Source organism: Lactuca virosa, chromosome 3 (genome assembly GCF_052849685.1).
Source record: "Lactuca virosa cultivar CGN04683 chromosome 3, Lactuca_virosa_CGN04683_v6, whole genome shotgun sequence".
Taxonomy (NCBI): domain Eukaryota; kingdom Viridiplantae; phylum Streptophyta; class Magnoliopsida; order Asterales; family Asteraceae; genus Lactuca; species Lactuca virosa.
In genome coordinates, this window is record NC_136428.1 from 243,459,645 (window position 1) to 243,531,733 (window position 72,089).

The 72,089-nt window shown below is 37.7% G+C and overlaps 1 protein-coding gene and 1 non-coding gene across 2 annotated transcripts; one reads left to right on the forward strand and one right to left on the reverse strand.

The window, feature by feature from the left end:
• Positions 1-41,648: 41,648 nt before the first annotated feature.
• On the reverse strand, positions 41,649-42,406 carry LOC145167088 (E3 ubiquitin-protein ligase MPSR1-like). The gene has a single exon (XM_079086178.1). The coding sequence runs from the start codon at positions 42,302-42,304 to the stop codon at positions 41,756-41,758; it is 549 nt and encodes a 182-aa protein (XP_078942304.1). The 5' UTR covers positions 42,305-42,406; the 3' UTR covers positions 41,649-41,755.
• A 14,563-nt stretch (positions 42,407-56,969) lies between these two features.
• Positions 56,970-57,076, forward strand: LOC145168228 (small nucleolar RNA R71). The gene has a single exon (XR_013741798.1). It is a non-coding gene; the product is annotated as a small nucleolar RNA R71 (small nucleolar RNA).
• The last annotated feature ends 15,013 nt before the right edge of the window (positions 57,077-72,089 follow it).

Genomic DNA, 72,089 nt, shown 5'->3' on the forward strand with positions numbered 1-72,089 from the left:
ATATATATATTGTTGAAACTGTTTAGTCGCACAGCTAAATTTTCTCGTCTATGCATTTTCTGTCATTCGCGTGTTTTCGTATTTTCCGTTTTGATCACGCATTTATGCAACCTGAAATAACTGATAATATTTGTTAGATAATACAAAAATAGTTCGTCTTATTTCAGTGATGGTCACATACAAGGTCACATACAAAAACATTTTTCAACATAAATGTTACTTGAGCCAATATACATTATAGTGCATTTGTGGCCCCCTGTATTATAGTGAAATCATAGAACAAAAATACAACCTTTCTTAGTTTGAGGGACGCAACATGTTTAGCATCGTGTGCTTGACACTACTAGAAAAACAACCTTTTACGACGTGCAATGTGTGTCGTAAAACGCTCAGACGACGCGCAAATGCGTGTCAAGGAAGGCCCTGTCATAACGAGAGACGACACGCTTTTGCACGTCGTCTATAGACGAGGCGCATTTACGACGCGCATTTATGACACACATTTACGACGCGCATTTACGATGCGCAATGCGTATCAAGGAACCCCCTGTCATAACGAGAGACGACACGCTTTTGCACGTCGTCTATAGACGAGGCGCATTTACGACGCGTATTTATGACACGCATTTACGGCGCGCATTTACGACGCGCAATTTGTATCAAGGAAGCCCCTGTCATAAAGGAAAACGACACGCATTTGCGTGTCGTAACCTTACGACGCACGTTTAGGACACGCATTGGGTATCATTAAATCCCTGTCATAAATGAAGATGACACGCAATTGCATGTCATAAACTTCAGCAACCATTTACGATATACATTTACGACGCGTCTTCACGATACTCATTTAAGCATAATACAATAATAGGGAAACAAATATATACCAAAACAATCAATTTCATCCATAACATCATGACAAAAAATTGTAATACACTGGTATTAAGGGGATCCGATTGTACATTGTTATTAAGAGGTTTTCCCTAACTATATAACCTAATACTACATTGCTATTAAGGAACACCTTCTTGTTTCTACTTCTTATTGTTATGCTTTTGTTTCCACATGATACCTGTTTTCATCATCAACACATTAGTATTCAGAAAGGCTTCAAGCATCATCAATCTATGTTATAAAATATTAAATTTTAATACACATTTAGTAACATACCTTTTTCCAAGAATCCAAGCTTCAATACAACCCATACCTGTATAAAATATTATAATTTAATACACATGTAGATTATAAAAGTTAATATGAAAGAGTGAAATAGTGCTACTTTCCCAAAAAAAAAAGCAACACTTTCTATTCTATTATATTATACTGCTTCATTTAACTTAATATAAACCAAAAAGAATCAAATACAAAATATGAAAGTGAAAGTGAACAAGGGGACATACTTACTTTTAATAAAACACGAAAAGAATGTGGTTGTGTTTGTGAAATGCATTTCAGAAATCCAACCCACAATTTTGGCATTCTCTATACCTGTACACAACCACAAAATACAAAATATGCCCTTAAATTGTTAGATAAAAACATACCAATCCTGTAAAAAGAAAAATAGCAAAAAACAATTTAAGGAATATATAATTAACAATCACTATGCACCAAGTAAATCTACAGTCAACATCTTAGCTAGTTTCTTCTCGATTTTTTTATTTAAGGTCCAGACATCAAGATTTTTTTAAAGAAATTCCACTTTGAACAGGTGGTGAGCATGCTTTAAAAATTGATTAACATAGTACATTGCTATTTCCTTCAACAGGTTGTGAGCATTAAAGAAGCTTTTGAGAAGAGCATGAGACAAGACAATTGTGAGTTTGCTTTTGTCCTCAGTCGTGCTTCCAATCTTCATCTTGTTGAGGTTTGTTTAAGTTTTGGAAAAAAAAAGCCTTGACTAAAGGAAATTTATTAACCTGGAGTCCACCATCACCATCGATTGCATTTGAAAATATAAACTGAAAATTACAGGTAAATGATAATTTGTAAGGCATACGAGGGTATACGATAATTGCACCATAGATGGTTGCTCGTTGCCAAGCAATGTGAGCATGCCACCAAAGGGTTCCTCTTTGGCCACTAACTGTGAACTTGTATGTATAAGACTGACCAGGTCTTATGGGACACTGGGTGAAATATGCTGGCCCATCTGCCCATCCAGTTCTTAGTTGTTTGATTCCATGCCTGCTCACATCAGCAAATATGTTATATCTGAGAATCAAAAAAACATTTGAATCCAATGAAATCATGAAAAGTGTGCAACTTACCAGTGGATGGTGGTGTTTATAGAAACTCCATTGGTAACTTTAATCTCCTTCATTTACAGTAATTGTTGGTCATGGATACTATCCATTCACTCTCAGTATTTCTTTTCTACTGCATAAACGACTTATGTTCTTCCATTGGACCTGCGCAAAATTTTAAAACCAAATAAGCAAATTCAGTCATATAATTGTTTAAGTAATGTTGGTAGTTGCATCTGATTAAAGGTTCTAAGTTCGAATTTCATAGTTATGAACTCTGTAATAGAAACTTATATGTTTCAACTTACTGTTGCATAATGCCACTACAACATTAAACTCCATCATAACTCAAGAAACACCCCCGATGTGTGTGTGTGTGTGTGAGAGAGAGAGATAACTATTTATCACAAGGAAAGGCATGACATGGACATACATGATTTTTGATGTATTACGCTTCCAAATAATTACAAAACTACCCTTCCAACAAGCAAACTAAGATCCTCAATGACACAGGGTTATAACTGGGGGTGAGTGAGACCAATCGGATTTCAGGATAATTTGGATCCTCCTCATTATGTGATCTCTGACTAGTATTTTGGTATGAAGCTGCAACTAAACAAATAAAAATAGTTGGAAACCAAGGATATGATATTATACCTTCAAATCTTGATTAATTGATGATGTGACTACCTTCAGAAAGCACATAGACCATTTTTCTACTTTACTCCAAAAATTTTAAAATTTTTTCAATTCTGGTACTTATTTCAGAGTTCCATATCGATTTTGGTCCTTATTTCAAGGTTCCATGGAGCAAAAACAATATAAAACCTTAAAAAGGATGAGAAATGTAAAAAGATTCAATTTTGGACTAGATACAACAAGATTCAAGTTTCGTATTAATTTTTGTCCTTAATTTAAGGTTTCATATCAATTTTGTTCCTTATTTCAAGATTCCAGGGACAAATCAATATGAAACCTCAAAAAGATGAACTAAACCAAAAAAAGTTACAATTTTGGACTCAAAAAGCACAAGCACCATTGTTGTAGTTTACTCAAAAAATAAATAAGGAATTAAGGTGTTGGTACATACTAGCATGTCATCAGGCTTGATATTAGTATGAAGAAACAAAGGTGTGTTACATTTTACCAGAATCCATTAATCATTAAGCCAACAAAAAAAATGAAAAAAAAATGATTTATGTAACAAAACTTTAGTGTAAAAGTAAAACCTTCTCTTTTTACATTATAAAGTTTCCAATAAAATGAGTTTATCTAAAAATCAAAACGCACTCAGAACGGCAAGAAACTATGAGTCGTTAAAAACGTTGAAAGTGACTAAAGTTGAAGGTGCAGAATTAAATTTTCATCATCATAACCTTTTCTTTTTTCCTGCTTATGTGCTTATTTTCCCAAATTCTCCTGTATTGCAGATAACACTTTTGCAAGTTATTGAACTGTTACAAGGGACAACATGATGAAACAAAAACAATTAAAATAGGGCATAAAAAGTCAGTAATCAAAAACATCAGGAGACAAGGCTCCAATCCATAGAATTAGAAGAAATTGGTATTTCTATTATTTTTCATGTGAAAATCAGTGAAGCCACTAATGAAAAGGCCGCCATTTTCAACAAACTACCAGAACTTCAAGACATGTAGAAACAAAGAAGTTTTATCCGGATACCCAATTGGGCAATATTCATCTTCCAAAATTTTCATTTTGATTATAGATTCTTGAAAATTAGTTTTTTTTAATCAAGTTTACATTTGCAATTCATAAGGAAGCATAGATTTCGATGAGAATAGAGATCCCTGGTCTAAATCCCAAACAAACATCAATACCTATTACCTCATAAAAAACATCCCAAACATAATTTTCACAATATAAAAGAGGCAATAAATAGCAAAAATAGGGAAATACATATGAAATTGCAAAGGAATTTTTTTTTTTGAAATATATATGAAACTTTGATATTGTACAAAGATTTCGTATGTCACTGTTTGTTAATGTGTTTCATCCCTAGGCCGTCTAACTTAACATCACAGCGTTAAATTTGAAAATTGACCATTTTACCCTTGGATTATCCCTTTTCTTTACCACCTTTAGAAAGTAGTGAAAGCAAGGGAAATAGTCATAACCATAACAATTTAACAGCAGGATCGTTAACGTAGACAACCCAGACACAAAAATGTTAAAAACCATTGAAATGGGCAAAAAAAATGTAAACAGGAAAATAGCAATGACAATTGAAAAAGAAATTGTTTGGATACATAAAAAGACCAATATTTGAGAGGGACGAAAAAAAAAGGAATTTCCTTTACATTTGTCTTCCCTGTTTCACAGCTAGTTAATGTTTTAGGCCATTTAATGATCTGCATCACAGTGTTTTTTTTTAAGTAAAGAGAATATATATATATATATATATATATATATATATATATATATATATATATATATATATATATATATATATATTGTTTGAATTTAGGGTGAGGTGAGCGTACTATGTTTTCAGATATATGGGGATTTGTTGGTTTAAGCAGTAAGGCGATGACAGATGGATCTGCTTCTGTTTGGTGGTTTGATATAAAAATCACATTTTCTCCCTGATGGTTTAATAATAATTATTAGGATTTGAACTAATCATATTTATATAATATAGCCTGTACACATGGAAATTAGAAAATATTATCATTATAATTTATAGAATTAAAAACAAAGTTTATAAAATATTGAGAAAAAAAACCTCTGAATGAGTTCCCAACAAGATGAACTGGTTCCCCAATAACATCAACGATAATGCTCCAAAAAAGCACCAAAACCATGCACAAGAAGAATTGCAGGACCTTCACTTCCCACAACAACATACTGAAAAGAAAAAAAACAAGAAAATCCCATGAGTGATTTGAAATCAAATTCAACTATATTAGATAACCATTCCACTTCCAGTACCGAATAGAATATCTTTTAGTTGAATCAATTTGACTTCTTAATGCCAAAAGACTATACCACTGCCAAAAAAGTCACAATTTTGGAATAAGATTCATCAAGATAGAGGGCGATAGTGGAAAAAGCACACCTCTGTTCAGAGAACATGACCAGCTGCTGCAGCAACGGTGGTAGTTGAGTACCCAAAGGGTGACACAAATCCACCATTTCTGTCTTTTTCATATTTTAGAGTCTCATAATACACTCTCCTTCTAGAAACTATTCCAAGCTCAAGGGCAGGTCCAAAAGAGTACCAAATGAAGCTCCTTCACGAATATAAGACATGCTTCAATTATCTGTATTAACAAGTCAAAAATCAAGATTACAAATCCAAATCCAATAACTCACATGCTTCAATTATCTGTAATAACAAGTCAAAAAGAGTACCAAATGAAGCTCCTTCATGGATATAAGACATTTGTTTCAATTTAAACTTTCATATTTGATAAAAGCATCAACATTTACATTTACTGCATATGATCAATCTACTAAAAGATAAATAAGAGAACTTATTATCCATATTTTAACATAACTAATAACAAAGTAGAGCATATGGCCAATGTGAATAAGCCAAGTGGCCAAGACAACACTAACAAGTAGATCAAAGCCCCTATGGCTTGAAACAAAATATATAAACTAAGTTACTTACTTTAAGGTGAGGTCATGGATACTTTTTATATGTTTTAAAATACAAATACCTGAAGAAGATTGTGTAATATTAGGTTAAGATCATTCCCAATAACCCGTGACAATCTGATCCTAACCGACTAGTCAAATCTCCAATACTTTCAGAGTCAAAAAAGTTTATATCATGTGAAAAAAGTGAGGTTACAGATGATGTTGATATATCATAATGATGTTTTTGTCCAGAAAGCTTCATATAACCTCCTGATCAAATTACTAATAAAAATGGATTTATTTGGCAAATTGAACCTAGATACCAAGTCTTGTAGTTCAATCATCTTGTGCTCGAGTCCTTTTGTTGCATACAGATAGATAAGGTAGCCAAAAGTGGTCTCATCTTGGTGAACACCTAACAGACACATTATGTCGAGCACCTTGTGTGCATCAGTAACTTATTCTTGTTCAAGGCAACAACCCTAAAAAAATAGCGTTATAAGCAGACAAATTGAGTTTGTGATATATCAACCAATATATCTGATAGCACATAAAAACTATCTAAAATGAAAAAAATGATGGGTTTGAACCAAAAGAACATCCTATGTGCTCATGCAAACCCTAAAGCTTGGATATAGGTTTCTCTATTGTACATGCAATTCATCCAAGACTTATAAACCCTAGATCTAGCATATATATTTTGAAATTGTCATAAGAAAACAGATCTAGATGATTACCTCTTCAACAATGGCTTGAATCTTCTTGTTTTGGAGCTTAGAGTCACAAATGTCACTCCTCTAATGGTTACAAACACCACACAAGCAGGAGGATGATATTGGAGAGAGGGGAGAGACACAATTTCGGATATGAAGTCTCTTAGGGTTCAAGTGGCCGAAAATTGGATGCCCTGGGGTCATATTGATACTAGTGCTGCTAGGGTTTCAGTCAAAACCCTAATGGACAACTTAGGCCTTAAGCAATCCAAGGAAGCTTCTGGAATAGGGCCCTTATGGCCGAAATAATGATGGACACATCCCTAATTTCTTCCATGCCTAGTCCATGAGGCTCCTCAGCCCAATATTCAACTATCACACATTTGACAGTTTAAGTCCCCGATATTTAATTAATGTCATTTAGCCATAGATTTAATTCTTAATTAATTCTTGTCTAATATAAATTAAACTATATGATTTCTCCTTTAATATATTATTCATATAATATATTAATAAACCATAATAACCTCTCTCTTCATAAATCACCCTGTCAAGTTGCTCTGGTGAAGGCAACCCAAAAGGACCATGGACAACCGGGTCAAGTACATACCAAATATAGTTACGGGCTTAGACATTAATCCAACAGTCTCCCTCTTGGATAAGTCTAGTAACTACAAATGTAAGTACAATCCAATTAGCAATCGTAGCTCTCAAAAACACTGTCGAACTTTGATCTCATCAATAACTTGTCCTTCAGATAAGGGATCGTATAGTCCTCTGTTCTAGATATCATGCGTACAATCACATGGAACATAGTCATACTTATTGTCCAACAGTTTGTTTCTCGATCTCTGATTCGTCTGACATAGAACTTAATTAAACACATCAATTCAGTCCTGACCGGGCCCGGCACATAAGTCAAACCAAATCATCGAGGGGCCCTGATATCGCTTTTACCCTCTTAGGATAAAAGGAACAGATAAACTTCGACTTATATGCATTTACTATTCATTAATCAAATCATACACAACAATGCATTTTATAACATCAAGTTACTGATGCGTTTACGCATTATCAATGCACAACCAATTAGCAAACAATAAACCATATATCTAGGTTTTAAGACCATATGATATTATCGTCTTGTGATCACTCGTGATAAATTCCATGAAGTGATTCCAGCAAGCGTGGGTGCTCAAATCTTATTCATAAGCACTCATGAACGTTGTAGCAAACCTTTGCTATGTCTAATACACTTTAGACAATCTACACACCAATTCATGACAGTCTTCTTTCATACCTACTTCCAACAAATGAACGACTGTGAACTGTTCGAATAATATTATTATTCAGGAAGTCAAAACATGCAAAATGAAACAATAGGTAAATAATTAACATAAGACAATAACTTTACTCATAAATAATACCCATTTATTTAATCATCGAATGTTAATTACAATTTATCTATTACACGTTTCCAAACTATCTAATCTAAACTAATATCATCCTTCAGCCCAATGCTCCTAGCGTGCTGCAAGTGCTTAACCCTACTGAGTCCCTTCGTAAGCGGATCTGCTGGGTTATCCTCCGACGATACCCTCTTCACTATGAGGAGTCCTTCTTCTACCCGATGTCGAATAAAGTGATATTTTCTGTCGATATGTCGAGATCTACCATGATCCCTTGGTTCCTTGGTCAAGGTAACCGCTCCTTCATTATCACAGAAAATTTCCATAGGATCCTGTATGGCTGGCACAACTCCAAGGTCTCCAATGAAGTTCTTCAACCATATTGCCTCCTTTGACGCTTCGCTCGCTGCAATGTACTCTGATTCGCACGTTGAATCAGCTACGGTCTCCTGCTTGGAACTTTTCCAAGTCACTGCTCCTCCATTTAGGGTAAATACCCAGCCCGACTACGAACGGTAGTTGTCCCTGTCGGTCTGAAAACTGGCGTCACTATACCCTCGCACCCTTAAGTCATCACTCCCACCGAGGACTAGAAACCATTCCTTGGTCCTCCGAAGGTACTTAAGAATATTCTTGACTGCGGTCCAATGTGCTTTGCCAGGGTTCCCTTGATATCTGCTGACCATGATCAAAGCGAAGGCCATATCAGGGCGAGTACAAGTCATCGCGTACATGATCGAGCCAACTGCGGAAGCGTAAGGTACTCGACTCATCTCTGCTATCTCGACTTCGATACTCGGACTTTGAGTCTTACTCAACTTAGCATTACTTTGGATTGGTAACTCCCCCTTCTTAGAATTCTCCATACTAAAACGTTTTAGTACTTTGTCCAAGTAAGTATTTTGACTAAGTCATATTAGTCTTTTACTTCTGTTTCTCACTATCCTTATTCCCAAAATATAGGCAGCCTCTTCGAGGTCCTTCATAGCGAAGCACTTCCCAAGCCAGGACTTGACTTCCTGCAGCGTCGGGATGTCGTTTCCTAAGAGTAGTATGTCATCGAAGTACAATACGAGGAAGCTAACTATACTCCCACTGGCTTTGACATATACACATGATTCATCATCGCTTCGCAGAAAAATAAACTCTTTGACTTTCTCATCGAAAAAAAGATTTCATCTGCGAGATGCTTGTTTTAGTCCATAAATGGACTTCTCAAGCTTACACACTCTATTAGGGTACTTTGCATCGATAAAACCCTATGTCTTAGCCATGTAAACATCCTCAGCCAACTTCCCGTTAAGGAAAGCGGTTTTGACATCCATTTGCCATATCTCATAATCATGAAATGCAGCAATGGCTAACATCACCCTATGTCACACCCCGCTAAAGCGGAAACACGAGGCATGGCAGTATAAAGGGTTTCATAGCAAAAGTTAAAAGACAACACCAACCATAGTATTAAAAATCATTACAAATTTACAATGGGTTTGAACAACTTTTAAAAGAAATTACAATGTAAATTGAAATACAACACATGCGAATGCTCCTAAAAGTGAAGTGTCCCTAAGTGCCACTTACTCGATGATTCCTGAAAAAGCATGTAAAACGAGCGTCAACTATAAAAATAGTTGGTGAGTACTCACAAGTTTATAACATAATATAGTTTGAAATTCATGATAATCTGAACATTGATAACAGTTTCCATAAACAAATGTTCATTGCTAAAATAAGTAAATAAGTTTTCATGAATAGAAGTTCGTTGCTAAAGCGAGTAATAAAGTTTCCATAAATAGAAATATATTGCAAAAATGAGTATTAAGTTTGCATAAACAAAGTTTGTTGTCATCATGAGAGATAAAGTATGTTGCCCAAATGAGATGCAACGTTCATATTCTCATGGGAAATAAAGTTTGTTACTAAAATGAGTAAACAAGTTTCATTTCTATAATGAGCAATCAAGTTCATTGCTACAAGGAGCAAACAAGTTTGTTACTATAAGAAGCAACCAAGTTTGTTGCTAAAACAAGTAAATAAGTATTTAGTAACAAAAGTTCGTTGTTATAATGAGATACAAAGTTTATTGCTATAATGAGAAACAAAGTTCATTGCTATAATTAATAAAAGAGTTTGTATGTGTATGAGCAAACAATGAGTTCTCAACCAAGCCTATGACTGAAGCCCTATCAAGATCTATGCTTATCGTTCCATAGATTATATGGTATCATGCACTCCAGCAATCGGGCGAGTGAGGAGTTGTCAATTCCTAATAGTGCTATCCACAATGACCATTGGCTCAAAGAGTTAATGGTTAGAGAAAAGTGTAAGGGAAGGGCCTTAAGACGATAAGTTCTCATGTTCCGTGTTGCATAGACATTCATAGAGAGATATAGAAATAAAATAGCAATCATGTTTGATACAAATCAATTTAAATACAACGAACAAATAATAGTTTTCCGGGACATGCTTTTCCACCCCAAAACATAAAAACTGAAAATAGGGGAGTGTGTGAATACTCACTATGCATTGAGATGATGCAAATGATGCCTTGATCTACGCTCCACTCGTACCACTATCGATTCCTACACGATGTTACACACTAATGAGTCTCTAATAGAAAACTAACACTAGTATACTTGCTACTACAATAGAATTATGCCAATATTGTGTCAAAATTTAATATTGATAAGTTACAAACATTTTTCTGAAATGGTGAAGTTTTTTTTATTCATGTGATTAAGACAATTTTGGATATTAATTTTCCAGATTTTTGTAATAACAATTGAGGGTATTTCAACACATTTAAATGTGTTTTAAGCTCTTAAAAAGCCAAAATATTATCAAACAGTTTCCAAAAATTCTCAAACTTTGCATTTTGATTCTAAACACAGTAGAGGGATTCCATAAATTTTCCTTTCAATTTTTTATATGATTAACTATTTTTCCAAAATTTTAAGTCTTCATAACAATATAAATTTGTGAAAAATAGAATCCAGATCATAAAAATTCTCAAACTTTTTATAATACTGCCATTAGACATACTTAAGCTGGTAAAAATATAAAAATGGATTTCCAAACTATTTAACCCAATTTTATGATTTTTGAGCATTTATTCTAATAAAAATTGAAATAAATAGAAAACAGTTTCCAAAATTGCCCAAACTTTTTGTATCACTGTTATTAAACATTCTTAAGCTGGGAAAAATAAAAATGGATTTCTAAACTGTTTAACCGAATTTTATGATTTTTGTGCATTTATTCTAATAAAAATTGAACTAAATAGAAAACAGTTTCCAAAATTGCCCAAAATTTTTGTAACACTTTTATTATACATGTAGAAGTTGTGAAAAATATAAAAGATATTTTTCAATTAGTCTTTCTATTTTTCTTTGTTTTATCCTCTTAAATAATCATTAATTGGAGAATAATTATTAAACAGTTAAAGTAATTACCAAAATTTTTGTAAAGTTCATTTACAGTGTAAATAATCTGGGAAAAATCCCAAAGGTGATTTTTATCTACTGGAATCCGATTTTGTGTATTTAAGTATATTTAATCTTAGAAAATAGGAGAAAACTAGTATAAAGAAGAGAAAAATCATCAAAATTTTTATGTAGCCTCCTAATATACTAAAAGGTGTGATGGTAAATTTTCATGAATTTTGGATGAGCAGAACTATTTTGTCTATTTTTAGGTCATTATAAATACAAAAATCGGGGAAAAATAGGAATGCATTATGAAAAATTCTGAAAATATTTTTCTGAGTCTTATACCTCTGGTAGCAACTGCAAAAATTGTTATATATCATTTTCACATTCTATAAAGTGGTTTTATGATTTATTGGATCCAAACAAAAAGAAAATTCAAAACCATATTAAACAGAAACAAAAACCGATGAAATTTAATGTGGGGTCATTATTCAGCTTAGGGGTCATCCACAGATTTACCTACGATTTATAGACCTCAGAAAGTATTTTATATGATTTATTGCCCTATTTTATTTCAATAATTATAATAATTCGAGAAAAATGAATTATTTTCTGAAAATTTGTTGAACATCTCATTTTGCTGATGGGAATCTGGGAAAAATCGAATTTGGTCAGAAAAGGAGTTTTAGATATTTATTTGGAAATAAATCCTTCATGAACATATTTGAAAGCTTTTAACAACATACTTTGATGATCTAGCATCTAAGCTTGAAGATCATCACATGCATGTTTGTTTGAAGACCATTCATGAGTTTGAAATGTTCAAAAATCGTTTTTGATAGAAAACTTTGGATGCATGTGGTGTTTTTCACCCAAAACTTGTAGAAAAAGTGCATTATGTTGATTTCGACTTAGGTTTTGGTCCTTGGATTTCACCATTTACACCATGCATGTTATTTTTGGGTGAAATCCTACCACCATCATCATCAAAACCGTGAGTTTGAGCAAGTGTTCATGATTTTACCATAGAATGGAGTAGAAGATGGAGAAAATCCATGAAAACAAGTAAAACTTGAAGGAAAAGAGAAGGAAAATGAATGATTTTCGGGTTTACCTTTAAGAACACCTCAATATGATTAAGATTTAGAGTTCAATGTGTGTTCTATGACCCATTTTCTGGAGAATTTCGTGGTTGATGGAGAGAGGAAGAGAGAATAGAGAGAAAATGAAGTGAGGGAGTGTGAGAGAGAAAGTGAAGTATGGAGAAATGGAGTGTAGAGGGGAATTGATTGAGTGTGTTGGGAAGAGGAGAGAGAGGAGAGAGAGAGAGAGAGGAATCCGACTTTTGAGGGTATAATATCCCTCTCTCTTTCATTTGTCTTTATAAATTTTAAATATTTTATAAAAATATCAAATATTTATAAAAGATGCAACTTAACCAAGTTTTTTTTATGCATAAAAATGTTGATTTTTGATTTATAAATTAAGGGTAAATGTTAATGAGTTCAATTTTATTTCCTTAAATGTATTTTTATAATTTTAATTATTACAAGATAATATTAGAAGCTTCATAATTATTTTTATAGAATTTTTTATGTTAAAGTTTATAAATGTGAGTTTTTAGGGCATTTAGGGTTTTTGAGAGTTTGTAAATCTTTGGATATCAAAATAAATAGAATATTTGAGACTTTAAATTATCTTATGGTATTATAACTCTTTTATAGTTATAAATAATGTTTGTAATTTATTTTTAGCGGTTTATTGGCATTCTATGTAGTGATTCCGAGATTCAAGCGAAATTGAGGAATCAAGTATACTAGTCCTAGTCTTCAACTTTGACTTAAGTTTCTATGAGACTTTGACCTAATTTCTACTACTAGGTCAAGTGCATGATGTGTGTATATGATTCATGAAATGGTGTTCGAATCAAAGAGTGACCCAAATATGGATAGTCACTACAGTTAAGTAGTAGTAGAATTCACATATCAATGTGAAATCTAAGTACACTATCATTCGATCCTACTTGTTTCCAAGTTTCTAGTAGGTTATAACTTAGCTTGTAGTTACTAAGTCTATTATGTGTCGTGCCTATATGTGAAACTAAGTTTATTCAAATCTAGAACCGACTCGAATTTTGACGGTTGTCACAGCCTAATAGACTTTATCTTTGCAACTGGTGAGAAGGTCTCATCATGTTCAACTCCGGGAGTTTGAGTAAATCCCTTCGCAACCAATCGCGCCTTATAAGTGTGCACATTCCCATCCATGTCGGTCTTCTTCTTGAAGATCCACTTGCACCCAACCGTCTTACGTCCTGGCACATTATCAACCAAATTCCAAACTTGGTTTTCATACATATACTGAATCTCGCTGTCCATCGCCTCTTTCCACTTTGCAGACTCCGGGCCTGCCATGGCTTCCTTATAGCTGTTAGGTTCGTCCAAATTCACTAGTGTACTATCACTAATGAACGTATCCCATTCTGTAGTAATATGAAAACCATAAAACTGGGGTTGAACCTTAACTCTCTTGGAACGTCTAAGAGGTAAGGACTCGTCAATCGGTTCAACCGGAGTTTCCTCCTCGGGTTGAGCGCCAACGTTAGAGGTTCCTTTATCGCTCGACTCTTGAATATCTTCAAGATTGATTTGCCTCCCGCTGTCCCCTTGGCTTATGAGTTCTTGTTCTCAGAAAACCCCTCTCCTCGCAACGAAGACAACATTGTCACTCGGTCTATAGAAGAGATATCCAAAGGACTTCTGCGGGTAGCCGATGAAAATACACCGCTCACTACGAGGCTCGAGCTTGTCGTGAGTCTCTCGTCTTACGAAAGCCTCGCAACCCCAAACCTTGATATGTGCCAACGAGGGAGCTTTCCCTGTCCACATATCGTGAGGTGTTTTGGCAACCTTCTTCGTAGGAACTAAGTTAAGGATATGGGCAGCAGTCTCTAAGGCATACCCCCAGAATGAGATAGGTAGTGAAGCACGACTCATCATGGAATGAACCATGTCTAACAAGGTTCGATTACGCCTCTCAGCCACACCATTCAACTGTGGTGTCCTAGGTGGCGTCAATTGCAAAACGATTCTGCATTCCTTGAGGTGGTCGTGGAATTCAAGACTTAGGTACTCTCCTCCTCGATCGGATCGAAGCATCTTGATTTTCCTGCCCAACTGATTCTCCACTTCTTGTTTAAACTCTTTGAACTTTTCAAAGGTTTTTGACTTGTGCTTGATTAAGTAGATATACCCATATCTGCTATAATCATCGGTGAAAGTCACATAGAAGCGGTTCGCATCCTTTGTGGTGGATCTAAAGGGGCCACACACATCGGTGTGTATGAGATCCAATAAACCCTCACCCTTTTCACAAGTGCCAGTGAAGGGTGACTTGGTCATCTTTCCAAGTAAACAAGACTCGCACACGTCATCATCCCTAAGGTCAAATGACTCCAACACTCCATCCTTTTGGAGTTGGGCTATGCGTTTCTTGTTGACATGTCCAAGACGACAATGCCACGAGCATGCTTTATCCAAACTATTGGAAGAATCGATACACAACACATCATTTCCTAAGTTATCTACAACCATCACAGTTTCATATATTCCATTACAAGGCAATGCTTCAAAATAGAAAACACCATTAAGATAAGCATTAATAGAACCCTTTTCATTATCAAATGAATATCTAAACCCTTGTCTATACAAACCATGAAAAGAAATGATGTTCCTTGCCATATATGGCGAATAGCAACAATTATTTAAATCTAATCCTAATCCATTTCTAAACACTAAAGAGTAGACTCCAATCTTGGTGACAGGCGACGATCTTCTGTTCCCCATGATCAAGTTGATTTTCCCATGCTCCACATACCTATCTCTTCTTAGGCCCTGTAAATCAGAACAAATGTGAAAATCACATCCTGTATCAAGAACCCAAGAAATAGCATATGATGAATCATTAGATTTAATAATGTAAATACCTGCGTAGGGTGGCTTGACCTTCCCATCCTTGATTGCTTGCAGATACTCTGGGCAACTTCATTTCCAATGCCCTATCTTGTGACAGTGGTGACACACTGCCTCCTTAGGGTTGGAGTTGGGTTTAGCAGAACCAACCTTGGTTCCACTAGAAGAGGTACCATCTTGGGACTTTCCCTTATGGTGGCTCTTTAAGGGAGCCTTCCTCTTCTTACCCTTCCCTTGCCCAATTGCCAAGACTGGGGCAGCAGCAGGAGTAGGAGTTGATGCAACAGATTTATCCTTGAGGTTGCTCTCAGCAGTCCTCAACAACCCTTGAAGCTTGCTCAACGTGACCTCCTCTTTGTTCATATGGTAGGTCATGCGGAACTGGTTGTATCACGGAGGTAAGGAGTGAAGAATTATGTCAATTGCCAACTCCTCATTGAAGTCCATATTTAACTTTTGCAGGCGATCAACATACCTTTGCATCTTCTGAAGATGAGCAGTGACAAACTCTCCGTCTCTCATCTTGGTCGTGATCATCGAAGTGATGATCTCGTACCTCTCCTGCCTCACGCTTTGATGGTAACTATCCATCAAATCTTGATGCATCTCATATGGGTACATGTCCTCATAGGACTTCTGGAGTTCTGCAGTCATAGTCGCCAGCATGATGCAATGGACTTTCGTAGCATCACGCTCATGGGCCTCAAAGGCCGCGATTCTTCAGTGGAGGCAGTGTTGATGTTGATTTCCTTCAGCTTCTCATCGAGGACATACTCTTTATCCTTGTAACGAGTGACCATTCGGATGGTGCGGATCCAATCATTGAAATTGGACCCGTCAAAGATCACTCTCCCACACAAATTCATGAGTGAGAACGAGCCAGAGGAATTTGAGTCGGAAGCGTTGTTGTTGACGTTCGACGTCTAAAATAGAAAAGAGACAAGGTTTGATTAGAAATGAATCCCTAATTAAACACCCAAATGAGAAATTAGGGCTAGGATCCAACAACATTATTTGCAATTCAGAAAAGGGATGCCGTAATCTAAACAGCAAATAATTTGAAGGTAAGTGAATGACGATTCACTAATTTCCACCATGAAAAACAAAATAAAGCTAAGTTTTAAATGTATTGAAAACTCCTAGATCTTTTGAGATTCATTGAACATTTCAATGGCATGTTTAAATCTCGACATGCCCATCAAGTTTGTGACTGGGATGTCGAGGATCACAAAGCGGGTGTGAATAACCATGCAAATGTACATGGTGCCCTCAATGTTACAGTCACCTATTTGTGCCGGTTAACCACACACGCTCCATCGAACTATGACAAATATTGAGTCACCCTTTGCTACCTTTTCTTAGATCCCAATTAGTGTGCCGGTTAACCACACACGCTCCACTAACGTCTTAGCAAGGGTACAAAGTGTAATTTCATGGAATTGCATCAATTCACTTTTGCCAAAAGTAACTAAGATTGGGACTTTTTGAAAAAAAATTTAGTTACTTCATAAATTCATTATACTTTTAATGAGGAAAGGGTTGCCCTATCCTATCCGTTCGGCTAACGACCTTCCACCAATCAAGGAAGCGATGGGTGAGAGTGGACACCCATTAAACGGCCATTTTATAGGCCATAACCTTATACCCCCCCTTATAGATCGGCTTCGTGAATGAGGCCTACTAACGGTAAGACTAGCAGTTTAAGTTATATATCTATATATATATATATATATATATATATATATATATATATATATATATATATATATATATATATTAATCTTATAATAAATAAAGTATAAGGTTGAATTTTAAACTTGTAAAATTCGAAGGTTTGAAATTTAAATAATTCAAATTAAACTTTTAATCAAAAATTTAAATTTCAAAACTTGAGGGCAAGTTTTGAACTTTTCAAAACACAAAGTATCAAATAAAAAATAATTTAAATTTAAACATTTAATTTAATGATTATCTAAATTTGACCTATTCCATTTTATTCACAAGATAATTCATCAAATAATTTAAATAATCAAATATTATCATATAAGGAATTTATTATTCAAATAATTGGTAATTATCTTTTCTTTTGGTAAGGGTAATCATATAATAACAATAAAATTCAGATTTTATTAGTCAAAAACGATTTTGGTAATTATCCTTCAGCAAAACAGCAAGAAATCCCGAAAATCCCTCTGTTTGACTCCCCGACTCGCCGAGTTGGGCCGACTCGCCGGGTGCAGCTAGTGACTCGCCGAGTCAAGTCGAGCAGAGGGCCGAAAACGATTTTTTTCAGCAAGATGAACATACAAGGCATCAATACAATAGAAACCAAACAAAGCTCTGATACCACTGATAGGTTTGAGCCAAAAGAACATCCTATGTGCTCATGCAAACCCTAAAGCTTGGATCTAGGTTTCTCTATTATACATGAAATTCATCCAAGACTTATAAACCCTAGATCTACCATATATATTTCAAAATTGTCATAAGAAAACAGATCTAGATGATTACCTCTTCAACAATGGCTTGAATCTTCTTGTTTTGGAGCTTAGAGTCACAAATGCCACTCCTCTAATGGTTACAAACACCACACAAGCAGGAGGATGATATTGGAGAGAGGGGAGAGACACAATTTCGGATATGAAGTCTCTTAGGGTTCAAGTGGCCGAAAATTGGATGCCCTGGGGTCATATTGATACTAGTGCTGCTAGGGTTTCAGTCAAAACCCTAATGGACAGCTTAGGCCTTAAGCAATCCAAAGAAGCTTCTGGAATAGGGCCCTTATGGCCGAAATAATGATGGACACATCCCTAATTTCGTCCATGCCTAGTCCATGAGGCTCCTCAGCCCAATATTCAACTATCACACATTTGCCAGTTTAAGTCCCCGGTATTTAATTAATGTCTTTTAGCCACAGAATTAATTCTTAATTAATTCTTGTCTAATATTAATTAAACTATATGATTTCTCCTTTAATATATTATTCATATAATATATTAATAAACCATAATAACCTCTCTCTTCATAAATCACCCTGTCAAGTTGCTCTGGTGAAGGCAACCCAAAAGGACCATGCACAACCGGGTCAAGTACATACCAAATATAGTTACGGGCTTAGACACTAATCCAACAAAAAAAACATGTATATATACCTATATATACCCTCCCTGTACCGGCCATGGCGACTATACAGGTGTAAGGTAGTTTAGAAGGAGATGAGAGACGTATGTGAGAAATGACATTTTGGAAGGGTGATTGAGTTATGAAGAGTGAAGTTGAGTCGAGATTTGAAGAGCGGCAGAGCCCGGAGAAAAGAGGCGGAGTAGCAACGGGGGGTTTAGGACCGGAGAGTTGGGATGCTGGTGTAAGAGAAATTGAAATTATCGCCAAAGTAAACCTTAATTCAGAGCTTGGAGGCCATAAAAATGGTGATAGCTGGTAGCAAGTGGTGAATGGGGGGACGGATGAGTATTGAATATGATCTAGGGTTCATTGTTGTTTGTAGTTGATACCATGGCTGCAGAGCGCCAAAAATATGAAAGGGAGAAAGATTCACAACCGCACAGTGCTAATAGGGTTTCTTCATTAGAGGATTTTACAACAGAAGGAGGAGATGCATCACTTGGATAACATCAACATCAAAAATATGAAAGAGAGAAGATCGGAGAACAAGCGGGGTTTTGAATTTTTTGGGATTTCATTTCCCCCCTTAGGTGTTAAAGGACGGAGGCGCATTTCACTAAAAAAAATATAAAACGACATTCTTACACGACACCCGTTTAAGATAGGTGCCCTCTGTGTTTGTAATTTTTTTTTTTGGACACCAATTTTAGGGCACGCAAAAATGCGCATCCTCTATCCTTCATATTTTGAAAAACTGACATTATTTTAAGGACACACAAAAAATGTGTATCGTAAATCACTGCGTGTCATTGTTTGCGTGTCGTAAAAGGTTGTTTTTCTAGTAGTGTTAAATGTATCCAGGAAAGCGTAAGTAGTCATTGCACATAAGACTAATCCCTTTAATCAATAAAGTATGAAGTTAAAACCCCTTGCGTAAGCATATGTTTTTCTAGGATTTTAGTTAGGACTAAAACTAGTACATTCCACACGTATCATATGTTGATGACATACTTCTTATAGGAAACGACGTTCCAACCTTGCAAGAGGTTAAGTGTTGGCTTGGAAAGTGTTTCGCTGTGAAGGATCTGGGAGAGGCTGCATATATTCCGAGAATAAGGATTTTGACAGACAGGAGTAAAAGGCTAACTGGACTTAATTAATGTACATACTTGGATAAATTACTAAAACGTTTTAGTATGGAAAATTCCAAGAAGGGAGAATTGTCAATACAGAGTAATACCAAACTGAGTAAGACTCAAAGTCTGAGTACCAATGCCGAGATAGCAGAAATAAGTAGAGTTCCATATGCTTCTGCCGTTGGTTCGATCATGTATGCTATGACATGTACTCGTCCTGATGTGGCTTTCGCTTTGAGCATGGTTAGTCGTTATCAGCGAAATCCAGGTAGAGCTCATTGGACAGTGGTCAAGAATATTCTCAAGTATCTGCGAGGAACTAAGGACTGGGTCCTTGTGCTTGGTGGCAGTGATGACTTGAGAATAACTGGGTATAGTGACACCAGTTTTCAGACAGACAGAGACAACTTCCGTTCTCAATCTGGCTGGGTGTTTACCCTAAATGAAGGAGCTGTAACTTGGAAAATTTCCAAACAGGAAACAGTGGTTGATTCTACTAGTGAATCAGAGTACATTGCAACAAGAGAAGCATCGAAGGAGGCTATATGGTTGAAGAACTTCATTGGAGACCTTGGAGTTGTGCCAACCATAAAGGAACCAATGGAGATTTTATGTGATAATGAAGGAGCGGTTGCCTTAACCAAGGAACCAAGAGATCATGGCAGATCAAGTCATATCGACACAAAATAACATTTCATTAGACATAGAGTGGAAGAAGGTCACCTCATCGTGAAGAGAGTATCGTCCGAGGAGAATCCACCAGATCCCCTCAGAAAGGGTCTGAGCAGGATTAAGCACATTCAGCATGCAAGGAGCATTGGTCTGAAGGATGATATTAGTTTTAGTAGTTAGATAAATATTTGGAAACTTGTAACAAAATAAATGTAATTGACATTTAGTGATTGAATAATGGAGATGTAACATCCTGTTCTGGTTTTGTGATTTAAGGCCCATGGGCCTTAATCCGAGTATGAGAAGGTTTTGAGTCTTTGAAAAAGAAAGTTTTAGGCCCTTTTGGGATGTGGGTAAGGTAGGTTGTGTGATAAAAGAGTTCGGTTTGCGATTTAGAGCCCAAATGTATTGTTAAAGGAGCTGGTTCGGGCTTTTCATGAATTTTGGATCTGAGTTTGAGTGGGCTTCAGGAGGAATAAAGTTGATAGAAGTGTAGGGCTTCTCGTTACCTTTTCGTGGATATAAGGATCGTCGGAAGCAGATTTATAACGAATAAGCTATGGCCTTCAGAAGTTTTGTGGTTTCAGGCTTAGCCGAGTTCGCTGGGCGTACACAAAGCGTACGCTGGGCGTACTAGTGAAGAAGGAAGTGTTGGATATAGTGTCTAAGTCCATAACTATATTTGGTATGTACTTGACCCGACCCGGCATGGTCCATTTGGGTTGCATGGCATCATGCACTTGGATAGACTAAATGAGAGAAATAAGACACTTATGGTTTATTAATATATTATAAGTTCTAATATATTAATAATAAGAGTAATAATATTTAGTTAGTATTGATCAATAATTAATTTAGAATTAATTATGTGATCAAAAGAAGACTAATTAAATATATGGGTTGATTGTGTCAATCATCCATAACTTATATAGTAGACGAAGGCTCCATGGATTATCAAGTTGGGTTAAACCCATAAGATGCTCCATGGATGCTCCATGGGGGTTACATAACCCATGGGTCATGGAAATGAAAGGTCATGACAATTAGGGTTTACATGGTGTAACCCTAATTGTAACATACTATATAAAGAAGCTATTATTCACCATTTTCGGCCACTAGAGTGAATCAAAGAGGGCTAGCCGAAAATCCAAGTGTTCTTATTCTCTTAGAGTTTATTCCAAGTGTACTTGGTGTTGTGTGAAGTATTTGAGGCATCACAGTTGAGGTGCTAGGCTCACAAGGTTTCAAAGGAATCCAAGCTACAAAGAGGTATGTAATTCTTACTAACTATTAGAATAAAAGATCCCCATGTATGCTAGATAGAATTATGAACCTTGGAAAATCATTTTGCATGTATCTTAGTCAAACATAGATCCAAGGTTTCTAGGGTTGCATGTACACCATAGGAGTGTTAGAATGCTCAAAACCCAACAGTGGTATCAGAGCCTAAGCTTGTTTGTTAAATACTTGATGCAAACTTGTTTTTCAAAAGCCAAAAACTGTCCAGACAAGAAAACTCGACGAGTTCTGGCCAAAAACTCGCCGAGTTTATGTGTTATTGCATGAACTCGATGAGTTCCTTGATGAACTCGACGAGTTTGTCATCCAGTGAGCAGTTTTTGGAGCTTTGCTGTTGGAAATGGACTATAAACATTACCCTAAACTGTTTTGGTGTTTTAAAACGTGTTTTAGTTGGTGTAATGTTTATGCTAATCCATTTTCAATGGCTATTATCAAAAATTACAAGTTTATATAAGTTTGTTATGATTCTTGAAATTCTTGATAATCATGTTCTTGAACTTATGAATTTAAATGATCATAGGAATTATTTGTAACCTCCATGTTAGTTAATTCTTGATCATTATGTGTTTTAATGGAGTCCATAACTTGTCCTCAAGTTATGGAAAACCAAGAGTCACACTTGAATTAAAACCATTAAAAGAACACAAGAGTTATGAAAATGAAGAGTCTTCATTTTAATACTCTAATAAAATCATAAGTTATGAGAAATGAAAAGTTTTGAAAGTTTACAAAACTTGCCCTCAAGTTTTGGAACAAGTAAAGTCATAATTAAAACTTTAGTTCCAACCCTTAGAATTTTAAATATTAAAATTCAACCCTTATACTTTATAATATTATAAGTGAATAATAATTATATATGTATAAGATAAAAGTCATTTTACCATTAGTAGGCCTCATTCACGAACCCGGTCTATAAGGGGGGTATAAGGTTGTTGCCTATAAAATGGCAACTTAATGGGTGTCCATTCTCACTCACCGCTTCCTTGATCGGTGGAGGGTCGTTAGCCGAAAAGGTAGAACAATGACTATAATTCTCATAATAAGTATTATGAATATACTAAAGTAACTAAACATTTATAAATTCCCAATCTTAGTTACTTTAGGAAAATGTGAATAAGGTGCTAATCCATGAAATTACACTTTGCACTTTGATTAAGTCGTTAGTGGAGCGTATGTGGTTAACCGGCACACTAACTTGGACTTATCAAGGTAGGCAAAGGGTGACTTAATGTTTATCATAGTATCGTTGGAGCGTGTGTGGTTAACCGGCACTTCGATTGAGGGGTAATACATTAAGTGTACCAAGTAATTTGCATGGTTACTTCACACCTTGTTTTGTGATCCTCAGCATCCCAGTCACAAAACTTGAAGGGCACACTCGAGATTGAAACATGCCATTGAAAAGTTCAATGAATCTCAAAGAACCTAGGAATTTCTAAACCAATTAAAACCTAATAAGATTTATTCCGTTTTATGGTGGAAATTGGTGAATCGTCATTCACCTACCTTCAAATATTTTATAGCTTGGATTACGGCATCCCTCTTCTAAGTTATAAAATATTGTGTTGGGTCCTAGCCTTAATATAGCATTTGGGTGCTTTATTAAGGACTATCCTGAAATCTAATCTAAACTTATTCTTTCATTTCAGATGTCTTCCAAAAACAATGCTTCTGGCTCAAACCCTACTGGCTCCTTCTCTCTTATGAACCTTTGTAGGAGAGTCATCTTTGATGGATCCAATTTTATGGATTGGATCAGAAACATCAGGATGGTCACTCGCTATGAGGATAAAGAATATGTCCTTGATAGGGAGCTGAAGGAGATTGATGAGTCAACTACTACCCTAGAGGAGATTGCTGCATTTCAGGCACATGAAAGGGATGCTACCAAAGTAGCATGTATCATGACTGCCACAATGACAGCTGACCTCCAAAAGTCCTATGAGGACTATTACCCTTTTGAGATGGACATGGACTTGATGGAGCGATACCATCAAAGTGCTCGTCAAGAGAGGTATGAAATAATCTCCTCCATGATAACCACCCAAATGAAGGACAATGAGTCCCTCACGACCCACATGCAGAAAATGCAAAGATTTGTGGATCGCTTGAAGAAACTGAATGTTGACTTTCCTGAGGAGTTAGCAATAGATATCATTTTGCACTCCTTACCTTCATGTTATGATCAATTTAGAATGACATACCACATGAATAAGGAAGAAGTTACACTTAGTAAACTTCAAGGACTCTTAAAGACTGCATAAAGTAGTCTTAAGGGTAAGTCGGGTGTTACTACTCCTCCTACTCCTACTGCGGCTAATGTCTTGGCAATCGGGCATGGCAAAGGTAAGAAGAGAAAGAACCCTTCTAAGGGTACCAAGGGTAAAACCCTTGAAGGCTCCTCTTCAAGCAAGACCAAGAAAGGTTTTGTCACTCCTTCTGCTAACCCTAATGAGGCTGAATGCTTCTATTGCCATGAAAAGTCGCACTGGAAGCGAAACTGCCCTAAATACCAGCAAGATATTAAGGATGGGAAAGTAAAACCCAACCATTCAGGTATATACACTATATTGTCTAATAACTCACCTCATTCTAAGTCTTGGGTCCTTGATACAGGTTGTGGAATTCACATATGTTCTGATCTGCAGGGACTAAGAAGAAGTGAGGATTTGGAGCATGGAAAGATAAACCTCATCATGGCGAATAGGAAAGTTTCACCTGTCACCAAGATTGGAGTTTATTCCTTGTTACTAGATAGTGGGTTTACATTAGACTTGAATAAATGTTGTTATTCGCCAGAAATGGCAAGAAATGTTATTTCCTTTCATGCATTGTATAAACAAGGTTTCACCTTTTATTTTGATAATAAAAGTGGTGGTATTGATGCTTTCTATAATAGTGTTCTTTATTTTAAAGCATTACCTTGTGATGGTGTGTATGAAACTGTATCTGTTGTAGATAACTTAGGAAATAATGTATTGTGTATCGATTCTTCCACTAGCTTAGATAAAGCATCCTTATGGCATTGTCGTCTTGGACATGTAAGCAAGAAACACATAGGCCAACTCCAAAAGGATGGAGTCTTGGAATCATTTGACCTAAAGTCGGATGATAGTTGTGAATCTTGTCTACTTGGAAAAATGACAAAGTCACCTTTTACTGGCACTTGTGCTAGGGGTGAAGGTTTGTTGGATCTCATACACACAGATGTGTGTGGACCCTTCAGAACCGCCACTAGAGATGCTAATCGCTTTTATGTGACTTTTATTGATGAATTTAGTAGATATGGATATGTCTACTTAATGAAACATAAGTCGGAAATCTTTGATAAATTCAAAGAGTTTAAGCAAGAAGTGGAAAATCAATTGGGCAGGAACATTAAGATGCTTCGATCCGATCGCGGTGGTGAGTATCTTAGTACCGAGTTCCTTGACTATCTTAAGGAATGTGGGATAGTCTCACAATTGACACCTTCCAGAACACCACAATTGAATGGTGTAGCTGAGACGCGCAATCGAACCTTGTTGGACATGGTTCGTTCCATGATGAGTCGAGTTTCGCTACCAATCTCATTTTGGGGGTATGCCTTAGAGACTGCCGCCCATATCCTTAATCTAGTCCCTACAAAGAAGGTTGCCAAAACACCTCACGATATGTGGATTGGAAAAGTTCCAAATCTAGACCACATCAAAGTTTGGGGTTGTGAGGCTTTCGTGAGACGCGAGACTCACGACAAGCTCGAACCTTGAAGTGAGAGGTGTATTTTCATCGGCTACCCACATAAATCTTTTGGTTATATCTTCTACAGACCCAGTGACAATGTGGTCTTTGTAGCAAGAAAAGGAGTCTTTCGAGAGAGAGAACTCATAAGCCAAGGAGACAGTGGGAGGCAAGTTGAACTTGAAGAAATTCAAGAGTCAAGCGGTGAAGGAACCTCAAACCCTAGCCCTCAACCTGAGGAGGAAACTCCTGTTGAGCCGACTGAAGAGTCCATACCTCTGAGGCGTTCCACCAGAGTTAGGAATGCACCTGAACATTATTATGGTTTCCATATTACTGCAGAAGGTGATACCCTTATCAGTGATAATACACTGATAAATCTGGAAGAGCCTAACAGCTACACGGAAGCCATGGCAGGCCCTGAGTCTGCTAAATGGAAAGAGGTTATGGATAGTGAGATACAATCCATGTATGACAATCAAGTTTGGAACTTGGTTGACAATGTACCAGGTTGTAAGACAGTAGGGTGCAAATGGATCTTCAAGAAGAAGACCGACATTGATGGTAATGTACACACTTATAAGGCACAACTGGTTGCAAAGGGTTATTCTCAAACTCCGGGAGTTGATTATGATGAGACCTTTGCACCAGTGGCCAAGATTAAGTCTATTAGGGTTCTGTTAGCCATTGCTGCATTTCATGATTATAAAATATGGCAAATGGATGTCAAAACCGCTTTCCTTAATGGAAAGTTGGCTGAGGATGTTTACATGGTTCAGCCAGAGGGTTTTGTAAGTACAGAATACCCTAATAGAGTGTGTAAGCTTGAAAAAATCCATATATGGATTGAAACAAGCACCTCGCGGATGGAATCTTTGCTTCGATGAGAAAGTCAAAGAGTTTGGCTTTTCGAGATGTGAAGATGAGTCATGTATATATGTCAAGGCTAGTGGGAGTATAGTTAGCTTTTTGGTACTGTATGTGGATGACATCCTGCTCATAGGAAATGACATCCCAACCTTGCAGGAAGTGAAATCCTGGCTTGGGAAGTGTTTCGCTATGAAAGACCTAGGAGAAGCTGCCTATATCCTCGGGATAAAGATTTTGAGAAACAGGAGTAAAAGACTAATTGGACTTAGTCAGAGTACCTACTTGGAACAAAGTGCTGAAGAGGTTCAGTATGGAAAATTCCAAGAAAGGAGATTTACCTATTCAGTGTAATGCCAGACTAAGTAAAACTCGGAGCCCGAGTACAGATGAAGAGATAGCTGAGATGAGTCGAGTCCCATATGCTTCCGCTGTAGGCTCGATCATGTATGCTATGACTTGTACTCGTCCTGATGTTGCTTTTGCTTTAAGCATGGTTAGCAGATATCAGAGTAATCCTGGCAAGGCTCACTGGACTGCAGTAAAGAATATTCTCAAGTACCTGTGAAGGACTAAGGACTAGGTCCTTACCCTTGGTGGGAGTGATGACTTGAAAGTAGCAGGGTATAGTGATGCTAGCTTTCAGACTGATAGGGATAATTTCCGCTCTCAGTCGGGCTGGGTCTTTACTCTAAATGGAGGGGCAATTACTTGGAAAAGTTCCAAGCAAGATACAGTGGCTGATTCCGCTTGTGAATCAGAGTATATAGCAGCAAGTGAAGCAACAAAGGAGGCTATATGGCTAAGGAACTTCATCGAAGACCTTGGAGTTGTACCAGCTATTAAGGAGCCCATGGAAATTTTCTGTGATAGTGAAAGTGTAGTTGCCTTAGCAAAGGAACCAAGGGATCACGGGAGGTCCACGCACATCGACAGAAAATATCATTTCATCAGACATCGAATAGAAGAAGGAATCCTCGTGGCAAAGAGGGTATCATCAGATGAGAACCCGGCAGATCCCCTCACGAAGGGACTGAGTAGGGTTAAGCATCTTCAGCATGCTAGGTGCATAGGGCTAAGAGATGATATTAGTTTTTAGAAGTTAGATAATTTTGAAATATGTAAAATGTAGTTGGCATTTGATGATAAATAAAAGTTGTTATTTATGAGTAAAGTGTTGCTATCTCTTGTCAATCATTTACTAGTATTTCTTTTTGCATGTTTTGACTTCCAGAATAATTATGTTATAGTATATATCATATTATTCAAATTCTCCACAGTCAATCATATGTTGGAAGTACATATGAATCCAGACTGTCATGGGTTGGTTTGTAGAGGTCCAAGATGTTGGACAAAGGGGGCTACAACACTCATAAGTGCTCATAAGTTCTGAGTATTGGATTCAACCCACGCTCACTGGTATCACTTCATGGAATTTATCTCGAGTGATCGTGAGACGGTAATATCATATAAGTCTTCAAACCTAGACATATGATTTGTTACCTATGAGTTGGTTATGCATTGATTGTACGAAAACGCATTGGTAACTCGATGTTATAAAACGTACCTTTGTGTGTAATTCAACAAGTAGTAGACAAACATATGAGTCGAAGTTTATCTGTTCCTTCTTGGATTAGAAGCGATATCTGGGCCCCTCGATGATTTTTTTTGACCCATGTACCGGGCCCGGTCAGAACTAAATTGATGTGTTCAATTAAGTTCTATGTCAAACAAATTGGAAATCGGGAAACAACTGCTAGACAATAGAAAGACATTGTTCCATGTGTTTGTCCGGCTGATATCTAGAACAGAGGATTATATGATCACTTATCTAAAATGGCACACCATCATCTTCTCAGTTCCGAGAGACCTTGAAAGAGCTACGATTGCTGATCGGTTCCTGAAGTCATACTTGCAACTATAGTTATTAGACTTATCCAAGTGGGAGACTGTTGGATATAGTGTCTAAGTCCATAACTATATTTGGTATGTACTTGACCCGACCCGGCATGGTCCATTTGGGTTGCATGGCATCATGCACTTGGATAGACTAAATGAGAGAAATAAGACACTTATGGTTTATTAATATATTATAAGTTCTAATATATTAATAATAAGAATAATAATATTTAGTTAGTATTGATCAATAATTAATTTAGAATTAATTATGTGATCAAAAGAAGACTAATTAAATATATGGGTTGATTGTGTCAATCATCCATAACTTATATAGTAGGCCAAGGCTCCATGGATTATCAAGTTGGGTTAAACCCATAAGATGCTCCATGGGGGTTAAATAACCCATGGGTCATGGAAATGAAAGATCATGACAATTAGGGTTTACATGGTGTAACCCTAATTGTAACATACTATATAAAGAAGCTATTATTCACCATTTTCGGCCACTAGAGTGAATCAAAGAGGGCTAGCCGAAAATCCAAGTGTTCTTATTCTCTTAGAGTTTATTCCAAGTGTACTTGGTGTTGTGTAAAGCATTTGAGGCATCACACTTGAGGTGCTAGGCTCACAAGGTTTCAAAGGAATCCAAGCTACAAAGAGGTATGTAATTCTTACTAACTATTAGAATAAAAGATCCCCATGTATGCTAGATAGGATTATGAACCTTGGAAAATCATTTTGCATGTATCTTAGTCAAACATAGATCCAAGGTTTCTAGGGTTGCATGTACACCATAGGAGTGTTAGAATTCTCAAAACCCAACAGGAAGTACGTTGGGCGTACTTTGGAGTACGTTGGGCGTACTGGCCAGGGTGGTCATGAATGTTCTTCGGAGTACCCTGGGCGTACCATATGTACGTTGGGCGTACGCTAATCAGATCTGAACCCTATTTTAGGGTCTTGGACCCTATTTAAGCTCCTTATCTCATAACCTAACCCTAATATCTTCAGCCTCCATCCCTCTAAACCCTAGAAATCGACCCTAAGCCCCCATTTGAGTGATTCTTGAGCATTTTGGTGATTTAGTGAGTTTTTGGTGCATATTGTGGAAGGAGTTCCTTGAGGAAGGATTGCTTGGCTTGGAGCTTGTGGATCCAAGCCCTAATGAGGTTGATCTAGCTCCAGAAAGCATAAAGTTTGAATCTTGGTGGCTTTCTCATGTGGTTCTAGTGGAGAGGATTCATAAAAATGAGGCCTTGGACGTTGGAACCACCTCATGCATAAGATATGAGCATTTTTCGGAGTAAAGAGTAAGAGTTTTTGTGTTTGGGACTTGATCTGCCATGCAAAGGCTTAAAGTCACGAGCTTTATTGTGTATGAGCCTTTATGGAGACCAGATCTAAGAGTATAGTTATGGTTTTAACGGATTAAGACCAAGGGAGTGGAGATAACAATCCTGGACGTACGCTGAGCGTAATTCCAGTACGCCCCGCGTACTGACCAAGTGTCCCTGATGGCCAATCTGAATTCGTGAGTACGCTGAGCGTACCAAGGGAGGTACGCCCTGCGTAACCTCACTGTGGACTTTTGGGCTAAGTCTCATTTTGGGCCTTGAGTGTTGGGCCTGGAGTTTGGACTGGTTGCAATAAAGTTTTGGACCAGAGGAATATGTATATATATATATATATATGTGTGTGTGTGTGTGTATGTGTGCTTTGGGCCCTTAAGTGGGCTTGCCATTTAGATTTGAGAATTTGGGCCTCGGGAGAGTCCATTTATTATTGGGCCTTGGTGGGCCCAATGGGTTTAGATTATTGATGGGCTAGTTAGTGGGATACCTTTATACCTAATGAGTGAGAGTTTGGACTTAGTTCCTAATTGGGTGAATTGTGGGTTTGGCTTAGAGATAGAAGCCGGTGCGCAGCAGCATCGTTTTTAAGGGTTGTTCATCATCCGAGGTGAGTCTTCTCACTATACTTTACCTAGAGTGGTATTTATATGTGACCATAGGGTCGTATGTGCTTACTTGAGTTATGCATTTGTTTGTGTGATATATATGTTATATTATGTGTTACTGAGACCGGACCAGAGGGTTCAATGAGCTGTGAGACCGGAGGGTCCTCACTTAGACCAGACCAGAGGGTCTAACGAGCCATGGGACTGGAGGGTCCCACTGAGACACATAGACCGGAGGGTCTTATAGAGTTATAGCCTCGAGTGGCTAATGTGTTGTATGTGGTATTTTGGGGAACTCACTAAGCTTCGTGCTTACCGTGTTATGTGATATGTGTTTCAGGTTTTCTCAGGATCGTGGAAGGCACCGACTTGATTGTACACACCAGAGCAGGAGTTATGTTTTGAGGATCCTGGAGTACTAATCAAACAATTATGGAGTTGTGTTTTGTAAATTAAATTAATGAGATTTTTGTGAAATGTGTTACGAGAATTATATGATTTTAAAATGAAAATTTTGTTTGAAAATTTACGGTGTTACAGGAGAATTATTTATGAGTATTGTTTACTGTCTTTTGTCGATTGTTTATTATTGTGTTTCATTTTGCATGTTTTACTTCCAGAATAATTAGATTATTCAAAACATCCACAGTCGATCATACTTTTGGAAGTAAGTAGTGAATCAAGACTGTCATGAATTGGATTGTAGATTGTCTAAGGGGTGTAGACGTAGCAATAGTTTGTTGCAACATTCATGAGTGCTTTGAAATAGAGATTTAAGTATTGGATTAACGCACGCTCAGAGAAATACTTCATGGAATCTTATCATGAGTAATTATGAGACGATAATATCTTATAATCTTTAAACGGAGATATGTGAGTTTTTGTTTACGAGTTGGTTATGCATTGATAATGCGTAATCGCATCAGTAACTTGATGTTATAAAACGTATTGTTGTGCATGATTTTATGAGTAAATAGTACAAGAATATAAGTCAAATTTTATCTGTTCCATTTTGCCTTTAGGGGGAAAAAGCGATATCTTGGGCCCCTCGATGATTTGGTGTTGACTTATAGTATCAGGCCCGGCCAGGACTATATTGATGTGTTCGATTAGTAGTTCTTTTTCATTACAAATCAGAAATCGGGAAAAAAATATTAGACAATGAGAATGATTCTGTTCCATGTCATTTGTCCACATGATATCTTGCAGAACGGAGGATTATATGATCACTTATCTTAGGGCACGTAACTGACTAGGTCAGAGTTTGACAGCGGCTTTGAGAGCTACAATTTGCTTGTCAATTTTGAAGGATATACTGGCAACTATAGTTATTAGACTTATCCAAGTGGGAGACTGTTGGACTAAGTGTCTAAGCCCATAACTATAATTGGTATGTATTTGAATTGATTGTAGCACAGTCCTTTTGGGTTGCCCTCAAGACTAGCAACCGAGAATAATGATTTTGGAGAAAGAGGTTGATTTATTAATTTGATTAATAAATTGTATTAAGTAATTTATTAATATATTATGAGAATAATATATTAATTAGAAATATTAATATTTAATTAATATTTAATAAAAAATTAATTGGAATTATTTTTGGGATTAAATTAATTAATTAAAAAGTTCAGGGACTAAATTGCAATTGTTCAATAATTGAGCAAGAGGCATTCTAACGGTTTTGACATGGTCTAGGGTTTCTAGAATGGTCCTTATTGGATAATCAGGAAAGTGGATAATTACCCGGTTTAAGATTATCTTGGACTTGGGCTTATCTAAGGTTTCCTGGCTGCAGTATATAAAGGGGTTTACGCTAAGGATTTCAGCCACTTGTTCTTAGAGAACCCTAGCCGGAATTTTTCCTCCTCTCTCCTTTTCTTTAATCTCCTGTTCTCAAAGCTTCAACAATATCAAGGAATTAGATTATTATTGCTTAATAACAATCAAGGTATGTTTTATAACTCTTTATAATGTAATTTTCGATTATATACTAGTATCCTAGGGTTTACACATTATTTTTCACATGGTATGCTCAATTAGAGAAAAGGTAGATCAATATTTAGGGTTGTATGCACACATAGGGTTGTTGGTATGCTCAAAACTCATCAGTTTGTTCTCTTTTGGCCTTCAAATTTTGTTTTTTATAATAATGATTGTTTGTACACCTTTATGGTTTATATAGGGTTGTATGTACCTAGTAAATATGTTTTATATTAAGGTGGATTATATTGTATCATCAGTGGTGTTGCTACTTCTTGGAGGTATTGTTGCATCTGATGCTTGCCTATGGGTTTTAAGATTGTTTCTATATAGTTATGAGTTATGTTCTTTGTTTGAAGATACTCTTAGGTAGCATATATATGGATATATTTTCTTTGAAGATACGATGAGGATTTGTCATCGTGTTTTTTCTTGTAGTCAAGGAGTGACCATCTTGGTGTGGCTAGCATCATTTAGAAACATCACCCTTGATTGTGGACGATGGGTGAAAGACGTCTAGAATCATCATCATTAATGTTTTCATATTTGTTGCTATAGTTTTGGCTCATATTTGGGTTTTGTGAAGATTTGGTTTGAAAACCATTCCAAGGGGTTTTAGGGTGATATTAATTTGATCTTGCAAGTTTATTGAGTGGTTGTTCAGCTTAAAGCGTTTATCATAAATAATTAAATATAACTTCCAAATTTTAGGATTAATTTAAATTTTAAATAAAAAATAAAGAAATGAATAATTATCATAATATTAAATTAGTTATAGTAAAAGTAAAAATTTAAATAATTTAATGAATTAAATTTATATTTAAAGTTAAATTATGGAAAAACTAGAGCTGACTTGGTAAATTAGAAGGAACCCCCATAGTTTATCATGACTTACTCATCTAACACTTTAGGAAGCAATATTTTAATATAAAACGTGTTGCTTGGGGTTAAGTTAGCAAATTAGAAGTTTGAATAGTTATTATACACAAGTAGTGGTCAACTTAGAAGAATTATAAGTTAAGGGGTTTAAGTTGTCAAGTTCCATAAGTTTTGAACATAACAATCTTCCGTTTCATCATTTCAATAGATTGATCTCTAGGTATTGGGGTATGACTGAGCTTGACTATTTTGAGCTTTAAAGAGTGTTATAAGAGAATCTAGATTTTAATTGAAGAGTAAAAGCTAAAATCGACTCATTGAAGTCTTAGGATGTATAATCCTAACTTGTTTTCTTCTTGATTTTGAATTAGGGTTGTAGAATTTCCCTAAATTCAAAATCCTTTTTGGGTTATATTTTTTGAATAAATTTATAAGATATTTCAATCATTATTTTATCAACTCCTTCTACACGTGAAATGCTTGTATTTAGCTCCATTTGTGGTTTTGGGAGTTTTATAACCCTGGGTTGATAAAGTGATGATTTGAAACTATAAATCATAAATTGAAACTTAATCTAATCTCAAATTATGCTTACATAATAAAAAAAAATTGAAGAATGCCTTCAAATGGATCATAATTGTGATTTCAAGCTTGAATGAAAATGAGAGGTTCATTTGATGTTTTGGATGTAGTTTTTGTATTTGAAATGCATTAGATCACTTGGACATAAATATATGATTTCAAACTCACTTGAAAACATCCTATAGAACTAATAAAAGGAAATCTAAAATTTTTTTGATGGTTTGGATATTAAAGTGGGATATCTGAATGAATTTCTGGATTGATGAACCATGAACTCATGATCTCCAATTTAAGCTTGTGAGTCATTGTTTAAATGATAGATTTGAATGATATATTAGTGTATGAAACATACTTTGATAAAAAAAACTTGATTGTACTATGCAATTAGAGTGGTTAATTAAGTGTTTGGGTTAAAACTCCCTGAGTACAAGGTTGTTTTGAGTTGAAAATCACAAATTTTGTTGATATGAGCATTACACGACCATGTATATAAGGGTTGTGTAAAGCCTATGTTTACATCATGTAATTTTTGTAACTTTTTCTCTAACAAGCCATTTGACCTCAACCCACTTTTATTAGTTTTATGACGACTTAAGAAACATATTTATGAAATAAAAGGAGATTAACAACTTTACTTATGGTCAATGAATATGATTAAGGTATAATCACTTAGCTAACATATAGTTAAACTTTATTTATAAGATACTACTAGTTAAGCATACAACAGTTGCGAAGTGGAGCAAAGTGTTATACTTGCTTTAGGTGAGTTTATACCCAATAGTACATGTCCTTATCCTACTTTGATGACTTCAAATTGATTTTTTATATGATATATCACTTATGTGCTATGTGATTACTATATGTATTTTGTGCATTCATGAAAACATAGTTTGAAAATATTTACACTATAATGGGGATATTTTATTTTTAGTTGAATTGATATTGATCATTAAATTGTGTATCCACTTATGTTGGGTTAAGACTAGGTGTGACCCTCATGGATATCCATTTAAAGACAATTAATTTTGGTGGTGGTAACTTTCAAGATAAGCATCATATGCACATGTGACTTGCTACCCTTGTGTGGTAATTTTAAGATAAGTTTACAAGTTAACTAAAGATTCTGGAATGGTAAGACAAGGTATTTGTACCACCCATGTTTCATAATGGTTCGGTTTAGGGCATTAAGGATTCAAAAGCTTTGTTTTTGGGGAGAACTGGGTATCACAATGTGACCATAGAGAGATCACGGTGTGACAAGAAAAAATGAGGAACATGTATCTGGACTGTGGTAACGACGTGACACATGGGTGGGGAAGGACGTGGAGAAGGTTGCAACCCAATCCCATGACCTTTTAAGGTTACCTTCTTATTTATGCCTCTCTAACTCGATTTTAGGGTTCATTATCAGCCTCCATCACCCTCAAACCTCAGAAAACCATAACCCTAATCCTTCTTGGTGGTTCTTGGCCCAATTTGTTGTTTTTGGTGGATTGAAGAAGAAGAAGACGGTGTTCTAGAGTGTTGATCCAGCAAGGAAACCTCATCATCATTCTCTTGTGCACATTATGGACCTTTGTAAGTGTCCAGGATTCAATCTTTATGCTTCTAGGCTGCTAGATCTAAGTCCTTGTCCCTTTATCTTCAAGTTTGAGTATGTTGAAGTCATATGATTCCATAAAGTTGGCAACCTTATGGATCCTTGAAGCCTTTTGAGTATTATTTGGTTCAGATCTAGATTGTGGTTATGAATTAGGAACCTTGCATGAGTTTGGAGTCATTTTATTGGCCTTTGACCTAAATTGGATAGAGGACATGCATGGAGAACGCATGTCCATAAATTAATCATTTTTATGAACCTTTGGAGTCCCTTAAGGCTTTTTGGAAAGTGTAAGTGGAAGACTTAATGGTTTAAGGACTCAAATCATTAAGTAGATGTCGCATACTAAAGTCACGATGTGACAATGAGGATATCAGGATTTGACCGAGGAAGGATTTCGCGACTAGGTTGTCATGTTGTGCTCACGACGTGACCAAAGGCTAGTCACAACGTGAGGCTCAATGGTTGATATGATGTTAACTTTGAGCTTGGTCGTTGACTTGTTAACTTCGGTTGACTTTTGGTATGGATTGTTGGATTTAGTGTGTAGGCTAAGGTTGGACCTTGTATTCTTTGATAAGATTGTATTAGCATCTGTTGTGGGGCATTGAGCTATGGTTTAACTGATTTTGTGAGGCAGGTGAGTTTTCGCAATATACTTTTGGGTCTAAGGCACCAAGGTCGGCCCACCTCATTAGGTTATATATCCTTGAGTATAGGATGTGTTATGCAGTAACGATATGTTAGGTAGGTAGAATTGTATAATTACATGTGTTCCCTATTATTATTTATATGTATATGTCAACATGTTGGGGTTGGGTGAGGCAGTCCAGTTGTGTGCTAATGATCAAGAGGCCCAGGAAGTTCAGATGATATTATAGGCCTAAGGTGAGCGGTCTAGCTACTGTAGGCCTTACGAGGCAGGCCAGTAGACTGTAGGATCGGGAGAGCAGTCCAACTACTGTAGGCCTTGCGAGGCGGGCCAGTAGACTGTAGGCTCTGGAGAGCGGCCCAACTACCGTAGGCCTTGCGAGGCGGGCTAGTAGACTGTAGGCTCGGGAGAGCGGTCTAAGCATATTGTAGGCCTTACGAAGTGTGCCAGTCAGACCGAAGGCTCATGCTTGCATGCATTGTGTTTGTATTGGTTGTGTGTGTGGTATTTTGGGGAACTCACTAAGCTTTGTGCTTATGGTTTGTGGTTTAAACATTTTTTTAAGTACTTCCAGTTCCAGAGGGATGGGCCCGACTTGATTGCACAACATCCCCCGATGGCTTTTTCCGCATTGATTACTTTTGATATACTATGATGTTTGAAAATACAATTGATACTTATGGGATTTGGAACCAATGTTTGTATGACTTGATGTTTTAAAATGAAAATTTTTATTGACATTTTTGAGATGTTACAAGTTGGTATTAGAGCCTTGGTTTGAGAGATTCGGGTAGGGGTGCAAACGAGCCGAGCCGAGCTCGAGCCTGGCTAGGCTCGGCTCAGGCTCGTTTAAGTTATATGAGGCTCGAGCTCGAGCTCGGCTCGATTCGAGCTTTCTTTTACTGAGCTCGGCTCGAGCTCGTAAAGAATTATACAAGCTCGGCTCGGGCTTGAGCTCGACTCGTTTTTATCTGACGTGCCTAAATAAGCTTAAGCTTGGCTCGAGCTCGTTAAAAAGCTCGTTTACTAATACCCTAAATTCGTAATTCCCCTAATATGTTTTTATTTTAATATATATAAATACTAATAAATTATATTATATAAAGGCTCGTTTAGGCTCGCGAGCCTAATCGAGCTTACTGACATAGGCTTGAGCTCGAGCTCGTTTAATAAACAAGTTTAATATTGGGTCGTTAAATATCAGTTTTGAGTCGAGCTTTTAACGATCCGATCCCGAGTAGCTCACGAGTATCTTGGCTCGTTTGCACCCCTAGATTCGGGTACACGCTCGGGTGTGTGAACTCAAACTAAGGAATTAGTAGTCTTTTTGAAAGAAAATAAAATTTTCTAAAAAGACTTTTCCAAAGAAATGGGTGTGATGCATGCAATCAGCCGAGCTCAAATAAGTGATTCCCAAAAGCGTAGTTCGAGAACACATCTTATTGAGTTACTGCTTGAATTTTGCTTGCTTTGTGCTTTATGGGACTCATATTGATGTGAGTTAACTATTAAATGAATATGTTAAGTTACATGCTGCAAAGGTTAAATAATTTTAGAATGATTGATTCGGCCCTATTGTGCAGCTCTCGTTTGAGTCTTACCGTTGTAGGGTTGGCTATTTTAGTCGAAGGATTATTTAAGTTTTGGTGCATGTAATTGTATTCACGAAGTAGTTAGCTGAAATTAGTAGGAGTTTTTCAGCAGTTGATGGAAGGGTGAGGTCGGAGTCGTAGGAGAACCTAGGAAATGCTTTAGTGCGATTGGACGCTGTTTAGCAGTTTAGGAGCATCATTGTAAGGAAGTGACGTGGAGGATTCGGGATGATTCTCGAGGAAAGTATGGATAGGCGTGGAAGGTAGTATTGGGCCCGTACTACTAAAAGCACATTATTTGTACTTGAATCGAGAATGATAACGAAGATTCTAAGAGATTGGTAGAGGATTGATGTGAGGGATTCTAATCAGTGGGTAACTGTTATAGAAAAAGGATAATTCTTTGGTTATGTAATGACAACTTTGTCTTTTTCAACAGAATGTCGATTACCCGACATGAAACAGAGCCCTCTGAGATTGATGCGGAAAACGTAGGACTACATGATTGGATTGCCACTAAGGTTTCACATATTTTATTGGAAGAGTTGTCTGGTATTATTGGTCGGATCACTGACAGGCTGATTGTCAAGTTCGAGGAGCGGACTGCAATCTTTCGGGTGGCAGGAGAGATTGAGGCGACTAGAGAAGGAGATCTTGACGTGGAGGCATGACAAGGGAAGAGAAGGTAGGCACATGATTCGACGCCGTTGGAGATGGGTAGAGAGTTAGGTACGTCTAAACCTTAGTGCTCATTAATAATTATGGAAGTAGTAGGGTGATCTTAGAGTGTAAAATTTGGAATCTATATGTAATAATTATTATTTAATGATTAGCATGTGAAATTCCTCATAAAATGGAAAACATAAGAGGTATTTGTCTCACGATTGCTAATGAAAATGTTATTGAAACAAGGTGTAATCCACATCGACAATGCTCGACAATTTTCAATCAGTGTTGAATGTAATGACGATACTACATGATTAAAAGATGTTAGGACGGTTTCAACGGATACGTGAAATGCAAGAACCAAGAATCAATAAAGATGTTATGATGATGATAGGAGGAGCCCTACTTATGTGACGCATAAAGCAAGTGAAGGAAACTTCATATTATCTTATGGGCACATGGAAAATGAACCATCGTCAGAGAGTTACCCATGGAAAATATTATAATTAGGTCTTCGAAGCCTAACACCTATATTTTGACATGTACTCGAATAAGACTGGATATTGAAGACCAAAGTAGAAGCATGAAATTTTAGAATACTTCTAGTTTCAATGACTCATTTATGCTTATGTTTTGCTATTGGTGGAAGCATGAAATTTTAGAAGTCTTCTAGTTGCAATGACTCGCTTATACTTATGTTTTTTTATTGGTTGATACATTATCACGTGTAAAACAGACATTGTCAAACTTTGAACTTTGGGACCAACTTTATTTCGAAATCTTAAACATTTTTGGAAAGACTTAGACCTTAAATTTAATTTATTAAATTTATTTAAAGTTGCTCACGTAAGGGATGTTTCAGTAAAACTAGTAGTAGAGGTTTGGATAGCTTCATGTCTTATCTTGGTTTACATGTCACATGAAGGATTTGTGCTTATTTGTCCAAGTGTTGTTTGTGATGGGGATTTTAGGTTACAAAACAATTATACATGCAGAAATTCTCTTAACACTTAAGGATGCATGCAACCTAAAATGGATCTATTCCTTTTTCACATCTAATAGCAACATACTTATAAAAACACAAAACTAAACCTTATAAATTGAAATTCATGGTTAGGGATACGTACATTTTGTTGATTCTAATCAAGTTAATCAAATCTTGTTGTCTCTTTGGAAAACCTAGCTCCAATAATATACGAGCATATAATGTTTCACACTCAAAACACAAGAAACCCTAAGATTAAAGGAGAGGAGAAAAGAGGATGATAATTTCGTTCTTCACCCTTAGACAGAACCATGAAATCTTGGTGTCCAAGGGTCCTATTTATAGTTTAGGTAACTTGCAGATGAATTTGGATTTGAATAATTAAATAATAAATTTAATCCCAATTCAAATCATTTTCTTATCAGCTACCAAGAGGCTTCCTGAAATCCTAGAAACTCTTCCAAAACCATTCATACCATGGAAGGTTTTAGAATTGTTTTTTTTTTTTTGTTCAATTATTGAATAAATACAATTCACTGGTTGCACTTATATTTAATTCAAATTAATTTAAGATTAATTCTGATTAATAATTAATCAAATCTGACTATCATTATTTAATTAATTAATTATTAACTATTACTATTTAATTTATTAATCACATAATAAATTAACAAATCTTTTATGTTTATTCATCTATCAATTCAAGTCATTTTGTCATTATGCGGGCAACCAAAAAAATACTTTCCTTTTAGACTAAATTGCACAAATGGTCATGTGGTTAGCTCAAAATTGTCACTTTGGTCCAAAAAGGTTTGGATTAGCATTACAGGTCCAAACTTTTCATTTTGTTGCGACTTTGGTCCAATTTGCTTTGAACTTTTTTCAAATGACGATTTTGCCCCAATTTTTTTATTTTTCAATTTTTTTATTATTTTTATTAATTTCTTTTTCCATTTTCTTATTTATTTTTCCGATTTTCAGATTTAAAAACAAAACTAAGAAAAAAAACCCACTCATACTACTACACCCACCCACTATCTCTTTAACATACATACTATCTATCTCTCTCACTTCACTGTGTCGCCGGAAACCATCGCCTCCAGACGCAAAACAGCACCACCTGCCGGAAAAAAAACGCCACCCACCATAAACCGCCGCCACCTGCCGGAAACCATCACCACAAACACCACTCCCGGTGCCACCCTCTTTCTCTTTTTTCTGCTACTTCGATCACCTTCTCTATACAACCGTCAGAGCAGTCAAAATGCTCGTCGGAAAGTACGAGGGTTTCAAATCTATCGTCAGATCACCCTAAATGGTCGGTGGTGATGGTTCTATTTACATATATGGAGAACAGAGAAGATGAAGGGCTCCCCTTCTCTCTCTCTCTCCCCCCCTCCGTCGTTCTTGAGAGCGTCATCGTCTTCGTCGTTTGGGAGGGGGGACAACGTCGTCGCCTCCTGTAACTCGACTTCACTGGAAACCACTTTGGATTCCTCCTCAATCGCTAGCCTCAGGTTCCGTTGTTGCCTCGAATTAGATCCATTCGTCTCCGGAGATGGTGGGGAGTTGGAGCTTAGAAGAAGATGGTCGTGTTGCAGATCGTCGGTGTTCCAGATCTACGACGAAAAGATCTTCAAAAAAGATCGACGAGAAGGGTTTTCACAGCGAAACTCCAATAAAATCAGAAAAAGATGTTTCAACGTTGGGTAGGCAACGCCAGAGAAGAAGAGAGACGGTGGAGAGAAAGAGAGTCAGAGTGGAGAGAGAACGGCGGTTGTGGTGGCGGATTCTGGCTGGTGTTGGTGGTTTCGAACAGGTCGTGTTCCGGTGAGAAGAGGGAGGTCCGACGAGAAGGGCGATGGTCTGACGGTTCAGCCTTTGTCGGAGTTGGAGGTTCGGTGATGTGCAGGTTTAGAGTTTCAGTGTTCTTCATATGTAATGTAGAGAGAGAGAATGAATGGGGTGGGGGATAAACACTCAATATTTTTTTATTAGTTATTGTCATATAAAAAATGGAAAAAGAAATTAATAAAAATAAGAAAAAAAACTGAAAAATAAAAAATAGGGCAAAATTGTCATTTGAAAAAAGTTCAAATCAAATTGAACCAAAATCGCAACAAAATGAAAAGTTTCGACCTATGATGCTAGTGAAAACATTTTTGGACCAATGTGACAATTTTGAGTTAACCAAGGGACCATTTGTGCAGTTTAGCCTTCCTTTTATTCATCAATATTTTACAAATTTAATTAGGACTTAGACTTGAGTGATTGAAATTTTTTATTATTTCAAAGGTCCAAATTTTTCGCGAGCAAACATTATTAACGAGTAAGATATGTTTACAACTCCAACAATTTACAATGAATGAACTTTTAGTAACTTAATAGTCTCTCCAACCAATTTGTGGTGCTTGTAAAAACCAAAAAAGTCTCCACGACTCCATCCCATATAAGACGCTTACTTTCTCGTGGAAGATTTGGTAAAAACCGAACTAAGATATCTACTATCACAAAATAACTCTCTATTGTTAAAAAAAAAAAAAAGTAACAAATCCATTTTTTTTGTAAAAAAAATCATCCATAGAATTATTTTAGTTTACGCGCAAATCTTTTTTGGAGATTGCTTAATTGACCTTTCAACAATAAAAAAACACGTACGATGAAAATTTCAAAATCGAACTAATCAGTTTTAGCGAATTAAATAAAAACCAAACTTGATGCATTTTATACAAAATTCCTTAATGGAGAAAAAAGAATTAAAAAATATAAAAATCTAATCAATATCCATATAGTCTGTTGATGACCCACTACCCTCTACTGAATCCGAAGAATTCCGACCCGATTCACTCACCGGAGTCCGACGCGCTACGGTGATCATCACTCGCCACCACTCACCATCACCACCGTCTCTCCGCTCCTTCTCCTCTTCATCCACCGGCATCTCGTATCTACAAACCGGGCACGACCCATGGATACCTAACCACTTCATAATACAATCCGAATGATACCGATGCCTACACGGCAATTCCTTCGCTTCTCCGGCAACACCACTGTAATCCGTCAAACATATCGCACAATCTTCTTCCTCCGTCGCTGTAACCGTCGGGATGGCCTCTATTGCCGCTTTCGACGCCGGTAATGGCCCGTCTTTCACGAGACTTCCGGCGTGAGTAGCGTAAACCGTAAAGACGATCGCTTCTGCTTCTGCTTCTTCTCCGTCGTGATCCTGTGATGGAGGAGCGGCGGCAACGGCAGTTCTGACAAATGATGTGATGAAATCGCGAATTGACTGATCAAAGTCCTGCTCCGAAGACGACGACATGATCTGGGGTTGATTTGATTAGCTTTCAGATGAAGCAAATTTAAAAAAAATCGAGGGTTATTGTGATTTTGGAAGCTTGATTTATATGTAGAGGATTAAAGGGACGACTAGAAGGTTCTGAATGTCGGCGATTAAAACTCATCGTCGGTCATTGCTCACGTCATAATTTGGGAGTCGGAAGGACATAATTTACAGAATAACCCCTTTTACTATTATTATATTGATAATAGCCCCCTTAAAGTTTGGTAATTGACCTATGAGCACCTCGGAAACTTGAAAGGGTTCACAAATCACTACTCCTTTTTAGGATTTACTTATCGGGACATTTATTAAAGAAAATGTACAACATACTTGTATTATTTTATTATCAAGGAATGTTATTGGAAGGTAACCATGGAAAATATTCATTTTAGAATTTCACATAAGGTTTGTTAATAACTAACGTCAACTTACATTTTTTGATTAATTTATGTCAAACAATTTGTTACATGATAATTTCGAATTATAAAATGTTTTTGGGGAAGTGGATACCACGTGTTTCACAAAGTTTATTATTTAAAACATCAAAACGTTTTACATTTGTATCGATTCTTGGGATACTTCAAGATTTTCTATGATTATTTAAAGAGAAAATGTAATTATGCAAATTAAAATAATAATAATAAATAAATTTGTATCATTTCTATCGATTGTGTCAAAATATTTTTACAAAATAATAATAATAATAATAATAATAATAATAATAATAATGAATCCCTTTTTTTCTTTTTAACATTTTGGTCATTATGTAAAAGTAAAATGATTAATATATTTTTTAGTTATGTTCTGTAAATATTATTTTGTTATTTGTTTCAGTGGTGTGTGTTTGGGTGTGTGACTGTTGGAAAAAATAAAATTTACTATTTTTTTTACGGAAACCTTATAACGGTCTAACTTTGTTTTAATTCAATTTTTTAAAATAAGAAAAGATGACGGTTATCGTCTCCAGAAAGATACAAATAGTGGAAATTCGTCTTTTTCTGAATGTTGTTATTAAAATCTTTATATTCAATGGGGAATATTATCCCACCATAATGAATAGAACTTAAGAATATTCATTCTAAAGATTTGCAATCTAATGACTTACACAAAAAGTCAAATACATGAGGTGGATCTCTGATGAGAAGAAAAACCAATACATGATATGGAGCTTGGAGGGAAAAAACACGAGGTGCTTACCAATGAATGCAAACCTTGTTAGAATATGATGATCCGAAACACAAAATAGAAGCAGTTAAAAAAACGTTGACATCATATAACACCATGGATCCATAATTATTGATTTCAAACCACAAATTACATTATAAGAGGAGATGATTATGCGCTATAAACCTTGTTTTAGATGTTATTGATAATCCAAAGTAGAATTCAACTAAAGAAAATTTATGAAATAACCAAAATTGAGGGGGTGTTTTAAGCATTTAACCATGAAAATGTGAGTATTGGAAAATGACCACGAGATCTCCAATGGGGGCTCTGCGGATCCCTTTAACCCTCTGCGGAAAGATAAATAGTACCGAGGAAATGACATGGCATCACTAAAAGACAAAAAATATGGTGGGTATCATGGTTCCGTAGAGGTGGCTCTGCGGATCCATTTAACCCTCTGCGGATCGTTAATATTCACAGCGGATCGTTCGAATAAGGGGTAAAATCAGAAAATTGTCAAAACAAATCCATTCCTAATACCCTAACTGCGGAAGCTTGCTACAAAAAAGGAAGGAGGTGAATCGAACACGTTGAATCGATCATTCCGATGGTGTGTCGATCGCGAATTGTGGAATAACTACACTCGGATGTGTTATTCGATGGCTATGGAACACATGTAAGTTTTTTTCCTCATTTTGGAATTGTATGAAACTGTAATTGCCCGATTTCTGAATTAATTATAGTTTGTTAGGGTGTATGTGCCATGAAAGTCTTTTTTCCTCCGAAGAACAGATCCGCAGAGTTGTATGGCTGAAGAACAGATATGCGGAGGAGCCTTCTGCGGATCGACGTTCATCTCTGCAAAATTCTTAAAAAAAATTATATGCAGAATTCGGTATTATTTATTTATTTTTTCGATTTTGAGTTACTCCTTTAAAATGCGAAATAGTTATAAAATTTATAAGAGAATATTTGTTATCTTTAGGAAGAAGGGCATTTCAGTCTTATTTTTTTAAATTTTGCCATATATGTGTTATCTTGCATGGATGGCCTGCAAAATTAACTGTAACGACGTGAAAATTTAAAACAATTTTTCATTTTTCAAACATAACATATCTCATATAAATCATTTCAAACTCAAGTGTATCAATGTTATCACGGTAAAACATATCCAAGAATCTCAAATACAAAATCCTCTATCAGTGTGTACAAATCATGTCGGCGCCTTCCCGTGATCCTCGCTAGTACCTGAAACACATATCACATAACACGGTAAGCATAAATGCTTAGTGAGTTCCCCAATATACCACATACAACACATAAGCCACTCGAGGCTATAACTCGGTAAGACCCTCCGGTCAATGTGTCTCAGCGGGACCCTCCGGTCAATCCCGTAGCTCGTTGGACCCTCTGGTCCGGTGTAGCTCGTTGCACCCTCCGGTCCGATCTGGTTGAGGACCCTCTGGCCTCGTAAGTCGTTGGACCCTCCGATCCGGTCTAATATCACATAGCATACATACATCACAAATACATAATCTCAAGCAAGCACATAACATATAAGACCCTCCGGTCTGAACATAGATACCACTCTAGGTAATGTATAGTGAGAAGACTCACCTGACAAGCAGCAAGTAAAGACCTCGCTCCCGAATCTCGAACTAGCCTCCGCCTAACACAATGGATAAATATCTCTAAGTAATACTCTAATCACAACTCTAATCGCCGACGGCTATTCTTCCTCTCTTTAACTCTTTGAAGTGGATAAAAGACCATTTTACCCCTCCATGGTCTCTATTACTCATGTTGACCAAAGCCCCAAAGTCAACAGAAGTCAAACTCGAGTCAACAGTCCATGTTTGACCCGACTCGCCGAGTGCACCCTTGTGACTCGTCGAGTCCACTTATTCCCTCAGAAGTCTCGTGAAAGTCCAGCTCAGCTCGTCGAGTTGACCCCCAACTCGTCGAGCTATTGCATGATTCAGCTCTTCGGGACAAACCCTAACCAACTCGTCGAGTCGGCTCATTGACTCGGCGAGTTCATTCAGACCAAATGTTCATTCAGACGATTTCAGTCAGATCTATCACTCCAAACACTAGATCTATCGTCTTAAGGCTCAATAATCACGTAAAGCTTCGATCTTTACGTTCATACATGAGGTTATTGCTCCAAAATGCTAATACATGCCTTTCATGAATGATTAAGCCCAAAAACCCTCATATGGATGAATAAAGCTGGGACATTTGAACTCTAAGGACTTCACAAGGTCCAGATCTGCGGTCTAGACTTCTTGATAACCCATGCTACCCAAGAACCTAACCAAAAATGACAAAAAAAAGCCCTAAATCTTCATAGATATGAGATCCAACTAAATAAATGAGAAAGGTGTGGGCTTTTTACCTTCCAGAGAAGCTCTTTGAGAAGAAATGCTAGATCCCACAGCCTCATCCCACTCCTTGCTTGAAGCTCACTCCTATTCTTCCAAAAAGGTCCATCAAAACACTTGATACAAGCTCAAGGACTCTCTCTTAGCTTCCATGGCCGCCTAGGGTTTCACACAGGAGAGTTGAACAGAAGATGAGCCGCAAATGAGGCTATAAGTGCCTTTAAATAGGTCACAGGCCCGAAAATTTAGGGTTTCCTTCACCAGCGCTGACTCGGCGAGTCGACTCACAGACTCGACGAGTCAGCTCATTAATCCTTGTCATCCAACGCGACCCTACTCGACGAGTTGAGGCACCAACTCGTCGAGTCGCCCATGAAACTCATTATAACAATAGAAATGATATACCCCGGAACCAGGATGTTACAATTCTCCCCCACTTAATTTGATTTCGCCCTCGAAATCGTTCTTCATCCACACATAGCTCGAACCTATAACTCGGAAAGCATCACTGAAAAGGGCCTCATACCCCACCAATGTCTTTTCTATGGACACCTGAATCCAATCAGGAACTCCCAAATCCGGAACAAAACCGATCCCCTCTGTCGCTAAGATACCCCCCCTTTCTGACCTCCCAAAAATCTGGAAGCTCTAGTGGCCTGGCCTGCCGCCAGACCGCCCACTCAAGATATCACTACGTTATTCACTCCTCGAATAACAATCCTGATAACTCACTGCCCCTCTAATTCTCCCCAGACATAATCCAACAATCAGCTACCGATCACTCATACCAACATAGTAACGATCCGAATCACGCCCCAAGAAACGGTAGGGTTCACATCCCACCAGGGCTCATCCACTGAACTGCTATCAGAACTCATCCGAACAATGAATTCTCAACACTCCGCCCTCAGACACAAAAGAATAACCATGCTCGCTCAGAAATGTCCTCAGACATCTAAAAATCATAAGCCTCAGCTTCATTCCTCATATCCCTTTTTAACACTGAATACCAGGTCTGATCTCGACCCAACAGTTGAACCTCCAAGGTTATCCAATGCATCATCCCAACTGTCTCAATGGTTTCCTTCTCACCATAACTATATCGACCCATTGTGACACACAAGTCACGAAGTTCACCTTACCCCAAGCGAATGCTACACTCCCAACTGAAGATCGACTCAACCCCGACCTCTGTCGTCTACTGCTCATAGTTCCATGCATCTCGCGGTACCTCCCGTACCCGAGTACTGACCCACACAGGTCTAAGACATCAGATGATAAACAATACCCCTCAAGATGGAACCCACCTCAGAATCCAGAATCTCATCTCGCCTACCCAACGCACCACCAGAGCCAAACTCAAACTCGACAGTTTGGTCTGACCTAGAGTTGGAACCACTCGACCCAACGAAGCACTCAACTCATGACTCATGACCCGCAACCCGCGCGTATACCACTTCTCCACTTCCCTTGGGTTGCAACAACCACAACTCAATTCAGAGTATAACGATTCCTGGAAAATATGGAGACCCCAGTCTCGCCCCTGGTTCGACCACCAGGCTCCCAAAAACTCAAATATTAGGGCTACCCAAGCCTAAAACTCTTATGCGTCTTGCTTTGACCAGAGAGTACTCATCACAAGACCCTCTCGCTGGCTAGTGAGTATTACGGCTCCCCGCAGCATCACAACAATCTCCCGCTAACTAGTGAGTACTACGGCTCCCCGCAGCATCACAACAACCTTTCATTGACTAGTGAGTACTACGGCTCCCCGCAACATCACAACACCCTCTCACTGACTAGTGAGTACTACGGCTCCCCGCAGCATCACAACAACCTCTCACTGACTAATGAGTACTACGGCTCCCCGCAGCATCACAACAACCTCTCACTGACTAATGAGTACTACGGCTCCCCGCAGCATCACAACAACCTCTCACTGACTAGTGAGTACTACGGCTCCCCGCAGCATCACAACAACCTCTCACTGACTAGTGAGTACTACGGCTCCCCGCAACATCACAACAACCTCTCACTGACTAGTTGGCGAATACTACGGCTCCCCGTAGTATCACCACACCCCTTTGCTAACTCATGGATGTTGCAGCTCCCTGTAGCCTTACAACACTTTCTCTTACCACCCACGGTCTCATCCTCAAGTCGACGCCACACACTGCATCCATTAACCCACGTTCCACGGTCCAACATGGATAGATGCACACATACCCATCCAAAATAAGCATCACTACTCCTGACGGCAACTGACATGACAAACTCCTTTTCTCACTGCAATCCTCATTCTTAAATAATCTCGTTTAACATCAATTAGCCGAAGTGCTCCCACTGGAACCATATATACTTGCTACACCACTTACCAGTTCTCAACTCAGAACTCAAAATAATCTAGAAATAAGGACATCATACCCGGATACCTCGGTACATCAACACAGAATCTCACGATGTTTTTCCCAATCCACTGATCTCATACTCACGACAACATACTTGGATACCGCATTGCTCTTTCAGAATCTCTCAACCGATCTTCCTCTCACACCACTTGTAACCTCAGGGCATTCCATCTCCCAATTTGAAACACCGAGGCATCATCAATGGCTCAGAACATGTTGACGAAAACCCGAAACTTCCCCCTCTACTGGTCACTACCCATACATAACTACTCATATTGACCCTGAAATTGGTTGACAAATCAACTGTTGCCCTTCCAGGGGTATAGATTAAAATCTATACCTCCACTTGCAAATCTCAGCTATTGCATCCGCAATCCTACGACCCGATCGCACTCGAACTCGACATATGCTAACCCCGAAAATCACAGGCCACAGTGGATTTTCCAATCCACTCATCCTTTCTTAAACACAAACTCATACATCTTCCCGTCTGGCACCTCGCCTCATCCTCGGGCTCATGCGTCTGCACCGCAAATTCCCATAACCATTTCTCTGACCGCACATGAATGGATCATTGGTCCCCTAACTGGAAAACCAGTTCTCCCCCACTCAGGGTTCGAACAATCACCAATTGGCACATCCACAACCTACTCAGAAGATTGTCTCACCAGTCATGAAACACTTGACTCTTAAAAGTATTACACAATCATCCCAGGGCCTTCCCAAAGGGAACCAAACACTCCCCAAGTTTCCCGTCCTTGGCAAAATCTTGGAATCCTCCCCACATGACTGCATCTAGTCACCTTGAAGACTCAGACTGACACACCGCCAGAAACCCCACTGTTCCGAATCCAATCTGTCTCTAATCCGGAAATATTGCCCTATCACGCACTTCGACTCTAACTCCTCGACCCGCCTCCCAAATCGGGAATAATCATAAAAGCACAGACCTCATTCTCATTGTCGATACACAATGTAGACCACGAGGGCCACTGCCCCGATATACTCCTTTTTAACCACCAGAAACTACTAATAAAAGCACCTTTTCCCCACAAGGCACCTCTTTGTTCTCATCCGTCTTAGTCCCACTAATGACTCTCTCCTGGTATAAGAATACCTCGCAACCAACATACTGCCCAGATATTCTGGTGAAAAGGTCACCATGCTTGCTACCCCACAGGGTTTACCTTCAATTCTGAACCAGAAACTCAGTATCTCTCCTGCTTCCCGCAGAAAACTGAAATAGCACCACTCAGGTCACAGAAAGTGACATCTCCACTATCGGCCGGTAGCTCAGCCCAGACCGTATTCTCCCATAACGCACCATCCCTATTCATCCCTGAGTCTTGCGACTCCAACTGGCATCTCACCAACAATCCCTCGGAGCTAACTCGATTTCCCTCTCAAGGGATGCTCCACTAAAATTAGTTCATCATGCCCTCTGGTCCCATACTCTTTCACATCTGATCTCCGTCTAGACAATCACCACGGAATAACCGGTAAAACCAGAAACACTAACCGCCACGTGTCATGGTACTCAAACCATGTGACCACCTCTCGATCTGCAATGAATCATGGTACCTGAACCATGTTATCTCCTCTTAATCTGCTACGAATCATGGTACTCGAACCATGACATCACCTCTCGATCTGCTACCTAGATCCTCCAGAATACTCCCTGCATCGAGTATGGGTCCTCTGCTTTCAGTAGTACGGGCCCATACTACCTGCCACATTTACCCATACTCTCTACACGGACCATCCCAGAGTCCCTAAGTAGCTGCTCAACCTTCTCGATCACCAATCCCAACATGCGTGCTCGCTTCCCAGCAAAATGCTCTACCCTGTCAGCGTATTCATCTGACTAAGGTCACTTCCTAGGCTCTTCCTAGGTTCTAACACTTCTCCGCCATCAGCTGCTGAGAAACTCCTTATAATGCCAGTCATCTACCTCCTGAATATCGTCACATGCACTTGGTAGCTAACTCCCATCATCGGGAGTTCAACAAAGCATGAAGCAAGCAGCATTCGGGCATCGAATAAGCACGTAAAACCCACTCTAGGTGATAACTCCACTTGCTCTACTCATACCCAAAAGATATCACCGAACTCAGCAACTCTACCCCTCGTGGGTATCTAACTACTCTCTCAATAGGCTCCACAAATGCTCATCTAGGTATCTCTCCTAGATTACTCCTCTACTCAAATCCCTCTCTAAAAGGATTCCTGCTGGATACTCTTACTCAGCACATACTTGAACGCACATCACAGATAACAGCAACTCCTAGGCTAAGGCATCACAAATCAGGCCACTCTAGTCCTAAAATATGAAATACCTAGCCTATCTCTAGCATGCATAATATCTCATAATATCTCGTAACACATAATGTAAGGGTATTTTGGGAAATCACCGTTTGGGCGCTGGCTGATCGTACACACTGCTCCGTTCTGCTTTTCTCAAAATATTTTACTCTTTTAGAAAAATTGTTTCTTTTATGAATTTTTTTTTCTTAAATCCTCAGTTTGAGTTCAGATACACCCGAAGGTGCATCCGAATCCCTCAAACCAAGGCTCTGATACCAACTTGTAACGACATGAAAATTTAAAACAATTTTTCATTTTTCAAACATAACATATCTCATATAAATCATTTCAAACTCAAGTGTATCAAATGTTATCACGGTAAAACATATCCCAGAATCTCAAATACAAAATCCTCTATCAGTGTGTACAAATCATGCTGGCGCCTTCCCGCGATCCTCGCTAGTACCTGAAACATATATCACATAACACGGTAAGCATAAATGCTTAGCGAGTTCCCCAATATACCACATACAACACATAAGCCACTCGAGGCTATAACTCGGTAAGACCCTCCGGTCAATGTGTCTCAGCGAATCCCTCCAGTCCCGTAGCTCGTTGGACCCTCCGGTCCGATCTGGTTGAGGACCCTCTGGCCTCGTAAGTTGTTGGACCCTTCGGTCCGGTCTAATATCACATAGCATACATACATCACAAACACATAATCTCAAGCAAGCACATAACATATAAGACCCTCCGGTCTGAACATAGATACCACTCTAGGTAATGTATAGTGAGAAGACTCACCTGACAAGCAGCAAGTAAAGACCTCTGATATTTGATCTTTGATTTTTTTGAATTCACCACCTTTTTATGTAACTTTCGTATCTTCAACTTTGAGACTTCAGAATTTTGATCTTTGATCTTCATACTTTGATACTTTTATGCTCCAAAATTCTTCAATTTCTTTACTTTTGGTAATTTCTCTCTTCTCTTTTTTTTACATGTATCTCACTTTTTTATATCACTCAAAAACCTACATGCTTAAGCAGGGGCGCTTAGCTTCAACCTTTATTGGTTAAGACATAGCTTCCTGGATACATTTCAAGTTTAGGCTGCTAAACATATTGCATCCCTCAAACTAAGCGAGGTTGTGTTTTTGTCCCATGATTTCACTAGAATAAAGGAGGCCACAAATGCACTATAACGTATATCGGCTCAACTAAACATTTAAGCTCTTATCGGATCATCCCAATGCAACACTAGCGACTAAAGTTTAAATTATTATTACTAGAACTAATTAAATTATTGTTTCAAACCTATGAAAATTTTAAAATTTTAAAATTTCTAGCAATTTCTAACAATTTACTTTTTCGACCCCCTACCCCACACTTATTACATACAATGCCCTCATTGTATGCATAGACTAAAATTAAAAGCAATAAAAGGGAGAAAAAGGAACAGACTCCCCTGGGACAGAAGTGGCAAGATCGAACTCCAAACGTGTAGTTGACATGTGCATCTTGAATAGGGAACTTCATCTAAATAGGAACTTGGACTTGAACTCGCGAAAAATGTAAGTGAGCCAACAAGTGAAAAAGCAATGAATCGAAACTTCAATCTCCATAAGAATGGTGTAAGTCTTCAAAATGTATACAATAATGTATAGTAGAGGAAATGGCCAGAATGCTCGTCATAAAAACACCGAATTTTGTGAAAATGGGAAATTCACGACGTGAATAAGATAGGCTCACGACATTAGGTCGCAGGAATGCGGATTCAGAAATCCCTTGGAACCCAACTCATGACGTGAATAGTAGATGCTCGCGTCGTGAATACTGGGAAACTGAAACATGAAACTACCCATTCTTCTTATTACTTTTAGCATCCCACTCCAATTTCTAAATTGACAAAGATACTTCTGAGTGCAAAATTTCTATGACTCCTTGCTAATCTCATCCTCTCTCTCGACTCACCCCACACTTATTTTAATTGTGGGTCTCGACTCTTAACTCTAGACTCGTAACGACTCTTGACTAGACGATCACATCTCTTGACTCGACTTTACTCCCTTCCTAAGACTCCTTAGCAAGCTGTAGTTCAAACTTCCAAAAGAAATAAAAGTAACATAATAGTAATCAAACAAGTGTTTAACAATCCATACAATGTTTTCAACCCAACAAATCAAAACTAAACAAACGAAAAACTAAAAGCTAAAATAAAAACCAAACTAGCGATCAATCATCTTCCTCTTCATCCCGAGCTCCACTAGTGCCTATCCCATCTCCTCCTTGGCCTCGATACTCACTCATCCTAGGGCAAATTGGGTATTGATACCCCAGGTGAGGAGGCTGCTCCACATTGAAGTGCCGAACCATATTCTCCATAGTCCCTCCAATCCAGTTCACGCTCAAGGAAAGCTGGTCAAAATACCCTGTCATATCATCCCCAATATGTGATCCTACCATGGGTGCGGGTGTATGCACCGGATGCCCTCTCTCTCCTCTTCCTCTAACATTCCTTCTCATCGGCTTTGGTTGTGGTGCGGGTTGATCACCCTGCTGCTCACCACCATCCTCATCATCCGACCCCAAAATACCCCAATGAGTTCCATAATTTTGGACCACCCGCATGGTCTCCAAATAACCCATACTAAACTCGTGTCCATCCATGCAAGTCATGGAATGAATGATACCAGGAACAAGCAACCCATATGATCGGGCCAAACGGGTAATGAACTGCCCTCCACAAATAGGGCTCCCGGGGCGAGAACTGGCAGCAGAGTCCGCCAGGAAGCGTGCCAAAAAGTAGGGAATGTTGCAACACACTCCCGGCTGCAATATGCACCATAAAAAGAATAAATTCTGCTTGGTTACCTTGTCCCCATGCCTTCTGTGATTGATGGAGAAAGTGATGAAGCGATGTAGTACTCGGTGGATAGGAGATCGAATGCTACTTTCGGGGGATACTCCGGAATTGAATATCCCGGATGCAATAGAATGCCAAAAATCAAATCCTGTGACACCATCCGCATAACCTCTAGTTGCTTCCCTCAAAAACATTCCAAATTCAGGACTCATCGCCTCTTGGTGATCATATATACCAACCCTCCAAGAAAATTCCATGAGGCTACATTCCCGATACTCACCCCCGAGACGAAAGACCAGTGCTTGCGGATAATATGGATCTTGGACATTCTCATGGAATGTCACTATGGCGAAAAACTCCACACACAACTCCTTATAGACCCGCTCTTGGACACGGAAAATATTGAGCCATCCCGAGCAAGTGAATGAAAAACCATCTCCAATAAAAACTTTAGTAAGAAACGGGGACAACCTATCCATAAGCCCGACCTCCCTCAAACGTGCCCATTCAATAGTGTGTGCAACAGCAATCTCCCGGTTGTACAACCATCCTAGCCGGTTGTTCCAACGCGTATATATATCCCGTGACATATTCGTTGGAAAGACGTAAAACGGGTGGAGACTAGAAACCCCAGTTGGAACTTCTCTTTTGGGACCCATTCCTGTAAAAACAAACAGCAAACACAACCAAAAGAAATAACCCAACAGATTAGAAATAAAAGAAACATGAAACTGTCCAGTCCAGAATTCACGTCGTGAATTCCTAGGAATTCACGTCGTGAGTTCGTCATCGCAAACTGAAACTGTCAATTTTCTGTAGAAATCGGGCCAATACAATGCTTGGGGTTTACTCCTATGCTAATTTCAACCACAAATCATCAACATTCCAAGGCTATTACGGGATTTTTAGGGAACATTTTCAACATTTCAACTAATTACAAACCCTAACCCTAAGTTTCAACTATTAAAGAAGAATTAGACATGAGAATAAAGAAGTATTACCTTAGATCGAAAGATTACGTAAGCAAAAACGAAAATGGATTGTATGTCGGCCGAAATCGGAGCAAAGGGGGGACCAGTCTTCTCTTTCACTTCGTGGGGAATAAAGAATGATTTGGTCAAAGAGGGTTATGTGTTCTTTATTCTGTGGTCCCGTGTTTGTTACTGTTCACGTCGTGAATCTCTAAGGATTCACGTCGTGAGTCCTGTCTAGTAATAAAATTTTTATTAATCCTAAATTTTGTATTATATTCCATAAATTTTACCACTTCATTTTTAGGACCCCACACTAAGTGTTTAATTATGAATAAAGTAAGTTGGATGATATGATCGATGTTTCTAAAACTAAAAATGCTAAAACTAAAAAGAAAAAGAATGAAAACGCAAACCAAACTCGGGTTGCCTCCCCAGAAGCGCTTCTTTTTGAGGAGTCTTGAGCTGGACTCCGTGCATCCTACGTTGAATCTTCAGATGAGTCCACCACCAGGATCTTCTGCTCCTTGAAACGCCTCTTGTAAGCTTGCACTCGACGAATATACGCCTTTTTAGAATTCTCCTTTTTAGCCTTGACTTCGTTTCCATCGAGCTTGCGTTTGATCCCTTGAGTCTTCAATTTTTCATCATTTTTAAGCTTCATAATATCCTCCTCCTCCTTCACCACTGGGCTAGTCACCTTTGATGTAACCTCCTCTTCATCACTAGACACATCATCACTTTCCTTACTCTCCCAAGATATTGGTGTTTTATAAGCAAATACCTCGAATACAAGTGGAACAGAAGCTCTTGGCTTGGTGCGGTTGATTTGCTGAATTGTTTTAATTTCTTCTTCCATAAGTGTCTCCAATTCTGCAAGCTCATTATCATCCTCAATATTGCACACTTCACCTTGAACATCATATCCTTGGAAACCATCTTGTAGTCCATAAGTTTCTTCTTTATCACCAACCCTCAACTTGCTCTTGGATTCTCGAATATCGACAAGAGCTCGAGCAGTATTTAGTAGAGGACGACCAAGAATAATGGGAACATTAGCATCTTCTTTCATATCCATCACTACAAAGTCAACTGGGAAAACGAATTTCCCAATTTTTACAAGGATGTCTTCTACTATCCCTCTTGGGTGAGTCACTAAACGGTTTGCCATGTGGATTGTCATCTTTGTAGACTTCATCTTCTGAATATTTAACTTCTGGTAAAATGAAAAAGGCATCAAATTAATGCTAGCCCCAGAATCGGCTAAAGCATATGTCTTCAAATTATTACCAAACTCACATGGAAGAGTGAGGCGTCCAGGATCTCCCATCTTCTTAGGTATCTCTCCCAATACGGCCCTTGAGCTTTGTTCACTTAGAATGATCTTGGAATTCTTCCTTAATTCTTGACGAGTGTCTATTAAGTCTTGGAGGAACTTCGCGTATTCGGGAATTTTGGAAAGCGAATCAATGAAAGGAGTATTAATAGGAATACCATTTATTTGTTGAATAAACTCCAAATGTTCCCTTTCCAGTGGGCTAAGATGTGCTCGAGACGGGAATGGCAAAGGTGGTTTATAAGCTGGAACAGATACGATTTTTTTCTGTTCAGACCGGCCCACGACGTGAGCATAGCGGGCTCACGACGTGAATCTGGCGTTTCAGCAGATTCTTTGTTTTCGAGTTTTGTCTTCTTAGGCTTTGGTTCAGATGGCTTTGGCTCCACTTCTAAAGCTTCTAGGAATTCAGAAATCGCCTCTTCTTCAGTATCAATGGCCATGACGTGAGATTGGGTATTCTTTTCAGGAATTTGTGGAGACAATCTTTTATTTACCAAAGTAGTAAGTTGACCAAGTTGAACTTCAAGGTTATTGATGGAAGCTTGCTGACTTTTTAACAATGATTGTTGGTCAATCATCATAGCATGATGATTCTTCATCATAGTTCTTTGATCCTCTATTGCAGTATCAGTAGCATCATGCTTTTTTTCTGAAGCTTCCATAAACTTCATTAACATGGTCTCTAGATCAACTTTCTTTTCAGCTGGTGGTTGCTCTCTTTGGTAGAAGCCCCGGTCAGTTTGCCTAAATTTCTCTTCTTTTTGCTTCTTGTACTCATCATATGGCAGCCACTCTTTCTTTGGTTTCCTCCAGTCTTCATCATATTTGTCCCCACTTGAATAGCAAACTTGAGCTTTCTTGTTTCCATATTCATCCATATTACAATCTTTTGTCAAATGTGGGCCACTACATCTCTCGCAACTAACTCGAATTGCGTGAATTGATTGGTACATTTGGGTCAATCTCCTATCCGTAGTGTTAAGCATTGTCATCACAGCAGCAATCTCTTCAGTTTGTGCACCTCCACCGCCCTTTATTCCATCACGCCCTGGGTTATGATACTCACGAGAGTGCTTTGCAAATTCTTCAACTAACACCTTGATTTGATTTGGATTTTTTTTTGTAAGCGGTCCTTGCGAATCAAGAAGTTGACGTGTCATGACATTTACTCCATCGTAAAATATAGATACTTCTTGTTGGTTGTTGAGGTCGTGATGAGGACAACTCCTTAACAAGCCCTTGTAACGCTCCCATGCCTCATATAATGACTCCCTTGGTTGTTGCTCAAAGTTGGCTATCGCCGTCTTGAGTTTAGCGATCTTGGATGGTGGGCAAAACTGATCTAAAAACTGCTCACGCATTCGAGCCCAAGTAGTTATTGTGCCAGGTGGAAGTGCCTTCAACCAGTCTTTTGCAGCTCCTTTGAAAGTAACTGGTAGCATCCTCAACAAGACAGTATTTCTCTCAACATTTGGAACATTAAAGTAATCAGCAATGTCATTCACTTCATCTAAATGTTTGAAAGCATCTTCGTGATCTTTTCCATAGAATGGAATATCCTTGAGTGCAGTAAGGATGTGTCCCTTTAACTTGAATGTGACATTGGCAGGAATTGTAGGGTGTACTAAACCCGACCCCACATCATCTCGAATGCGCTTCTTGTAATCCCCCATGGCTATCTCATCAATGTTCGCCATTTCGTTCTCTGGCTCGTTCTCGGGTTCACTTGTATAAAGCCCAAATTATGTTTCTGATTCGTATTCGGACTCGTGTGGATTAGGAAATTGATCGAAGACTTCAAACTTGCTCTTTGAGGCTGAACTCGATTCTCCCGTTTTCTTTCCTGACTTCCTTGAAAAGGCTGATTTCAGTTCTTGTAAAGGCGACTTCTTATTATTCTTTTTGTGCAGCGTAGACTCTGGATCTTCAAGTGGTGGCACCAAAGGTGTGTTGGATCCTCTGGTCATGAACTCCTGCAAAACAATCAAAATAAAAATGTAAAACTGAACAAAAACTAAAAAAATTTCCTACAGACTAGCCACCACGTCGTGGTAAAGACTACCACCTCGTGTTGTCGCAGAAAAACTAACAGAAAAGAAAATCGCAAAAAAAAAAAAAAAAAAAACTTGATGAAGTTCCAGCTTTTGGCACGGCACCGTGCCAAAAAAACTGAACTCACGTCGTGAACTTAAGGTTCACGTCGTGAGCCTAGTACTGAAAAAAAAACTAAGCTAAAAAAAAGTAACTTTTTGCAGGTTTTACCCCACAAAAAGGATCAATCGACCTAAAATAAATAAATCAAACAAATCAAATAAGCCGTTCCCCGGCAACGGCGCCAAAAACTTGATGTGCACAAAAGTACCCACTAATTTTATTATTTATAACCTAACTAACTTAACTAACTAAAATGCACCTAGGCAGTGTACCTAGTCGAATTATAGAATAGTTGGGTAAGTCGGGTGTCGATCTCAGGGAACGATTTTGACTAATTAATTTATCTACTATTAAATTGACCTAATTTTAGAGCAAGAGGGGGTTTTATCTAATTTTGCAAGACCAGACGAACTTAAATCACAAAATCCAATCAAGTAATTAAAAACACTCATGTCTAGTTTGAATCCACTTCTTTATTTATGTTTAGCTAATAATTATGAATTATCAAAGTTGGTCACCAATTATTATGTAATTAGCAATTCAAATCCAAATTTACTAATCTTTTTACCAATTCATGAACTACCTTGTATGATCACACATAAGCAAAACACATAATTAGTTATTTATAGGTGAGCTATGTAAGATTTATCTAAGCAAACACAATTATGGTCATAAATTATGTCCTCTAGCACAGCTAAATTAGTTACTTTGATCACTTATCTAAGATTTTGGTCGATCCTAGCTCTAGCAATTCAATGTTCACTAAATCACTAGGTTTCAAGTTCATGTAATTTAATGGTCACTAAGCTACACAGAACATGACTTTAAGCAACTAAGAAACTAAAATAACATGCTAGGTAATGATAATCAAACACAAGCAATTTACCAACTAATCAAATTCAATAATCGTTAAGCTAAAACATAATTCAGAAGCTTCATCGAGCTAGACAAGAGCTGCTAGATTCAGCTACTCATAGTAACAAGTAAGCAAAAACAAATCAAATTATCAACCATGTTCATAACTATCAAACTAATTAACTAAGTATGGACCTTTACTCCTTTTGATGTTGTAAGCCTTTTCCAGAACTCTTTCTCTGCTCAAAATCGTCTTCAGGTCGCCTTTCAATCAGCCAAAAAAACTCCCAAGTCGTAATGGGCAAGGGAAATTATAGTTTTCTGATTTCCCGAGTTCACGTCGTGAACAATAAAGATTCACGTCGTGAATATGAGATAAGCGTGTTTGGCAAGGACTCTTTCACCCGTATGCATATCTTCTAGAATTCTCCGCTCACGTCGTGAATCATGAATTATTCACGTCGTGAGTGCGTCTTTTGCTGACTTTTTCCATTCTTCTTTTCTTCAATCTCCAAAGTTCCATATTTTGTCAATTTCAGTCCCTATCTTCGAAAATGCTTCACTTTGGCTGCAAAATAACAATTTAAACTTATAAGTACCATAATTCTATGCAAATAACCAAAATATTAATAGAAATGTAAATAAATATTGCCTAAAAATGTGTATAATTATGGCAATATCAACCTCGCTCCCGAATCTCGAACTAGCCTCCGCCTAACACAATGGATGAATATCTCTAAGTAATACTCTAATCACAACTCTAATCGCCGACGGCTATTCTTCCTCTCTTTAACTCTTTGAAGTGGATAAAAGACCATTTTACCCCTCCATGGTCTCTATTACTCATGTTGCCCCAAAGTCAACAGAAGTCAAACTCGAGTCAACAGTCCATGTTTGACCCGACTCGCCGAGTGCACCCTTGTGACTCGTGAAAGTCCAGCTCAGCTCGTCGAGTTGACCCCCAACTCGTCGAGCTATTGCATGATTCAGCTCTTCGGGACAAACCCTAACCAACTCGTCGAGTCGGCTCATTGACTCGGCGAGTTCATTCAGACCAAATGTTCATTCAGACGATTTCAGTCAGATCTATCACTCCAAACACTAGATCTATCGTCTTAAGGCTCAATAATCACGTAAAGCTTCGATCTTTACGTTCATACATGAGGTTATTGCTCCAAAATGCTAATACATGCCTTTCATGAATGATTAAGCCCAAAAACCCTCATATGGATGAATAAAGCTGGGACATTTGAACTCTAAGGAGTTCACAAGGTCCAGATCTGCGGTCTAGACTTCTTGATAACCCATGCTACCCAAGAACCTAACCAAAAATGACAAAAAAAAGCCCTAAATCTTCATAGATATGAGATCCAACTAAATAGATGAGAAAGGTGTGGGCTTTTTACCTTCCAGAGAAGCTCTTTGAGAAGAAATGCTAGATCCCACAGCCTCATCCCACTCCTTGCTTGAAGCTCACTCCTCTTCTTCCAAAAAGGTCCATCAAAACACTTGATACAAGCTCAAGGACTCTCTCTTAGCTTCCATGGCCGCCTAGGGTTTCACACAGGAGAGTTGAATAGAAGATGAGCCGTAAATGAGGCTATAAGTGCCTTTAAATAGGTCACAGGCCCGAAAGTTTAGGGTTTCCTTCACCAGCGCTGACTCGGCGAGTTAACTCATAGACTCGACGAGTCAGCTCATTAATCCTCGTCACCCAACGCGACCCTACTCGACGAGTTGAGGCACCAACACGTCGAGTCGCCCATGAAACTCATTATAACAATAGAAATGATATACCCCGGAACCAGGATGTTACATTAACTTTTAAAGGGGTGGCAGGGACTGTGTTGAGGAAGTTCATTCCAAAACTAAATAGTAGGCGCATTGAATTATTTCGAGAGATACCGTTTGGGATCTTCATTGGTATGCCCACCCCTGTAGGTTCCCATTTTATCGACTGGATCGGTGCGGAAGATATTACCAAGATGATAATCGTGTATGAACATGATGAACAATATATGTGAGTAAAACTATAGTGAATAGATAGAGAGATACAAAATATTACAATAACACTCATGGGTTGGGAGAGATAACTCTCCCTTGGTGGGAGAGATCCCACCACACTCTCTCTAAACTACAAAGTCTACATAGTTCACTCTTACAAAAAAATGACCATTACCTCCACTTTATATACTAGTGGAGGGAATATGCTTTTCATACAAGGGAATATTCTAACCTAATAAACACTCAACATTGTAGAGCATTTTCATGCTCTAACAATCTCCCCCTAAATGCTCGGAAATGGTGAGAGTAAAGTAGTGATAAAAGGCAGAACATCTGATGGGCAGGTCTGGTAGGTCTGGTACTGAAGTGTCTCGGAAAAGCTGAAGTTGTCGTGATGTCAGAATCTGGCAATGAAATCTCTAGCATCAAAGAACAAACATAGAAACCCCGATCTCTGAATAAAAGTATGAAATCTCAATCTTCGAATGTGATCAGTCCCCAAAAACCAATTACGTTCATAGTCTCCCCCTCGACTGTTGAACTGAAGAGCACAATGTCGAATCACACAACGTCTTCAAAATTCCAAAATCGAATGATAATGCACCAAATAATCTCTGAAGAATAACTTGCTGAAAATGTGAAGCATCCAAAAATAAAGTCCGAATAATAAATAATGTGAGTCCAAAGACATGGTATAGCAATGCCAAAATTTTGATCGGAAGATCGAAAATAAGTGTCACGCCACATCGCCAAAACAATCTTCGTCTTCAAAATACAGCAAATCCAAACTCGAGAAATCATAAGATTTGATCTGAATGCTAACACAAATGAGACATCCCAAAATGTAGAGTCTGAAGGTAAATAATCATAATCCGAAGAACATCTAGTAATGCCAAAAATTCGATATGTGAAGATCAAAAATCAATGTCACATCACACTACTAAATCAATCTCCGTCTTCAAATGTCTTTAACTCAAAAATCCAATAATAAACCAGAATGGATGCTTATGATTCTCCCCTTATTTTTGATCGACAATGCAATAAAGATCAAAAATATCATGAAACCGGGCAAGAAAATATGTCGGATATGATGGAGCATCGCACGCTCCCCATTGACGTGAGCATGTAACCTTAAAAACGGGATATTATTCTCGGTCATAGGTAGACTTAGTGATGTATTGCCGAACTGAACAAACATTGTAGAATATGTATGATAAACACGCTGCTGAAGAACCATAATGTTGAACCGAAGTAATGCCGAAAACCGAGATGCAAACCTGAACTCCCAAATGATGGTCCAAGACCATATATAAAGAGTCTGAAGGGAGTAAAAATGCAAACCTCAGAAAAGATCCAAACTTCGGAAAATCTATGGATCCGAATCTCTGAAGCACATAAATATGACGCGGAAAATGCGAGTTGCTCGGTAGAGGTGAGGCACAAATAATAATCTCTGAACCAACTGTGTCTTCACTCATAATCATCAACAAGAATGAAGCCTTGAACCATAGGACTAAAATTGGTGTTAAAAAAATTGGTTTTAATAAAAAAAATTGGTAAAAAAAATAATGGGTGTTAAATAAAAAGAATTGGTTTTAAATAAAAACAAGGAATAAATTGGTTATAATAAAAAACTTAAAAATAAATGGGTTAAAAAATAAAATGAAATAAAATAAAAGAATTTCGGAATATAAAAAAAGAAAATGGGTTAGGGGGTGGATCCATAATGAAAATGGATTCACTTCTGAAAATGGGTTAAGTCTTGGAAGTGGGTTTGGATTGTCTCGGAGTATGGATCCAAATATGGATTCAATTATGCATTGGTCCGAGATGGGTAAAAAAAAGGTTTGAAATGTAAGGATGGGCTCCGAAACCAAAATGGTCAAAATGGGAGGGTCTGAAATGAATGAGGATTCACAATATGGATCCATATTGGTTTCGAAGTATAAGTGCAAAAGGGTGGGTCATCTCAGAATAGGTGGACAAAAGGGATTGAAGGTGGGTGGGACCGGTGGTTCTCATTGGTCAGTCAACATAAGACTGACTGATGGTGGGGTCATTAGTGAGTCTCGGAAATTGTTCAAGTCTCAAAATTCGTCACATGTTCGTGTGGGCATTCATTAACCGACAAAAGAGGAAAATGCATTTAATTAGCTAACCTTCTCTCTCCTCTGCATATCTTGTCGGGAAGATAACGTATTAAAGGCTAAATGGAGTCTTCGAGAGCGTTGCATCATTAATGCATGTGAGAGTCGGTTGGACAAAAGAGTGAGCAACGACACATGTGGGACCAGATGTTGCTGATTTGGCACTAACTGATTTGAGGCAGCCTTACCCTGGGCACGTGAAGGAAACAAGTCTCCATGGAGGTGGGTCCGACTTTTGTTGATGTGTCATCTATGGATTGGATAGGAGTTTTGGGCGGCAAAAGATGCTTTCACATTTGGACTGGTACGTGCACTGAGTGAGACATATGGCAGAGGCATGCGGCTATTTTCATCTTTAAATACTCAACATCAAGTGCAGGTGGGGCCCGGAAGATAGGTGATGTGTCGCAATCTGTATGGTGTGTGCGCTACACATGCCATCATAATGAGTTATGTTCTCCAATCTTTCTTGTACGTCTCCAATGTGCATTTGACTTTCTTGTTATAGAAATTTAGTCCCACGCGTAAATTCCAATTTCAGCTAAAAAACCGCATGCAAGAGAACTACCCAAATAAAGTATAGCTGGCAGTCTCGGATACACACATGCATACGGAGCTTAAAAGGCTTGTACCAACAACAAAAATAACTTGTAATCTCAGAGTTTTAGTACCCAAACACACTAAAAGTAATTTCATCTCGGAAAACAACTCCATAACACCTTTTCATCTCGGAAAATACATGCATCTAAGCATTATATCATAGCTAAAATAACTTGTACAATCCGAAATAAATATCCAAACATCTCTAAAAATCATATACTCCGAACTCATGACCATTTGTTCAATCTCTTACCCCATAATCATATTATTGTCTTTTTCTAAACATCTTTTTGCATGGGACAATTGTTAGGTCATAAATTGTGGTTTATACTTTGCTTTTCATAAGCTATTAGAGTTCTCGGTCTAGGCCCGAAAACACCTTGTTTTGGTGTTGTTTGGACCGAAATCACATGTGATTTCGGTTAAGCTTTATATTGTTTTGTTTAGGTTTTGGGCTTGGGCTTGGTTATTAGGTCTAGGTATAAATAGTGTCATTTGAGCCTTGTAAAGTGTGTGAGACGTTTTTGAGGGCTGCCATATGCTTAGAACGAGATCTAGATAGAAATAGAGAGAAAACCGTGTGTAATCGGAATCTTATGTATCAGACGATTAATCAATATATCGTGTGCATTGAAGATTCATTTTGTGTTCTTATTCATCTCATATCTTGCATTACACACTTTTATTGGGATTCTGCACCATCAAGGTGAATCCGATTGATACGTAGGAGAATTCGGGACTTACAATTGGTATCAGAGCAATGATCGGTAGCAATCGGGTTATTGCAAGATAGTTTTAAGAGTTTTTCTTGGAGATTCTTGGTGTTTTTAATTTATTTTTGACGAATTTTTGGCCATTGTTCTTCTTGTTCTTCATATTTTTAAGTCTTTGATCGATTTTGGCATTAAAAAGTTGAAAATTTTGTGTTTTTGCAAGTTTTGGGGTGTTTTAGGTCAAAAGTTGCGAGATTTCGGCGACCAGCTTCAGATTTGGTCAAAACCCTAGCAAATCTCAGAGCCAGCAGCGTTTGTGGTCGGATTCGCAAGATCTCGGTCCGAAGTCCTCGGCCTCGCTCGTTCTCGGTCTGAAGCCTCGGAGTTTTCGGTCTCACAGGTTCTCGGTGCGAAGGATTTCGGTCAAACTTCTCGGTCAAGCTGTTTTCGGTCCACTTAAGTGATTTCGGTGCGAGCCTTCTCGGATTGGTTGAGAGGCCTCGCGATTTCGGTCCAAAAATCTAATTTTCGCTCAAAAGTCACGTTTTTTGTCCAAAACCTTCGTTTTCGGTCTAGAAATTTTCTTTTTCGGTCAAGGTTATTTTTTTGGACAAAAAGTTTGACTTTCATCTTTGACTTTCAAATTTGACTTTTGACTTTTGACTTTCAAGTTTGACCTTTGACATTCAAATTTGACTTTTGACTTTCAAGTTTGACCTTTGACTTTCAAATTTGACTTTTAACTTTCAAGTTTGTCCTTTGACTTTCAATTTTGACTTTTATGTTTGACTTTTAAGTTTGACTTTCGAGCTTGACTTTCGAGGTTTCAAATCAAAGGGCATTTTTCTTGGTTTCACAATGAGTTATATTTTTGGTAAATTACTCTTTTTGGTGAATAATGAGTTCATTAATCACAAAAGAGGTCAATGAAACTTCATGTACTCAAGCATGTAGTGATACAATTAAACTTCTTCGTGATCAAATTGATATATTACATAGAGACAATGAGGACGTTAGGTATGAAGGATACACTCTCAGAAGGGCCAAAAACCTTAAAAAAATCAATTAGAGGCCAAAACCAATGACTTTAGAAAACTTCAAGAAGAATACAACACAAAGTGTGTACGTTATGATTATGCTCAAGTAAAAATTGCTGAATTAACTGCCGAACTTGATGCATTAAAAGCTAAATATAAAGATGTTGAATTTAACTTAAAGAAATTTGACGTGTCAAGTGAGGTAGTTGTGTCCATGATAGAAAAACAATTAAAATTTAAAGATAATCAGAATAAGGGTCTATGGTATCACAATGTTCGACCTCCCTTCAATGATAACTATACCCCACCCCTTGAAACCAATGAGGTAGAGATATCCACTCAGTATGGCCAGCCCCCGCTAACAAATTCAGTTAAGACTGAACAATCTGGCCCAACTGAGAATATTGAGGTGAGCGATACTAATGCCTCTACTTCATGTGCAAATAAGGTTCCAGTGCAGGATGAGCATGAGCAGAATAAAAAAGATTCTAGTTCTGTTGATAATGATTCAAAATCTTGTGATGCTGATACTCCCACTGTGGAAAAACCCAAGCCACAGAAGTCTGTTAAAAAATCTGTTAAATGTTCTTGTGCCTGTGCTTGTGGAAGTTCCTTGAAACAAAATTCTTTTGGACAAGGACCAAGTCACAATCTCATATATATGAAAAGACAGACTTGCTTTAACTGTGGGACTCCCGGTAACATTTCTAGAAATTACACATATCGTTTATATGTTCCTTACTATGCACAAGGTTGGCAGAATGTGCCAAGAGGGAGATTCTCCAAAAGAAATCCTTCGAGGTCACATTCATGCAATGGTGACTGGAACGCGAAAAAGGCCAAGAAGGGCAAGAATCAAACTCCCAAGGACAAAAAGGGAATGTCTGACAAGAAGCCAAATTCAAGAGATGGTTCTATTAGACAAAGATCGGTTAGGTTAAAGTCATCTCGACATTCGCTTTCAAGTTCTAAAGCAAGTGCTGAGGCATCCATCCGATCAAAAAAGAAATGGGTTAAACCCGACTACAGATGGGTACCAAAGGTTCACACTCCCAAATCATCTAATGATTCTAAATTTTCTTCATCTTCTGTGTCTGATAAACAGGATATGTCATGGGAGAGAGTACCTTGTGTAGATGATAATGGTCAACCCAGCTTCAAAATGGTATGGGTTCCAAAAGGCAACTAATCCCGCACTCTGTGTCGGAGCAGCTATGGAGGAATATCATCAGACTTCGGTTTGTTGATAATGGTTGTTCCAGTCACATGATAGGAGGCACCTCTCAACTGCACAACATTGAGAACTTTAAGTGAGAGTATGTGTCCTTTGCGGAAAGGAAGAAAGAAGAGGATCACAAATGGGGATTGTACTTAACGATGTGAAGAATTTTTGAATCTGTTCCGGAATTGAAACACAGTTGACGCTGAACATGTTGTTGCATCTACGTGTTGTTCTCAGATCATCTGAATGCAACTTCAATTGCTGAATTACAGTTTGAGTTTTCTTCTCGATACTTTTAAGTTTTTCCTAAAATGATTCGTTTTGAAGAAATTTTTTTTATTTTTGCGCATTTATTTTATTTTCTTTCTCCCCATGCACAAATTAAGGGGGAGAAATCAAAAATGCAAAAATATGTCCTTATAGTTTTTCGTTTGTAGGTGTTATTTGGGAAGTGATATGAAGTTTAGTGCTAAAAGGCAATATGAGATGCGTGTAATGCACTGAAGCTAAATTTTTTAGACTCAGTATTCAATGTGCTGGTAGGCACGAAGGATTCAAAAGGACTAGACATAGCTGAAAATGAAAGGACTTGACAATGTTAACTCATCTGGACTTAGATAGTTACATTTAGTCTGACTATACAACGCTTGGATAGATTGAGCAGTGAGATAAATAAGGGAGCCTACGAGATACATTAAAGTTACTTATCATCTAGAACTGTGGCTCAACACTTCTTCATTGTACGAACTTATATCCTTAATTCTTGTACTGATAGGGTGACTGGGGGGTTCTGATAAAGTATGTCGGTGTGAAATTGTTTTTCTTTCTTATCCTCTCTGTCAATCATATGTTTCCCCCTTTGCGTGATCGGAAGATCCGACCTGGGACGCAACATATGCACTCTATTTCTAAACTTCTATCTATCTATCTATGTCAGTCATATGTTGTCCCCTATGCGTGATCGAAAGATCCGATCTAGGACACAACATATGCACCTTTCTATCTCTCTAACCCTCTATCTATGTTAGTCATATGTTGTCCCTCTGCATGATTGGAAGAGATTCGACCTGGGATACAACATATGCATATCTATATCTATCTTCTATCTCAAATAATTGAGCACTCACCTAAAGTAAAGAGCTCTTTCGAATTCCTTGATTGCTAGGGTATGTCGTGAACTGGGGAACACGTTCTGGTGCACTTAAAATTGAATTAACTAAAGGTTGTCTGTAGATCTCGTTTCTGAATTTAAGTGGACAACCATATCTTTGGTCGTCGTCAGCTAAATGGTCTATTTAGGAATATAGCTGTAATGTCTTGTCACTTATAATTTGCCCAACTTGTCAATATCCTTTGTGTTTAAGTGGACCACAATATTGGTGATTGATCAGAGCTAAACATGCAAGTGTGTGCTGATAAACAATATTGAAGTGCTTGACAACTTTGATCCCAAAAATGTTTTAAATTTAGTTATTATTTTATGTTTTTGTTAAATTTGTTCATATTTTTCCTCTATGCACAAATTTAGGGGGAGAATTAAAAAAAACAAAAAAGTCATAAAATTTAAAAGTACAAAAATATGTTTATTTCTGTTTTTATTTCTTTTTTAGAAAAATCAAAAATCCAAAAATCCAAAAATGTTTTATTATGAGTACATTTTTAATTTTAATTTTATTTCTTAGTTACTTTTATTGTGTGCTAATTTTATTTTTATTTTTTATCTCAAAGTTTCGTTTGTCTTTAAAAGCGAATTCAAAAAGAAGAAGAGACTCAAGGAGACTGTATCAGAATTTTCTGCGCAAGGAGAAGAAACTTGGAAAAGAGTTGATGGTCATTACACTTCACTCTATTTTCACAAGGAATTGAAGGATTGAAACTGTACAAATTGTCAGTTAGGCAATATCTTTCTAAGAACTATCGTATTTAAGGAATTGAAAGTCTGAAACTGTACAGATGTCATGGCACCAGAGTGACGCACCTCGCAAGGCACGATTATCACTGAACGTCTCGCCAAGGGCCAAGTTAACTTGTTAACTTGAAAAACTGTATTGAGATCTTTGATCTAGGATATACAGGGGCTAACATCAAAAAGCCATGAGTAGTTCTCCGATATTCAACAAATCGCAGTGCGTTCCTCCGTGTTCACACAGATACTGCGAGTAGTCTCTTTCTGAGCCAAGGTTACATCCTTGAACAACTGTGGTGAGAAGGGTTTTTATGACTCTGTGATCCACATGGATTGTTTAGTCATGATTACTTTTCAAGGTACAACGATGATCGTTAAAGAATACTCATTCAAAGGAAAAAGAAGTGAATATTATTTTTCAACATTCAATTTTTCAACCCTGGAAGCAAGGTGAAGTTGTACTTGAAGTTATGTGACAGATTGCATTGAAGTCTCCTCAATCAATTTGCTGCTAACTATGAACCTGCTGAAGTGATCCAAAAGAATCGGTCTCTCTGTTATTTTCTCTGAAGTGTTTCAAAGCTGCAAGTGCTGATTTTCAAGAACCTTTACAAGAAGCCTCTACACCCAATGAGCGTTCAAAGTCAAATTCTTAGAAGGAAGTCCAACTACTCAAGATTAAAGCTGAAAGACAAAGATCAAGGAAGACTGAAAAGAAAAGAAAGCAATAAACCAAGGGGGGATTGTTAGGACTAAATTATGGTTTATTCTAAGTGAAAAGAAAGCTATAAACCAAGGGGGAGATTGTTAGGTCATAAATTGTGGTTTATACTTTGCTTTTCATAAGCTATTAGAGTTCTCGGTCTAGGACCGAAAACACCATGTTTTGGTGTTGTTTGGACCGAAATCACATGTGATTTCGGTTAGACTTTATATTGTTTTGTTTGGGTTTTGGGCTTGGGCTTGGTTATTAGGTCTAGGAATAAATAGTGTCATTTGAGCCTTGTAAAGTGTGTGGGACATTTTTTGGGGTTGCCATAAGCCAAGAGCGAGATCTAGAGAGAAACAGAGAGAAAAAGTGTGTAATCGGAATCTTGTGTACCAGACGATTAATTAATATATCGTGTGCATTGAAGATTAATTATCTTGTTCTTATTCATCTTATATCTTGCATTATACACTTTGATTGGGATTCCGCACCATTAAAGTGAATCTGATTGATACGTAGGAGAATTTGGGACTTACAATAACAAGATCAAACACCACCTTTTTAAAGGAAACTTGATCTTCTTCAGCAAACAGATTTTCTCCATAACATAGATTTAACAGCAGCAAATGTGTATGAACAAGAACATAATTTTTATTACTTTTCTAGCAACATCACCAACAAAATAGTAAATAACTCACAATATGACGAAAATCTTCAAGATAATAAACCAATTGGGATCGTTCCCTTAAACTAATCGTGAGATATTCAAGGTCTCACTCTGATACCACTTGTAGGTTCCCATTTTCTCGATTGGATCGGTACGGAAGATATTACCAAGAAGATAATCGTGTATGAACATGATGAACAAGATATGTGAGTAAAACTGTAGTGAATAGATAGAGGGATACAAAATATTACAATAACACTCATGGTTTGGGAGAGATCCCACCACACCCTCTCTAAACTACAAAGTCTACATAGTGCACTCTTACAATAAAATAACCATCACCTCCACTTTATATACTAGTGGAGGGAATATGCTTTTCATACAAGGAAATATTCTAACCTAATAAACACTCAATATTGTAGAGCGTTTTCATGCTCCAACAACCCCAAATGGTGACCCGATGCTCAGTCATTTGATTATGTTGCATGAGGTTCGTGATGTGCTGGTAGCTAGGACTAGGAGGTTTCGGTTCGAGTTACAAGGTAGGGTGGTGGAATATGGTTAAACCGAATTTTTTTTGATTAGCAGTTTGAGATTTGGACCTTATGTTGATGTAATCAATACAAACCACAACACAAAATCTGCATTACAGAATCAATTGTTCCCAAATGTGAGAGATGAAGATTTACGGCTGAAAGATATAGAAGACTACATAAAAGGGTCATCATTTTTGACTTGTAGTGATGACGATTCGATAATGATTATGAATATATTGTTTTTGTTGAAAGGTCTCATAGGACGTGATACAAATATGTGCATTCCAACAGTAGTGTATGAGCTAGCTGATAATCTATATAATTGGAACATGTAGTAAATTTACTATTTATTTATAACTACAAGATTATTTATATTAATTATAATGAGTATGACATGTTTGTGTGGGGTACGTTTTTATGGAGGTATAGTGAAACACAAATACGACTCTTGTTTGGGGAAATCTATAGATATTTACGAGATCAAGCCAATGTGGGTTCTGTGAAGACGTTGAAGTATACGGTGACCGGTTTTCACCTTCTGTTTAAGGTTAGTTTTAGGTGCAATTAATATTACACATTTTAAAGTGTTTATAATAATCAACAAATAATAACATGTTAAAGTTATACTAGGTATGGATTTTGGAGACATTTCCAGAAGCTTTGAGGTATGCGCATCACACCGCAAATGAATTTCCAAGAATGAGGGCATGGAGAATAAAGGGTTTAGGTCATTTTTGGTCACTTAAATTTTGGTTTTGTGCTCATTTGGTCACTGTGACATCCCCATTTTCATGGCCAGAAAAGACCGATTTGTTTATGCTTTATTTTGAAAATCAGAGTATCTTTTAAAGAAATATGTTGCGGAATTTGTTCCCAGAAAAACATGATAAATATATTATCAAAGCGTTTCCGAAGAAATGTATTTTATTCCTTTTTAAAACATTGGGATGTCATCGTCAATACAGAAACATAAGCATAAACAGACCTTACATTCATTTACACTAGTGATCTACATCTCCTTAGTCTCTGAGTGTAATGTAGCTTCATATCAACACCTGTGATACAAATAAGCTTGAGTGGGTCAGGTTGGGAAACCTGGTGAGTACATAGGGTTTTCAACCCACAATAATATAATTATTATGTTTAATCATCAAACAATTAACCCAATTACCCATCCCCAATATCTTCTTTATTCTTAAGGGTCTACCCTAAGAATCATTTATCCTACATTCCTTCAATCCGAAGTCCATTGCTTCAAGGGTTTATATGACAGGCACTAAGTCCATAGCTGAAAATGCTCGCTCGTAAAGCACTAATTCCATAGCTTGCTAAAGTTCATTCATTGGGTACTAAATCCATAGCTACCAGTGTTTATCTAATAGGTACTGAGTCCATAGCTACCAACGTTTATCTAACAGGTACTAAGTCCATAGCTACCAACGTTTATCTAACAAGAACTAAGTCCATAGTTACCAACGTTTATCTAACAGGTACTAAGTCCATAGCTACCAGCGTTTATCCAATAGGCACTAAGTGCATAGCTGCCGATGTTATTTATTAGGCACTAAGTCTATAGCTGCCAATGTTCACTCATATCATCTTTCATCTCTCATCATTCATCTACCCATGTTTTACCCAACATATTCGTAAATATAAAATACATATACAGTTTAAATTATTTAAAACATGTATAAAATCGTTCATCAGCATAGATAGCAAGTATACAGGTTATATGCACACATACCACGTAAGTTATATAAAATACTTCATATCTAT

Bases quoted from the DNA above. Each gene is read 5' to 3' on its own strand.
- LOC145167088 (XM_079086178.1), bottom strand. From the start codon at position 42,304: ATGTCGTCGTCTTCGGAGCAGGACTTTGATCAGTCAATTCGCGATTTC.